Here is a 72,089-nt window from a genome sequence, read left to right on the forward strand (position 1 = left end):
TAAGTCATGATTCTGAACCTCTAAATGGTAAATGAAAAACCAAAACTGTGTCTGATAAAGCAATCAGCAAGCAATCAATGGGCATTTACTCAATGTTTTTCCATGTTTTCACTTCAGTATAAAAAACAAAAAATCCTGATAGACTTTAGATGTTAAGATGTGCTGGTTATTTTAATCTAATTTTTTAAGCTTAGGATATTTTCTTTTGAAAAATGAATTTAGCAATAAGGACTTCTTTTGCTTTTCAGTCAAGTATCTCAGTATTTTTTTTCTTCTCTGGCTGTGATGGGCACAAGAAGTAAGGCTTCTTGCTGAGTTGTGTAGCTCTGCAGATGTGGACAGTAGGAGTCCAGGCAGAGAGCCAAGAAAGACAGTGAGAACTGAGATCAGAGCCCAGACAGCAGAAGGAACTCAACTATCTAAAGGCTGACAAAGGCAGAGTCTGCCCTGCAAAGTTGCTTTTTAAAGCCTGCTGGCTTCCTTACTTGCCCTCAATTGACCTAGGCTTCTGAGGCACCACAAAGAGTTAGTTTCATTGAGATCGTGGGTTTTGAGTTCCAATTTTGCATCATAATGGATTTGATGGCATCTCACTGATGATAGACTGTAGGTGTCTGTAGCTTCCTGGACTGATTGATTGATAGGCCTCTTGTTACATGATGTCAGAAGGTGCTTTCGGTTTCTTCATTGGATGATATCTTTCTCTAAGACATTTCCTTTAAAAAAAAAAAAACAACCTCCTTTATGTCTTTTAGGATTAGTGCCACTGTCCTTCAGCCTGTGCAAGATGGAACATTTCAATGTCACTCACGAATCAGTCAAAGGGGTGACAAAAGACAACCTCTTCCTGTCATGATCTTGAGGAGAAGAAAAAGGACAGGGAGTGCTTTCAGCAGGGGCTCTCTTCGCAGCACTTAATTCTTTATTTCCTGAAAGGAAAGAGTGGGAAGGAGCTGGAAATTGGACTTAAGTCACCTCCAAATCAGTACAGAGTTCATTTTTAGTTAGTGTTTGTTTATAGAGCAGATCCCTAAGTAATTCACACTCCCTTTCCCATTTAACCTCTTGAACACATGGTGCTTGGCCCACCAAGAAGATTTTCTAAGACTTGTTCATAAAAGTGCTAAGTTTGACACCGACAGAAAGGAATTTGGGGTCAGAATTACTATTGGCCTATGGGATTTATAAAAGATGTTTCCGATATGTTAAAACAGCTGGAAATGCCTTTGAGATCTGTGGTGTAAGCGAGGGTTTCCTTAAGTTGTATTACAGGTGAGGAAAACCAGGCGTGCGAAGATTGGCTGAATTTTTCCTGCACCTTCAGAACTTGTGATAGCATTTTGCAGTCCCTAAGACCCAAAACTATTGAAGGGAAAACAAACTCTGCCAAACTCGCAGATCTCTCCGTAGTGGAAGCTGCATGTGGGGGGGGGGGGAATCCCCTGTACCTCAATCCCAGCAGAAGGTGTTATAATCTTTCCTAGATATGAAAAGACATTCAAGGTCATTAGCCCAATTTTTGCTCTGTGAGGCTGAAGCGAGGATTGGCTACTGAGCTATTCTGATGACCCAGAAATTACATGTATTCATTTCTTTCTTTTTAGATAAAAGCATTTCTATTCTAGTTTCTGTATGGCTCTTTTTCAAGAGAAGAGGGTGGAGGTGGTTGGGGGGAATCCAACATCTTTGCTAGCAGACTCTCCTTTTCAGTGAGCAGTCTTTTATAATTTAACTTGATTCTCAGCCAATTTTTTTTTGTACTTTGTGTCTTTTATTCACCTAAGGAATCTGACTCAGTGTCCTTTTCTCTGGATTGCAGGCAGCTCCTCCTTCATCTATGTCTCCCAGGAGGAAAGGGTGGAGTTAGAAAGTTTTTCCCTCATTGTTGTCTCCGGCCATGATAATATAAATTCCTTCTCTTTAATACCACATATGGGCATTCCTTCCTGAGTTGAATTTAAAAATAATTTTATGTAATAACAGGAAGCTCTTTTAAGATGTTATCTTACTATTAAAACAATTAAGAAGATATCTCATATATATATATACAAAGGCAAATTATATATGCATATAGATATGTTAAATGCCTATATAAATATATATCAGATAGAATCATGAAGACCTTCAAAGTTCTATTCTTTACTCAACTAACACAAACCAATAGAAAGTAAGTGCAGAAAATAACATGACATATTTTTTTAAAAAGCTTTTCTTGGGGAAGGGGCATTAAATTAAATACTACAATATTTCTTACTTGAATAATATATTGAAAGCAGCCTATAAATATGATTTACAGGGTCTGGTATAACAGAGGCAAAATATAAATAAAAGAAAATGGCAATCACTAATACACAATGAAAATCATTCAGATATGAAAAATGATGATGGAACAACTATACCAAGCCTGGTTCCATTTTAGCCTTTGATTATAGTTTTGTCTACAGGTCTTAGAATTATTGGCAGATTTATTTTAGGACAGACATTTTTGGGGTTCAAGTATCTTTAAAAACTGTCTTTCTGTTTCTATTCCATATTTAAATGCATTCAGTTTTACCAAATGTTTGAAAGTTTATGTAAAACAATGCATTTGACAACTCATAATCTTCTTTAATTTGTCATTTGTAGTTTTTCTGACAACATCAGGTTCTACATTGTTTGTTGTTATGTAGTTTTTCAATTTTCTGCAAAATTATGTAAGAGGTCAAAAACTCTGTTTCTAGCAATCATAAAATATTATTTTCTTTTTATATTGGCTGCTTACACTGGTTATTTATGGATTTATCTATTAATATCAGAATATATCATTTCAAATGTTAAAATTTGAATTATAATTTTTTCATTTGGTTCAAAGTACCATGATCTATTGAAATTCATTACAAAAAGACATTAATGACAATTGAAATAAAAGTTCTCATATTGCATTATAATAAGGCCCAGCCGTGTTACTAAATGTACTATTTAACTTACACATAATAAAAACATAAAAAGCTTTATAAAATCGCATATTTTGTATGTCACATAAAATTATTTTCAGAATAGTCTAAGAACAAAAGACAATATACAGTTTTGTATGGTTCAATTTTGCATCCATTATAGTTCATCAGACTGTCAGTTAACAGTAGTGTCTTCGATGGCTTTTAATTTGCTTCTTTGGATTCTTATGGAATATTAATTTTACGCATGTATTAGAAATATACTACTTCTAGGAGTTGATTCTAAGACTCTATCTTCAAGGAATTTACCATGTGATAGAAAAGAAGCGTATTAAACAAATAGTTGAAGAATTATGCCCTGAAAAATTCCTGTGATAAAAAGGATGACTCTTGTACTTAATTTATGTTGAAGAGAATGAATTAATTAGATGATAAAGGGCTCATGTTTGAAAGAAGTTAGAATTGAGGTATAATCCAAATAATGAGTACAGTTAGGTAACAATAATTTAGGTAGTTTTTCCGAAATGGGAAATTTTATAAAAAGTGACACTTTTATTAGAGAAAACTTCTCATATACATGAAACATAAGGTTTATAATATTGGAAAAGGACAGAAATAGAGGCAAAAATGATGATAATGCAGTTTAAAATTCAATTCAGAATCTTGAATAAAAAATCACTATTAGAGAATTTGTATAATATCTCTGCAATTATAAACACTTCAATTGTGTTGTAAACTATAATAAATTAATAAAAATAAATTTAAAAACAGGTAGAAGAAATAATATATATTGGAGGCAAATCAAATTTGTATGAGACTAATAGACTATTATTCAAAAAAGAAAGCTTGTATATCAATGAAAATACTGATAATATGGGGTAGGGACAAAATAAAATAAGGTTATAGCTGAACTAAGGTAATGATAGTAGAGATTACAAAAGAAACCAGATGAAGAAAATCTAGGATGAAAATTTAACTAAAGTCTGTTGAAAAAATAAATATCAGAAAACTCTCAGGTTTCAGATATGATATACTCAAATGCTAAGATGATTTGGTACATACTAATTTAATTGTTTCAATTAAATGCAAGGAAGTAAATTTTTTGGTTTTTTTGTTTTTTTTTTTTGTTTTGGGGTCACACCCGGCAGCACTCAGGGGTTACTCTGGCTCTATGCTCAGTAATAGCCCCTGTCAGGCACGGGGCACCATATGGGATACCGGGATTCGAACCATGGTCCTTCTGCATGAAAGGCAAATGCCTTACCTCTATGCTATCTCTCCGGCCCCAAGAAAGTCAATTTTTAATCATTTTAATTATGGAGTTGTATCAAAAATGGCTAATAAGCTTTCCAATAATGAAAATAAATTACCAGAGGCATTGTGTTGAAAATATGCTTTGGGGAAATTTAAGTAGTATTTAAAAACATGTAAAGTGGGTGAGATATTTCTAATAAGGATAAATGCAACAATATTAGCAGTAGGCCACACAACAACAACAACAAAAAACCTTGATGGACATGAATAAATAAGTAACAGGTAGAAAAACATAAATCTTTAGAGATATGCAAGATACAAATCACCTGATAGTAGAAGAAATGGTATGGTAAAGGAGATTAGTGCTAAAAATGGTAGTAAGTCAACAACAGTGCCAAATGTAGCATAGATATTTTACATCATAGAATTAGGGAGTTAGCAAGTATCATTTGATCCAGAACAATTGAAGTAGAACAAAAGGATATGCTCAGATTGAATTGGATGGAAGATAAGAAGTCAAAGAGGACAAAATTAGGAGAAAACTAGAGGAACTATGGAAGATTCATGATAAAAAGAACTTAACATGAAGGATTCTCTGAGTGCATGTTGGGGAGGAACTTGTGAGAATATAAAGTCTGTAGTTATACTAGAGAGGTGAAGTAATGGAGAAACAAGAATACAGAAGACATTTGAAGACATAAGAGGAAGAATTTATAGAATAGGTTGAAAACGAGACTGAATTAATGCATCTATTCTCTGGATAGAGAGAAATGTTAGATACACAAAGTTCATAGTCTTGGTACTCTTTTCACTGGAGATTGCTTTTCTGAAGCAGTATTTTATCTTCTATAAAGAACATATAGACTTAATAATATATAATAGAAAATTGTAGAGAGACATGGAAATGAGGTGTTACTAAAAATTACATCATATGATAGCACATAGTTCACATCTGAGATAGATTCTAGGTTTACTATATTTGTGACCACAAGTAAATGTATACAGACACAGGGGCAAGTATACACATGTACTTAAAAACATATTTTAAGTGTGCATAGTCTTTACACCCTATGTTATTATCTGGTATGTTAATTATACCTGACTTATAATTTTGTAGTTTACTTAATGGATATAGTGTACATACATATTTGTGTCTTCTAATGCTACTAGACAGAAAGTCAAGCAGGAAATTATATAGGTACTGGATACTTAGAAATTAAGGAAAAAGGGGAAATCTAAAGATTGACACAGAAGATAACTAAAACTACCTTTTTATTTAGAACAAAGGAATAAAGTAATTTTCCTTGATATTATGGAGAAAGGTAACAAATGTAACTTGGCTAAAAGAACTATATGGCCAGGGTGATAGTACAATGGGTAGGGCACTTTCCTTGTATGTAGCTTACCTGGGTTCAATTCTGGCACCCCATATTTTTCCCAGAACATCCCCATGTGTGATTCCTGAGTTCATAGAGAGGAGTAAACCCTGAACATTGCTGATTTTTGTGGCTGATAAACAAACAAAATAAATCAATAACAAAAAAATAGTAGAACCAAGTTTATAATTCATTTAGCATTTGGATATTTGAGGGAGAAGCTAATTCCTACTATGTTCTACTAGCAATGCCCTTTTTTGGCCAAGTTCAACAAAAGTCAGAGAAAAAGAAATCTTGGAAATTCAGTTCTAAAGGAAATAGAGAACAGCAGTAAAAAGACAATGGAAGAAGCTGAGAGCAAATAAAAAAGTAGACAAACAATAGGCATGCTAATGTATCTAACAACATAACTGACACAAAATAAAAACCTAATAAATGTGACATTCTTCCCTAATAAACATCTTTAATAAACAGAAAAGATACTCCTTAACTGAAGATAAGGAAAATCGACAGTAAAAGATCATTTTAGAGCAGTTACTTATAGCAATTAAATTGCCTTTCTGCAACATAGGGGAAGTAGCTTCTAGTTATAGATATCTTTTCATAAATCATTTCAAAGTGGTACAGATATATAGTGTTTTGGGTCACAATTGCCAGTAGTCAGAGCTTACTCCTGTCTCTACACTCAGGAATAACCCCTGGAGGGACTCAGAGGAATTCTATAAAATGTTGAGGATAACACCCACATTGACTCGGCGAGATAAGCACCCTACCTGCTTTTATATCACTCCAATCACTTGGTCATATATTTTTAAAAATAATTTCTTTTTTTTAAATTAATGAATTTTTTTTGGCTTTTGGGCCACACCCAGTGACACTCAAGGATTACTTCTGGCTATGTGCTCAGAAATCGCTCCTGGCTTGGGGAACAATATGGGACACTAGGGGATGGAACCATGGTCCATCCTAGGTCAGCCCAGGCAAGGCAAAAGCCCTACTGCTTGTGCCGTCACTCAAGCCCCTTTTAAGAGAAAAAATTTGAACATACTTTATTTTAAAGATAGTTTACAAATTAGTAAAGTATTTTAATAATTTTTCAAAAGCTATTTAACCTTTAAACTATTTAAACTATAAAACCATTAATTTTACAAAAACTATTGTTATTGTTCAATGACTATTTTGGCTAGAAAATAGATTCCTTGTATTCTATTCCGAGGCTTTGGTACCTCATGGCTATTAATATAATATCAGAACTACCAGAACAACAGGATATATTATTACTTGGAGGATCTTGACTTTGAAGTGAAATGAAACCCTAAAGCTTTCATTTGCCTAATGAAAACCTCAGCCAGAAAGTTTCTCCATTTCTGACCACATGTGGAGCTTTCTAAGCTCACGTTGTCTTGTGATATCAGATGCTGGTAGCTGCCTGTGGCATTTTCATCCAAATTTGGAGCAGGTGCCAATGATCAAGAATAGGAAACAGATATTTAATCTAAAGAAAATTCCTCCCCTTGGTCATATAAGGAGGGTAGTGTAGTGCTAAATTATAATAGGATCCCTATTAGTTTACTGCCCCAAGTACCAATTTATACAGGGTTTTGTCTTCTTCATTGTGGGATTTTTCAGATGGCATATAAGGAGGTTTTATATAAATCTGAATGGGATTTTAAATCTAAGAGTGGTTTTTATTAAAAAGAAACATTAGCCTCACTTTAATAGCAAGCTTAGTCTGAAGAAAAAAATATTCTAAATTGATCTGAGAAAATGGGCAGTGACACAGATGTTTAGATGTTTTTGTGTGGGAGCCTCTGCCTTGCCTCCCTTTTCTGAATATACAACTGAGTGGTGGCTGTCAGGGTCAGGAGAGGAGGAAGTTCTCGAATGCCAGTGCAAAGCAATAATCTTCAAGTGGATACCAAGTCGATAGGGATATGGTGTTAGTTACAAGGATGTCAGGAGGCCAGGACTGAGAGTCAAGGAAAGTTAAAAACAAAATCAGTATGAGGGAAAGGGTCACAGAGGGAAGCAAAGATGAGAGTCAGAAAGAAAACATCTGTAGGCATTGCAGAAGCTAACAGGGAAGGGAAGAGGTAAGAGCACATTTTTTTTCTTCTCTTTTCTGCACATGGTATGATTTTTATAGTCTCCATTTTTTTTATAAAATTAACTCAAAACTAATAATATATGGATTTGAGTTATTCTTTCTAAATTGAGGATCAAAAGCAAAATGCAATCACTCACTTATTTTTTTTTTACTCACTTATTTTTCAGTATTATATAGTCTTGCTTCCTGTACTGGACACCATTCAAAAATGCTCATCAGTGTTTGGACCTCATGTTTTGTAAATTTGGGCAGGGTCTGTGCAAGGCAAATATCCTACTCACTGTACTATCTCTCAGGCCCTTAATATATTTTTAAAAATTTTTGTCTACATGCCTGATTTAAAGTAGCCACAAAACACTCTCTTCATCTGTGCTCTTTTGTTATATGTATATAGCATTATAATCCCCTTTTCATGTATTTTATAAAAGCAAAATACTCATCTTCCATGTCAACCTCTATCTCTATTTTTTATTTGAACTTATATAGATAGATCTTCTGACTAGTCCCAAAGCACATTGTTTGCTTTCCAACCAACTTTCTGTTTTATAACTTATGAGAAACAATTGAGAAGATTCAGAATAAAAGTAGGCCATATCTTTGTACACAATAGTAGGGAATATGTAGTTTACAGTTTCAATTGTTTTTACTAGAAATTTTAAACTATATTTGCTATGTTCATTCAAAAAAGATGAAAGACCACTCAGAAATCTTGCCTATTATGTGTTTTAAAAATATTTACTTTCTGAAAGTAATTAAATGTCTCTTTTCTGTGAAAGAGAAATTTCATGCATAGAGTTCTATAGCTGGAGATCTTTAAAACACAGAAATGAATATCCTTAGCATTGATTATCAAGTATTGAATTGCTTACTTTTAGTGAGAGTTTTATTTGTGCTGGACCTTGTTTTAGGACTCAAGTTGAAACTGAGGCAACAGGGAATGGGCTTTTTTCCTAAAAGATATTACTGTGCAAGACACCCTGTAAAAGTTAATTTTATTTAACACTTACAGCAAGTCAACACTTTTATGATTCGTATGATTATTGAACAGTTTTTAATAAACTATTTAAGCTTTTATTTGAGGATCTTAATAAATTATTTAATTTCACTGAGTTTGGCCCTGCCTAAGAAACTTTGGTTCAATTATTGAGCCACACAACAGAATTGCTATATATAATGGCATTTTATTCATAACTTTCATTCATTTCATTTACTAAGTATTAAAACAAATGATAGTGTAAGCCTAAAAGAATACACATAAAAACTGAGTAAATTTATACTAGCTTAACTAAAATATAAATTTAGTATATTTCATACTCATTTGTTAATGTGCATGTACCACTGCATATACATTTGTGTAGTGTATGATCTTATATTTTAATGGTACAGTTTTAATCTTATTTGTGAATACAACTCATGGATTGCTGATTTTTATCTCAAGTATCCCTTATTTATGGATCTGATTAAATTGCAATTTTTTGAATTTATTAAGAAATGTGTAATAACAAAAAGATTTTACTTAATACCTCTATAATGTACTACTATCAAGGATTGCCTTCAGGGCCTGGAGAGATAGCACAGTGGCGTTTGCCTTGCAAGCAGCCGATCCAGGACCAAAGGTGGTTGGTTCGAATCCCGGTGTCCCATATGGTCCCCCGTGCCTGCCAGGAGCTATTTCTGAGCAGACAGCCAGGAGTAACCCCTGAGCACTGCCGGGTGTGGCCCAAAAACCAAAAAAAAAAAAAAAAAAAAAAAAAAAAGGATTGCCTTCAACCATAGACTCTTCTTTCTAACTAATTAGTATCTTCGCTGCTATGCATAAAAAATAAAACACATAATAGAGTGAAGAAGCATATGAGAACAATCATCCTTATCCCACTCTTCTAGTTACTATTACAATGTGAGAAGTCTGCATGCTGCAAGAGGTGTCCTGAAAATTAAATCACCACTGTTGTTTCTATTGTAAAGAAAGAATATGAAAGCTCTTATCACCTGATTATTTGTACTGGTACACAAAACAAATAATGGGAACTTCTATGTCTAATAGCTTTCATTTGATTTATAGTTGCATTATCTTAAATGAATGTCATTTATCACAATGCTGATATATGGAAAGATTCAACAAATTCTTATTGAATGTACCTGTATGACTTTATTACTCTATCAACTTTCAGCCTTCAGGTTTTCGAACAAGAGTTCATCACCATAACACTGGGTAAATGACCTCACTATAACAGTACATTAACTTATTTTGTTTATCATTTTGTTATCAAGTGACTTAGAGAATACGATTTGTGAGTTAGTCCTAAAAACGAGGTCTTTGGGTTGTCCAAATCACTTTTAGTAGAGAGAACTGAACTCCCTTTTCTTCAAAGTTGGTGCACAAGTTATATTCATATCCATATATATATGTGTGTGTATATATACATATATATGCAATATTTACAGCTCTAAGACTCTTGCTTCAATTTGGTTAGCATACAACTTACTTGTCAGAGAACCCTATGTTTTAGAATATCTCATCGGAAGCAAAGATAAGCTACATACTTGCAAACAATGTTTCAAAGACACGTCTTGAAATAAAAAGGTTGATAGTGAAAGTAAGAAAACAACCTTGACTCATTAAATCCTCCCACAGATAATCTGAGAAGAAAGAAGAGAAGTTATTATCCCCATTTCACAGGCACAGGAGATGTAGCAAATGAAATTAAATGTTTGTACAAAGTCAGAACACAGTCAATGTGTCAGTTAGGCTCCTGGCAAGACATGATGGCACCTAGACAAACTGGTAATTGAAGAGTACTTAATGAAATGATTATTTACTAGCAAAGAGTAAGGGCAAAGGTTTATGCTATATGTTATGGTTATATTGGCTAGAATGCTTTGTGTTATTTCTCCTGAAAGGACAAAGGGATGCAAAAAAAATGACCCTATGAGGGCTCACATGCCATTAGTGAAAATCCATTAACATTGTACCGTTCCTTGATTAGAAGGAAAGTAAAGAGACAAACAAGCAAATAACCTGTTCCTAATTTCCTCCAATATTATAACATTTCACTTCCTATTAATGAGAGAGATTGCTTAAAATCTGCAGCCCCTCTAGTTCAGGATCCTAGGTAAAGGGCAGCTACTCAGGGTAAAGTTGGAATTCAGCTCTTTCCACTATATGTTGGTATCTTGACATATATAGTTATATATTGCTGACTTGTCACAATTTTCTATTTCCCTTAAGGTGGTCAGACAAATCTAGACACATTTCACTCTTTCCTCAAATAAGTTATGACCAGCTGATGTACAGGGTACAAATAGAAATAGCATTGGCCATGAAGGCTGTTTTTAATTTCAACCATGAAGGCTGAAAACCTTCATAATAACTCTGTTTCTGGAACAAAGAAGATTATTCTATTATTTCTTATATGACATACATAAAAAAAATTTAATTGCTCAATGATTCATTTACTAATTATTGATTAGTTACTTATTCCACACACTGCATTGAGTCTTACAGAAAATACAAAATATTAGAATATTAGAATGTATATTGTCCTCAAAAATTTAAAATCAAAATATGTTTTGTATTTTATTTGAATCTTTATACAGTTATTTAAAATAGTAATATAAAGTGATATTTAGTAAGTCTCATATAAAGTTGTTCTCTGATCAAACTACCTTGCATAAAAATGGAAATGAAAAACTAAACAGTTTATTTGCTGTACTTACCTTTATTTATTATTTTAGTTATAGTAACATGCTTTGCAAATCTTAAAAAGATGGAATACTTTCTAAATTTATTTCACAAAGCACTTTACCCCAAGTATAACATTTATAAAAGCTTAATTCTTACAAAAACATTGAAAACTATATGATCCACTTATTTCAAATTGTGGGTTTGTCTTTTATTCATAGTGATTCCTAATATTTTAATTTTATGTTAGTGTCCTATAGATTCTCCCTCAGGCCATTTTTAACACAAAACAGATGCATATAGGCAATAGAGAACTGATATTTAAAGGGGGTTGGTTACTTTGATAGTTACTTTTTAATAGAAAAAAGAATTTTGGGGTTTATGATTTGAAAGTAAAAAATTTTAATCACCTTTCTTAAATTGGGATAAATCCATGTCTAGTGCGTATATTTGTGTGTTTATGTATGTCCGTGTTGTAATTTTAGACCACATATGGGATAGTCAGATTGAACCTGTGTCAACTACATTTCAGGCAAGTTCACTACCATCTTTACTATAGTTTTGGACTACTACATATAGGTTGTAAGTGATAATATTTCTGTACTCATAAACAACTCTTTTCATAAAGATTTCTTGATTAAAAGCAAGGGGAGACAGGAGTTCTAAAATCATGGTTATATAATTTGAGATCAAAACACATATAAATATATAGATATATACATAATTTTTAGCATGTAGATGCTCAATGTTTTTACCATAATATAGAATTTAAATATTGTTTTTCCTTTTTCCTGATTCTCACTGGCCTTAATCTATAGCAAAGTGGGCTTCACTTAAAGCCTGAAAAAAGACCTCAGATGATTAGTTTACAAAAATAAAGAATAAAAATATTGGGATCTATAATGGTAAGAATTTAGTAATTCATTAATATATCCAATTTGTGTAACCTAAAAGTTTTTGAAAATTATTGAGAGATAAATCTAGAGAAATATCTTAAATTTTTCTGATAAAGATTTTCTGGGGGTAATACTAAGGTATTCTCCAAAACAAAGCCCAAATGTTGAAATGTGGCAAAGTATGATTTTTTTTCTGTGCCTATTTTTAATCCGGAGTGGAGGGGCAAATGATGATATATTCATACAAGCATTATAACTCTCTGTCCATAGAGCAGGCCATCAGAATATCGTCCATATAATGTAATAAATATGGCTGGAGGAACCTTTTGTGAACTGGAAGTCAGATCACATAAAAAAATATTTACACATTGTGGATGAGTTCACCATGTCCTGAGATAAAACAGTCCTATAAAACTATCACATGGGAGCTCTGTTGTTGAGAGAAGGAACTGTAAAAAGCAATACATCTTTTGTCTTTGGAGTGAATGGAAATGTTATTAAAACAGTCTTTTACATCAATTACTACTAAAGATAGTCATTTAGAATACTTGCTGGTGAGGGTAGGCTGGGTTGTAATTTCCCCAGGGGAACCATAATCTCATTTACAGCTTGTAAATAAAATAGTTGCCAGATACTTTAGTTCTTTGGAATAACAAGAACAGGAGAATTCCAGTAAGAAAATGTCTCAATGTGTCCCATTTTAGCTGTTCCTAAACCAGGTTTTTTAGTGCTTATAATTTTATATTGTTCATGAGCCACTGGGATATCCAGATTGGAACATTTGATTTTCATTCAACTGGAATAGGTATCAGGAATTGTACCCCAATGGCCCCAAATAAAAAAGGTGAAACTTCTGAGTTGGGGACTGGAAAGGGGTTGGATGAAAAGGTGAAAGTATGAGGTGGTGATTTGAGAAGGGGTTGAAAGAGGAATGTGGTATTTGGATCCACCCCCATTGTTTGTATAAGTCACACCCCTGGAGATTCAAGAACATTAGAGCCATATATGGTAAGAAAGCTACTTGTTGGCCTTTGGATCCTCTGCATTTCAAAAATCTTGTGTTTTGTGGTACTGAGGATGAAGACAAAAATATTATTTTTCTCTCCAAGCTATAATGTATATCTTGCAAGACCTAATTATGGGGCCAATGTTATAAAGATATCCCAGGTACTCTGCACCTGAGTCAAACATGCCTTCAAAATTGAATAATTTCAAGAATAAACATTGGGTGTTCTTTAAGCTTATCAATAAAGGCTATTAAAATGTTAACAGAGACATTGGGGTTTATACTTCCAAAATATCCAACTCTGGGGTGTTCTAAGCAGCCAGACATAATATAAGAAATTTGAGCTATGTTTTCACCCTTTTAAAAAGTCCAAATTGTGGGCACAGAAATAAGACCTCTTATTTCTATAATTCCTAGATGAGCAAAATTACTTTAATAGTCAGACTACTCTCCATTATGAAGGCAACAGTTCTTGAAGAAATTCATTCTTTTATGCCAGATCTTAACCTGAAAGGGCAGTGGGATAGTATTATTGTTAGTATCTCAGGGAAGGGTATCTCCAATCTATAGCTTTCTGTAGTAGCAGACTTTAATGAGTCTATGGCTTGCAGCTCTCTAGGCCCAGACTGAGAAGATGAATTGTTAACAAAAAGAATTCCCGGGCTTTGTAGGGCCTGTGATCTGCCCCTGATTCAGTTTCCCAAGATTGGATAATTGGTCTCAGCCTTGAGGGGGCAGGTCAGTGAGGAATTCTGCAGTCTCTGCAAAAAAGTCCTAGTTTGTCACAGTTAAATCATTTGATCTGAGCCAAAGAGATAGCAAAGCATTAGAGCGTTTGTCTTGCAATCATCCAACGACAGACTGACCCCAATTCCTGGTATCCTTTATGATCCCCTGAGCCTGCCAGGAATGATTTCTGATCATAGAGCCAGGAGTAACCCCTGAGTACCATTGGGTGTAATCAAAACCAATAAATAAATAAATAAACAAACAAATAAATAAATAAATAAATAATAAAGCATCTGACCTGACCTTGTGGAGGTGGGTTTGGACCTCCTCCTCAGAAATGATAAGATGAGAAATAATCTCTGGCCCAATGGAATCCTTTGCCATACTTTGAACAAGGTCCAGGTGTTTTCCTTGAATAGGAGATATTGCAGGGGCCTCTGTACCCTCTAGAAAAATAGCTAGATTCATCTGGTTCCTTGGAGTTTGCCTCCGTACAGAGAATGTTGCTAAAATGTTCTCCCTAACATTCACATGATCTCTTGATCTCTGAATCCACATGACCCAACATTCCTACAAGCCTGTAGAAACCCCACCACATCTTCTTTTGCTCTATAATGGGACATAAAATAGTTTGATAATATTTATTGGCACTTTCAAAAGTTAACATTTTTGTTAGGAGTTGCTATATTTTCTTGCTTTTCTCCAGATAGCATCTGTCGATTCATCTAGAACTTTTGCATATGGCTCTAAAGCAGCCTGAATGATTTTTATAAAACTGCCCTTAAATTCTTCATCTGGAGGCCAGAGCCATAGCATAGCAGTAGGGCACTTGCCTTGCATGTGGCTGACCTAGGATGGATTGAGGTTCAATCCCTCCAGTGTCCTATATGGTCCCCAAGCCAAGAGATATTTCTGAACACATAGCCAGGAGTAATCCCTGAGCATCACTGAGTGTGGCTCAAAAACCAAAAAATATATATAGAAATAAAAATAAATAAAATTTGCATCTGCATCAACCTTCTCCCAAGCACACAATGCAACATTTTAGACCAGTTCCAAAACAGCATGGGGTGAAGTTGCATGCTTGTTGAAGAAAACCCCTTCCCTTATCAAAAATTCATAAGACAGTTGAACTCCCTCAACCATTTTTCCAGAATGACCTAGGTTATTAAACTTTGATTTAAACTTGTCAGAAAACCACAAGTTACATTGCATTAATTGTGGGAGAACCATGCAAGTCTTAGCAACAGTATTAAAGTTCCAAGGGAGTCCACCACCCAACTTTACTTCAGTAGTATGGAATTCAAAACAAAATGGAGAAAGCAGGCTATACTGTATGCATGCCATTTTTGATTGACCTAGAGATTCCACGTTTAAGCCCACATTGGTTGAAGTTTGGTTATTTTTGTGAAGGTAGGGAATAAGTTCTGGATCTGCACTTGTCCCACATTCTCTATACTCTCTATGGATTTGTGAGGAGAAGGAGTGTGGGGCAATATTATGAACCTGCTTCAGACTTGGCATCAAAGGGAGCTGTTGCTGACTCATTTTCAGCATTTGTTTCATCTAATATATCAATCTCAGTAGCTGGCAATTCTTCTGGCCTACTGCCTGTGGAGGGTGGCAGTTGGTGGTCATAGGTATTTTGGTTTGAGCTCTAACACTAGTGGGAATGCACTTTTTATCTGAAGTTGCAGGACTTTCAGAAAGCTTGGCCTGCATCGCCCACATTGCATGGTACACATAATTTATAATGCCTGTTTGGATTAATATCAGAATGACCCAATATGTAAATTACTATTTCAGCATATTTTATATTTATTTTTGGAATTAAAAAGTTAGTAATATGTGTGAAGAAAGGCCAGAATCCCAAAGCCAGGACATTGTCATAACTTTGAATCAATTAGGAACTGGAATCTTTATCCAAGTTGGAATTATCCACTTGAGTAACCACAAAATCACTCCAGGAAACATCTCTCCAGTTGCAGATGAAGCACCTAATGTCCCAATTTCAATGGACTAGGAAATACGGGTCTGAAAACAAATGCCAACACTAGAAATAATCCTCACAACTTCAGGGAGATGAAACAGGTTCAGAAACTTCTACTACAAGTTCTCTGCAAGTAGGCAAAGATACCAGCAGGCAGACAGGCTAGCTGTGGAAACGAACCTGTAAGCAGTTTCTCTAACCTGAGTCCTTTATTGGGAAGAGAGTGACCATCCCGACGGGTGGAAAACAGATAAGGCTAGGGAACCAATCCAGAGGTACTTCCAGTTCATGAATGACAAGCCGAAGCAAGGTAGAATGACTCTACAAAGTGTAAAAACCAGTTACTCTAATAGACAGCAACTTTGCGAGATATCCTAGGTGCATATGAAAGAATGTAAGATGCTAAAATGAAACTATAATAGAAATAAAGATTCAAATATAATCTTAAATCTGGTTCAAGTTTAAATTTTATATTTTAAGAAAATCAACATACAAGGTAGACTCAGGAAGGAATGTGAGACAGCTCCTTCAAATCAATTCTCTGGGGTCTGATTCAATTTGTTCCCATTTATTTAGAGAAGCAACTGAGCCCTGCTCTAGTGAGAAAATGATCAGATATCATCCCCATAACTTGTTTTTTTTTTTGAAATAAAGGGCTCATCATCATAGCAGAAATCATGGTTATGTGCTTTAATACTGTTTTGTGGTTTTACACACTCCCCAGGTAATTTGTTCCCAAAATATTTATTCCTATTACACATCAAAGAGTTTTTCAGATAACCTCTTTTATTTGTAAATGTCCTAAATTCTCATTTAATATATTCATATTTACTATATATTGAGTTCTCAGACAGTTGGTTGGATAATTAGAAATTGCTTGTTTTCCCATTTTTACATTTCAAATAGCATGACTGGATAAAAGTTATTAAACAGGAGACTCAAAATAAGCTAAGGAGATTTAAGAAAAAATTTAAGAAAATTAAGATTTTTTTTGCTCTCACCTTCTGTTTTAATGATTGATAAGGTTTAAATGTGTGTTTTTATAAAAACTTAAATGATATGAATGCAGAAATACTTGGTATACTGCTAGTCTATAATATGACATGAACATGTTGTGTTCTAATATAAAACTTATAAAGACTAAGTTCTCATACACACTTTTTGAAAACTATGATCATACCTGTGTAACTTCTAAAATTCTATCTGTGGGGTTAGAAAAATAGTGAAGTGGATAAAATAAAGTTTTTGTGGCTGACCCTGGAGACTGATCCCTGGCACCACATATGGTCCCATAAGCCCACCAGGAGTGATCTCTAAGCATATAGAAAGGACTAGACACATAGCTCTTTAGAATGTGACTCACCCCTCAAATAATTAAGGCCCTTAGCACTTTAGAATGTGAATCCTACCTCAAGTAATTAAAAGTCCATTTGTGATGGAGTCTAAACACGGCAACCCTGAAGTAAAATATATTAAAGAGAATAGATACTGACTAAACACATAATTATTCTCTACAAGGAGATTTTATTTCTCAACCTCTTTAAAGAATTCATGAAAGTCATTATTGCCTTTCTTTTACATAGAAGAATTTAGAAGACCAAAAGGGGTAAGAAAGTTGGGTAAACTCATTTGAATTAGAAGAGGTCTTGATTGTTAGTGCAATGATTTTTTTTTTAAGTTATAGCAGTTTTAGGATGTGGAACAAACTTGAAGAAGGCTTTAACTGTGAACATTAATTCATTAATGCTCTCTCCCCTCCCTCAATTCTAGGCCAAAGTTAAGAAATTACTTCTTCGGGGTGTGCTGTGGTTTTCTTGTTTAAATGAGCCCATTAAAATTATCCTCTCCTCTTCCTGCCTAACTAGTCTCACTTGGTTCTCAGTTGATGAAATAACGTGAACTACTTAAGATTCATATTTCCTTTCTAACTATGCCTTGAAGGAGCAGGATTAACTTTCTCAGCTTCTTCTCCAGCAGTAAACTCTAATTGGCTGACAGCTTGCTCAGCAAACACACAATCCCTGAGGGTTTTTATGGTAAAAGAAAGAAACATGGTCACAGATCCACCATTTCTCAATACATTTCTCCCACAAACCATAAAGATAGCATTGCATCAAAAAGGCTAAAACAAAAATGCTAAATGCTGGCCAATAAAATCTGAAAATGACCCAATAGAATTTCATCTCCTTGTAGTGTTCTATATTCCCAGAGAAGAAAATATTTCCAATTGGTAAATTCCAAGCATACTTGATTGTGCTCACAATGCCTTCTTGAATTACTGTAGTCAGAAAGTTTGCAAGTTTCAAAATTGATGTCTCATATATTGCCTATGCCTTTATCTTTATTCCAGTTTGTCTTTGCTAGAGACAGTGTTAATATCTACCTCAGTTTCTATTGTATATTCTTTTTTATAGTTCATAGTGACAATGAATTTTAAGATTGAATTCTATCAGTAATGTAGCTTCAGTTCTATGATCATGGGTTGATATAAGTACCTTAGGCCTTAACAACCAAAATCTGGCATTTCCTGTACCCAACATGCAACACAAAGTAAGGGGTTGAATGATCAGTCCAAAGTCCATAACCTTCTTAAGTAATTTATGCACTGAGACATATTTTCCTGGTTAATGTGAGTTTTAGTAGCCTAAATTAATACAATAGTCTTGCTATCACTAATGAAGGTATATTACAGATGGAGCAAATTCTATATAGAAGGCACAAATTAGAGAAATGCAAGTAAATAGTGTCAGAGCCATTTCTAACTACAGTTTCTGCTATGAATAAATGTATGAAAAATTCTATTGAATTCTAAAATTTATTTATATTTATCCATTAAATCCAAACTAAAAAATGTGTTTTAACAGAATCACTAAGGGATTAAAAAAGATGTTATCATTTTTATTATTAAGCTTTTGGCTATGTCTCTCATGACACTTACATATCCTATAGAAAATATATAGTTTGGGTGAATGGTCAGTCAAATGTCAAGGCTCTGGAGCCTTCAACATTCAAGTTTAATTGTTATGAATAAATAAAATACAAGCTAAGCAAAACAGTAGATTTAGGTGCAATAGATATTATGTTTAATGTCTAACTATTTTAAATTATCTTTGTGAATAGATGACTTAAAAACACAAATTTAAGCAGATATGTTGAAAGTATTATATTTAAAAGGTGTTTAAATAAAATGAATCTTTAAAAATTAATTGATAAAGCACAGAACTTATAATGTATTACAAACAATAGAAATTCATAATGTAACATATTTAACAAACTCACATAGCTCTTAAGCTGTGATTAATAGAAGTATGATACCTACTGAAGATACTAAGTACCAGTTCTGTTTGTCTATGTACACATATGACTATATATTGATCTCAGAGGTGTAATACTGTAATATTACCAGTTTATGGCTAACACTTTAGAAATACATATGAACTAGATTTTTCAGAATCAAAAAATATCCTATGAAGTATCTTTAAGTAACTGTGAACTTTATTTTTAATTGGGGCAGCATGGCTTACATTGGCTTACATGAATTGTCTTAATATATGATTCAGAGGTACAATTTAATATCCCCTCATATTATCATATGCCATACCTTGTACCTAAATAGTAATATCTCTCTACCACAGATTGTGTTTCTTTCTGTTATGAATGTCTTCACCTATTACCTTTGTTAATCTCATTTATGTACTTAGAGTTATGCATTCAATTTGTTTTTGTTTGCCTTGTCTGCTTAGTTGGTTTGTTCCTTTTTATCACAAGTGTAAGTTGAAATGTGTCTATTTCTTTCTCATTCCATAAAACATACCTCTTTCTATCTATTCTGTCCAATTTATAGCAAACTTAATATTCCATCATTTTTTATTACTGAGAAGTATTTTATGGTGGACATATACCACAAATTTTATCCACACCCATCTGTCATTGGGAACTAAAGTTATTACCCAAGTTTGTCTAATTTCTTTCTTTCTTTTTCTTTCTTTCTTTCTTTTCTTTCTTTCTTTCTTTCTTTCTTTCTTTCTTTCTTTCTTTCTTTCTTTCTTTCTTTCTTTCTTTCTTTCTTTCTTTTCTTTCTTTTCTTTCTTTCTTTCTTTTCTTCTTTCTTTCTCTTTCTTTCTTATCTTCTTTCTTTCTATCTTTCTTTCTCTCTTCTTTCTTTCTTTCTTCTTTCTTCTTTTCTTCTCTTTACTCTTACCTTTCTTTCTTTCTTTCTTTCTTTCTTCTTCTCTTTCTTTCTCTCTTTCTTTCTTTTCTTTCTTTCTTTCTTCTTTCTTTCTTCTTTCTCTCTCTCTCTCTCTCTCTCTCTCTCTCTCTCTCTCTCTCTCTCTCTTTCTTCTATCTTTTTTTTCTTTCATTCTTCTTTCTTTCTTTCTTTCTTTCTTTCTTTCTTTCTTTCTTTCTTTCTTTCTTTCTTTCTTTCTTTCTTTCTTTCTTTCTTTCTTTCTTTCTTTCTTTCTTTCTTTCTTTCGGGGCTACACAATGCAATTCTATGGCATACTCCTGGATCTGCACTGGATTAACTCCTGGCTGACTCAGGGACCATATGGGGTGCAAAGAATTGAACCATGGTCAGTCTCATAGTACAGTACTACTTTTTGTACTACAATTCTAGTTTTGTCTATTTTAAACAACACATCAATTACAGATATGTGCAAAAGCCTATACAAATTATTTTTGTGCTCTTCTGACAGGCATCAAGGGATGGAATTTCTAGGTTATGTGATATATCTTTTGTTGTTGTTTTGGAGACAAATTTGGTGATTGTCAGTGTTTACTCCTCAATCTGTACTTAGGGATCACTCTTGGCAGGGTATAAGGGGTCATACGAGGTGTGGTGGATCATGTGAATCTGCCATGTGCAAAGAAACCTATTCAATTTACTAGCTCTATAGATCCCTGTAGATCTATTATCTAATATATAAAAACATTTTCATACTATTTTTTCTGGAAAGACCTAGAGTATTTTAAATTGGGAAATAATATCTATTCATGCCAAATTTTTGAATTCTATACTTTTTTATTATTGAAAAGTATTTTAATTTAAGAGTGCCCAGTTATATAAAATATTATAAAAATTCTTTGAAGATAAAAATAAAGCAAGTTTGTGGCAGATAGTACATGGATTTAGGCATTATTATTTTTTTTTAGACAACCCTGGTTCTATCCTGAGCACTGCATATGTCCAGAGCACAACAAGGAGTGGTTTATGAGCACTGAGCCCAGAATTAGCCTTAACTAGAGCCAAGTATTGCCCAGAAAAAAAATTAAACAAGTTTACAATAATCAGAGGTAATCATTCAGAATGAATGTTAGTCCTATGTCAATGATAGAATATTTTGTTATCACATGCAGAACATCAATTATGTACATTAAGGGACTTAATTGTCTATTTATAAGTCCTGCCTAGGGGTTATTTAATTCTATTGCAAATCTGCTAGAAATTCAATTTATGAAGTACAGATTAATGGTCAATGCTAATAATACAAAGTTTATGAGATTTATTTAGATCTAAAAGCGAGGCTGTTACAAACAGCACTTTAGCTATTAGTTCCTGGTGGTTTTTTATAAAAAAAAAAAAAAAGAAATAGTTATTCTAAAACAATGGTTAGGATGAAATTTTCCTTATGTTACTTTATTAAATATACCAAAGACAAATTCGTGCTAAATTTTAAAATGTTATTTGAAATCTATGAAATAGTTATAAGATAAAATTCAAATGCAAACATTTCTACATATAGCCAGAGTTTGGGCATATCATCCTGAAAAAAGCACAGGGACAACTATATAGAAAAGAGGACTTCATTGTCAATGAAACAAACTAAGTTGGTAACAACTTAAGCAGAAGTTGGAATACAATTTCAAAGAGAGGGAGTAGAGGTCTGGTTTAATATTTAGGTGAGATACAGTGAGTAACAATTTACACAGATTTTAGTAGTTCTTAGGAGAATTGGTATATATTCATGTGGGAGTACTGTAACCTGGGGTAATATATCAGAGATACAGAAAGTGGCAGAAATGTAATTGGTGGCATGTAGTGACTGGTAGTGTTCAGAAAGAGGTCTGGGGGTTCTTATCAGTCCAAGGTTGCTCCTAAAATTCTTACTTGACCTTATCCAAGCCAATAGAATATTTTCAAGGTAGTCTATACAAAAGATGTTGCCACAACTCCTAAACTATAAACTCAGGTAATCAGTTTTAGTTTTTCATAACACCAGAGAGTTCTAAATTTGGGAGTTGTGAGAGAAAGGATAATGTGCCAAAATGATTTTGCAATTAATTTCTACTTTGGTCATAAAAGAACAGTTGCACAATGATTACTAAAATATTTGCACAATGATTATGAGAATGTTTTTCTTGAATGATTAATTTTGAGCCAATAATCACCAGAAATAGAAGGCTTGAACTTCTTTTAGTATGCTCAGTTGCTTAAAACTAGAGTCAACATCAACATTAACATATTTCAATGAATGACTTAGTTATTTAATTTTTGGGTTATATCTGGCAGCACTCAGGGGTTACTCCTGGCTCTATGCTTAGAAATCGCTCCTGGCAGTCTCGGGGGACCATATGGGATGCCGGAATTTGAACCACCGACCTTCTGCATGCAAGGTAAATGCCTTACCTCCATGCTATCTCTCCGGCTCCTCAATGAATTCTTATAAATACTTGGCAAAGTTTCATTGTAACTAAGTTGATAAAAAAAATGATGCAAATCTAGGGAACCAAGACATTTGAAATAAATTTTCATGCAATCTAAAATGGATCTTAAAATTTGCGTGTTCTCCCCTTTTCACCTCAAGTATTTTACTTTTAAAGTCATCTAAGTTAAGTGGGTTACCTGCTTCTCAGCTTACTTTCTTAAACATTTATTCTAAAGCCAAAACCATCTTTTTATGTTGAGTTATATGAAATCATCATCTAGGTACCACAATGAAATCGTCATCTAGGTACCACATTTTCAAACCATATTAAGACAAAAAACTTCCCTAATATCAATCTTTGATTATGTATAGCCTGATCTTCCTTATATAATCAATGAAATATTGATTAATAATCAATGGCTATTAATGAATTGACTATTAAATCATAATCATAATCACTGTAATACTTAGAATCATGTATCTACATACCACTTGCTCTTACTAAACTCAACATGCCTCAAAGTCAGGAAGTATCATGTGAATTCATTTCCTAGCAGATACTCCATAACACCAGTTAACTGAACTGGTATGATAAAAGTTTTAATTTTATGAATTATTTTTGTTTAAGTTCTTAACAGTTTTGCAAACAGGAAAGGAGGGGGCTGGATTTTCATAAATGCGTCAAAACTTGTGTGTACTCTTAAAATCATCTTTAATAACCCAATTTGTGACATGTGGTCTTTTTCTACCAGTTATATTAGGATATATGTAGTTTTGAAAATTATTAAATAATAGGAGTCTTTACCTGCAAGGTTCCAAACCATCTCTACATATTCTCAATTACTGTCTCTTCATTGCTTTAGTGTAGGATACTTTCTTTGTTGTATTTCAAATGCTACATAAAAAGTAGTGATTGTTTTTTAAAAAGCTTATGATTAAAATATATATTATAGATCTTTAATTTTTATAAATTTGTTGCATTATTACAAACATTCAAAGATAGATAAAAGTCTTAAAAGATACATTTTAGAGTTTATTGTATTGAATACCAATCAACTCTAATCTGGGTAACTTTCTTTTGCAAATCTTCTGTCTGCCATTGAGTTTGGTTTAATATCGGTATTATTTTTCATAGAAAACTATAGGACTATTGTGATTTCCCAGAACCATCCACTGCCTTGTAAGTCTCCATACACCTCAACGAAGCATCAGTTACCCTTGAAAAAAAAAAAGAACTGTGCATCCAATGTTTCAGGAGAATGATTACATAAACAAACCTCTCTTAGAGATCAGCATGCATTGAAATGCAATTTGCACCTGGTGGCAAAAGTCACAAAAGTCAATACTTGATGGGAGAGAACTTTTAAATCCAGAAACAGCAGCATGGCTGAAGGCGATTTTTTGTATTTGCAATAAAAGTGTAATCCAGTGTAATATGCAGGTAGTTACCAACTAGAGAAAGCCAGCTGTGTAACTATTGAACAACCGTTCTCTCTCCCCCATCAAATGAGCTGTTAAGAATACAAACAAAGCTGGTAAAGGACTAATATGAACTTGGAAAAATATTTAGGAAACTTTTACATCAGAGATATTTTAGAAATCATAACAATTACAGATATCTTAGTGATTCTGCAGTGTAAATTTCAGATACTTAATTCTAGGTTTGGGAGAGGACCAAAAAGAAAAAGCTGTTTGTATGCTGAGAGAAACTTTGATGGGGAAACATTAAACTATACAAAACGTATTTATTTAAAAAAAATTGGAGACAAGAATGTTGTTAGAAATACTGCATTTTGTGTTTTTATAAACCTTATGTTACCACCATCTGTAACATTCTACTTTTCTGGAATCTAGCTGGCTTAATTTAGAGTTGATGTTAGTTCACTGCAAAGATTTTTACACATAACACTCCCTTGTCTGTAGTTATGTTGCTTTCCTGGTGAAGATTTCTTTATTCCATTCAATATAGAAAAGATATGTAGTACTTAGACATATTTGGTGATCTTGCAGGTATGGCATACTCAATGAGGAATCGAAAAACTTACAAATGATTTAATATCTAAAAAGACAAAGAAAACCTCTGATTTAAGCATTCAAATGTTGATTTAATTTGAGAAAGACTAGCTATTTAAATAAAATTTGCAAAATGTTCTAGTTCCTCTGGTGTATATAATTTTTGTCTCTCAATGAAAGCTTGAGGCAATGAAGACAACATTTAGTTTTATCACTGCAAAAATATAGGAAGAGTCCTTATAAGCAATTAAATTGAAAATTCTCTTTGAGTTAAGTGGTCACTGGTTATTACTTTCTTTAAATTTAGCTGCTTGCACTAAATTGTGAGCCATTCATTAATAGAAACTTTCTATATAGGAGTTATAGAACTAAATTGTACTTTTTAATATGGGATATACAAGCTTAAGTAAGTAGAATCAAGGTACTTATCCTTAATAACTTATCCTTAATAACTTTAATATGGATTTAAGTAAAGGAAAAACTGAAAGTAGAACTGGTTTGGACATCTTAAGTTTGAGATTTGGGTGAAATTTTCAAGTTTAAATATCTTGGAACTATTTGAAATAGCCACAAAATAAGAGTTAAAATATTGATAAGTTGGATAGTGACTATTTGTTAATGTAAACATGGAAGTCAGAATCCTAAAGGAAAAACAAAAGAACACTATTAAATAAATTTTATTTATTTATTTACTTTTTTATTTTTTGATCAGAATCAAACCTAGGTTGGTTAATGCAATAAAGGAACTTTCCCACTGTACTGTCTGGCCCCCTAAAATTTTTCGTTTATATGCTTTTTTGGGGGGAGGTCACACCCAGAAGCGCTCAGGGGTTACTCCTGGCTCTGCACTCAGAAATCGCTCCTGGCAGGCTTGGGGGACCATATGGGATGCGGAGATTTGAACCACTGTCCTTCTGCATGCAAGGCAAATATCCTGCCTCCATGCTATCTCTCTGGCCCCTGGCCCCAGAAATTTTGTTTTTAAAATGTATTAATATGCCCATCTAAAGAATATGAAGTAGAAAATATGTATTAGCTAAAAAATTTTGTGGTTGCTCTAAAAGCCATTCAAAGTTTTTCTCATTAAAAGTGTGGCCTGTTACAAATATAGGTAGTAAAGGAGGAGGAGGAGAGAGATGAGGGGCATTTATGGTGGGAAAGTTACACTGGTGAAAAGAGGTGCACTTTTTATGACTGAAATCTAACTACAAACATGTTTGCAATCATGGTGCTTAAATATATTATTAAAAGCAAAAATAAATAAATAAAAGGCATGGCCAGTATCAAAGTAAGTCTAAAGGTAAAATTTGTGGAAGAGAAACAATTTGGAATAGAGAATCAAACTTGTTCATAAACTTCAGGAAATTGTCAGTAAATTGTCTGATATTTTCTTTTTCTTTTTTTAAAAGTTTTTGGATAGATACAGAAAATACTTTTTTTAAAGGAAAGGAAGGGAAGAAACAGGGCAGAAAACTTTCCCTTTTTATACCTTTTTCTAAAATGGAGGGGTTTGGGTGAGCATTTCTTTATTGTATTCCAAGACTGTGAAACATTTATCAGGAATGAAATGATTATATTCTGATGATCAGTTATCCAGGTTTTCAAGCATTACCTTAATCTGCCCTTCTGAATTCAATACCAATTATTGCTTTTCTTATAGCTATATTCCCGATCTTACCCATACTTCCATTCTAGTTTTTTCTTTATTGCCTCATCTTCAGCAGGTGGTCCCACTATGGTAGGGGATGGGGAAGAAGTAATTTCCTGTCTACTTTCTATTAAATGTGGTCGATGCTTCAGGAATCTATGGAAGTCAGATGGAATGTTCATCCATTCTGGGATGCATGACATTGGTGACTTCAAGTTATTTGAACAAGTGACAGGGTTTAGTAAAATATTTGAATGGCATAAACCAAGTATTTTAATGATAGTAAGAAATGGAAAAGATCCCAAACCTTATTTAATGTTCAATTCACTCCCCAATCCTTATTCAAATGAAGCAGTTCTGCATTTGGTTCCTTCAATTCATAAGATTAGATCCAACAGAAAAAATAGATAAATTAGAAATGTTTAATACTACATGTGAAAATACTTAGAAAAAAAATAAAACATGCTACTAAAACTTGGTAAAGAGTTCTGGTGTGCTAGCAAGGTAGCAAAGTAGCCACTTTGATACTTTCAAACCTCAAGTAGGGAGTGGTGAACCCCAAAACACAAATGTTGCAGTGGATCTTATTGTATCCAAACATTTGTTATGTTGGTTTAATTTAAGTTCCAATTGCACTAAAATTCACTATAATTTCTAACAACCCAAATAGGGGTCTCTTTGAGGGTCTTTGATGGTATTTTCCATCTTCTAACCATAAATAAAGTGACAGTCATGGATTTATTAAGAGAAGATAGCTTTTGTAATAAATAGAGATGTTATTTTTATGGTTTTTCCTTATCTAGTTAAGAAGTATACTTCTGATCATTTATTAGTGAACAATCTGCAGTATGAGATGTCTTCTACCGAGCTTTCACTTTAGCAGACAAACATAAATGCTTAGTTCAAATTATATTTGAAACTAAATTACAACATTATTTTTTAAGGTACATATGTTTTAAAATAATTCTTATTGTGACCAATGTAAATTTCAAGTCTTTCACAGTTCTATTTAAGGTCCATAATTACAGTGACGTAGGGCCATTCCCACCACCAGTGCTGTCCTCCCTCTACCCCTGTTCCCAGCATGCATCCCATACTTCCCCCTTTACCACCTTGGCTGTTAGTGTAACAGGTCCCCTTTGTGTATAGCTTGTTGTAGATTGGGTATCTTGATTCTGTTGTTGTTGACTTTGGGTTTCGTGTTTAGGTCCGATTATTTTTTATCTCCGCTCAATGTTCATACAACATTATTTTTTAACTTATTATTTCTCAATGAAATTGGTACTACTGGGCCGGGCGGTGGCGCTGGAGGTAAGGTGCCTGCGCTAGCCTAGGACGGACCACGGTTCGATCCCCCGGCGTCCCATATGGTCCCCCAAGAAGCCAGGAGCAACTTCTGAGCGCATAGCCAGGAGTAACCCCTGAGCATCACAGGGTGTGGCCCAAAAACCAAAAAAAAAAAAAAAAGAAATTGGTACTACTAATACACAGATATGATTTTATGAGTTTATTTTGTCCAGTCTCTCAGAGGAATAATTTATGAATTGTTTCAAAAAATGTAAAGGGATCAGAGAAATAGTGCAATGCTCACAGTACATGTAGTCCTGTTAATCCTGGGTATGATTCTGGAACCACAAGATCTGCCAAACATTGCTGGGTGTAACCCTGGAAGACCCCAGGAATTACTAAATATGACACTAGAGAACCTTGTCCACTGCTGAGGTAATCTGGGTAATCCTTGATCACCATCTGTATCCCATCTGTATATCACCATCTGTATATCCCAGGACCTGTAATCCAGCTGCTGTTTAGATGATTGAGAGCTATGGAAAGTAGCCCCTTAAATTCCTTAAGCACTGCTTGGAAGATCTGAAAAAATGTAATGAATGGCTTGAAAAATTTTAATCAAAGAAGGCACAGAACCAGATAACATGGTGAGATTTCTTTTTTTTTAATATTATTGTTATTTTATTATTTAATTAAATCATTGTGACATAGAGTTATAAAGTTGGTAATAGTTGGGGCCCGGAGAGATAGCACAGCGGCGTTTGCCTTGCAAGCAGCCGATCCAGGACCAAAGGTGGTTGGTTCGAATCCCGGTGTCCCATATGGTCCCCTGTGCCTGCCAGGAGCTATTTCTGAGCAGACAGCCAGGAGTAACCCCTAAGCACCGCTGGGTGTGGCTCCCCCCCCCAAAAAAAAAGTTGGTAATAGTTGAATGTCAGTCATACAATGTTCCAATGACCATTTCTTCATCAGTGTTAACTTCTGTGATACCTATTTTCCCACTTATTTTCTCATTCTTTAATCCTTAACCCCCAGCCTGCCTCGTGGCAGATAATTTTTCTCTATTTTCTTTTTAGACATATTAAATGTTAGATATTTTATTAAATTAAAGAACTGTGATTTACCATTATTAATAGTTAACTTTTAGGCATATAATATTTCCTCACCAATCCCACCTTCATTGTTAACTTCCTCTATCATTGTTCCTATACTCCATCATCCCCTGAGAGTTTATACCTTATCTTTAGAGTGCTATGGGATTTATGTTTTGGATATATAGCTATACTACTATGCCACATCACCAGTATAAACTTATCCCTGACCCCTATTTATCATTCCAGTTTTCATCTTTTTCCTTCGTGCAATTTTTAATTTCCTTCTCTGTCTTTCTCGTGCTTAATCTCTGGAGTCACAGGGGATCTAGGCATCTCTTCCATTAATACAACCAACCCCTTTCCTCATCCAGTTTTTCTATATACCACAGATAAGTGATATCATCTGTGTTTGGCTTTCTTTTTCTGGCTAAATTCTCTCATATCTTCCAGTTTCAACCAAATTGCAGTAAATTGTATTGTTTATCATTCCTTACAATTGCTTTGTATCTGCATGGTAGATATATATATAATATATATGCATATATATATAGCACATCAACATAATTCATTCATCTGTAGTGGAACACCTAGGTTAATTAATATGGCTAGATTTTTTAAAATTAGAACGAGCAATGCTATTTGACAGATGACTTGTACTTTCTTCCAAAAATTCTATTTTCTAATTAATGCCTATCTTATCAAGTGACTTTTATAACATTCATTATATTTAGCTTATGAGAGCATACCCAGTACTACTGTTCTTTTATTATAATTTACAAAGAAGAGATCTGAATTCTTAAAACTGGAATTTTAAAGCATGACTCTTGTTCTCCTAAAGAAGTATTTCTTTCCATACATCTACCCATAATAACAGTCTCATTATTTAAATGAAGACTTTATAATGTTGATTAATTGTATGTTCCATTCTAATATTTAAATTTTAAATACTTGAGCTTGTTCTTTCAATATAATATTATGCAAAAGCCTGAATAATTTTCAAAGAAATACTCAGAAATTGTGTTTTTATGTTAATTGATGCACAACTTAATCATTCCACTTGACCATCAACCCCTTGAGAAATACTGTCTTTCAATTATATAAACTCAAAGCAAACCCAATTCCTACTTGATATATAATAGCTGCTCAGCACTTGCTAAATAAATCAATGAATTTTTTTCTACTCATTTGTTACAAAGAAATACATACAGATAGATTTAGAACTACATAATCAGTGCTGTAGTTAGATTTTAAGAAAAGGCATTTGTTTTTATTAAGCAACGTATTTCAACAATGCTGAACAGACCCTGTTCATTTTCCTAAGTTCTACTTCCAACCTATAAGACAAAATATTTTTCTAGTTTACTTTCAAACATTCATTTTATTTGATATACATTCCATTTTATTTGATGAATTAAGTGTAATCATAAAAACTTATAAACACTAACTATATTCTTTATTGAATTCTAAAGATAAGCTACTATTTAAGAATAGAGAGTCAGGTTTCTGAGCTGAATCTTTGCTAGAAAGGCTGCTTTACCTTATTTCTGTTTTTATTTTAATCTGCAGTGATAATAATATTGTATGAGTCAAACTCAGTTATTTTTATTAAGTTTTAAAAAGTAATAATAATTATGCAGTAAACTTTCAGTATTTTGTCCATAAAGCTTAGCAAATACTGAATTAGCTACCCCATTTATTTTATAAGCCCACTCTTGTATTCATTTTATTTTTCTTTATCGAATGAAAACTTTGGACATAATCTTCTCTGCTGTACTCTTGATAATTTAGCCAGCATGTATTTGATAAATGGCTTATGTTTCTAACACTAATTATGGCCAGAGGCAACATTATGGGTGATTGTCTTAGATCTGAAAACAAATCAAATAATATGTAATTTCCAGATAGGTTTATCTTTTCAAAAAGTATGAATTACTTCCTTAAATTCTATTCTTTGCTTATATGAGAATATGTAGATTTATATTTGGTTATATTTTTCTAAATAGAGGTCTCATAGTACAAGTATATCATTATGTTCACAGAGAATTACAAATTTTATATAGCTGTCTAGCACTTTCAACTTTCTTAATATGCTTTCACACTTATTAACTCATTCCATTTTCTCAAAAAGACATGAGAGATAAATAGAACAAGTATTAATTTTCCTTTTTATAAAATAAGTAAAGTCATTGTGCATATGAATAATTACTCTAAGCAAAGTATAAATCGAAACTTTATAGTCCTAAGATAGAATTCTATCTAAAATCAATTTTGATTTTAGAATTTAATTGCTTATAAAATAGACATTGATGGGATAGCAAAAAAATAGCATATTTTAATATTTGGCATTCTTTCAGACATTATAAGAAAAAGAATCAAACAATAACTGAAGAAACATCAAAGATCATTGCAATGAAGCAATTATATTTGGAGCCCCTCATTTAAACATAAAAGCATAATATCTGAATTATATTTTGGGAGCATCTGTTTTATTCCCCTTTGGTTTACAAATAAAAAAGTCTTCTGACCTTCAACCTCTCATTATATAATAAGATTTTTCTCTTTTATAGCTGTAAGAATGCCTTTGTCATACATTAACTTGGGAGAAAATAACTAATGCATTTATCCTGAGCACTCTCTGATTTTCTGTACGAAAATAATATAACCAGTTTAACCAAAGTTGACAGCAGCACAGTGCGTCTTGGCCACCCAAAATTTTAGAGTTGGCTAGTAAATCAGTTCCCAGTGGTTTCTTATGTAAAACTCATGGCAACAGCATCCCATAAACTTTACACTTCATTGTGCAAAAGCCTATTTGGAAATGTTAAGCCTTTGGCAAGATACAGAATCACTCTATCATCCTTGCATGGTTTAAAATTTTTGTTCGTGAACAGAACCAATAACAATACTATGTGTTATATTTTTAGCATTGAGACTGTGTTACATTAAAGGAAATTGCATTGTCCATGCCCTGCAGAGATCACATTTAAGATTCTATCAAATAAACCAGATTTCTAAAGAGTTTCAACAATTTTACTAATAAAATATTTAGAATAGGTTGGGCTCGGAGCGATAGCACAGCAGTAAGGAGTTTGCCTGGCTTGCGGAAACTTGGGATGGACTTGGGTTCGATCCCCAGCATACCATATGGTTCCCGAGCCTGTCAGGAGCAATGTCTGAGCACAGAGCCAGGAAGTAACAACTGAGCGCCGCTGGGTGGGTGTGGCCCCCAAACAAAGCAAAACAAAATATTTAGGATAGAGAAAGAGTAATTAGTATCATCAAAATTTGGTCCGGTGATATTTTCTATGATTGTCAATGCAATCACTAGAATAGGCTTTTTGTAAGTGTGTGAAGCATGTTAAAAGTAACTATTACACAAAAAATGAAATGGTGAAAAATGGATTTTTGGATCACATTTTCTGGGGGTGTGATCAGCTCTATGTTATCATTTATAAGGTTAGATTCGTTGAGCTCTTACATACTAAATTGGGCACTTTTCCAGCTACTAAAGTTATTGTCATTACTATTTAGTGGAAGACATGTACAGCAAACAAAGTAATCTTATGAATAGTTTTGTCATTGAAATGTGAGAATTTATTTGCAGGTTAATAACAGATGACTCAAAATAGGAGACCTGGGCCAGAAAGACAGAGAAAGTGGATATGGTGCACGCTGAGCATGTAGCTGAACCAGATTCTTTCCCAGGCATCCCATCTGGTTCCCTGAGCACCGCCAGAAGTGACTCCTGATTGTAAAGAGAGTAGTAAGCCCTCAGCATGCTGAGTGTTTTCCCATAACACACAAAAGTTTATCTAAGGAACACAGAAACTCTAGGGTCAGTAAGCAGATTGCCAGATAAAATATAAGACTTCCTATTAAATCTAAATGCTAAATAAAAGATAGTTTTAGTATGAGTGTGTAAAATTTCACATAATGAATATGAGATACTATTCTAAAATATAAGGTACATATATTATACAGTACATTACAAAATTTTTATTTAACAAATTAATGAAGAGTGTGCTATAGAAGGACTAAGAGAAAAAAGGGAAAAAAAGGACTAAGGAGTGTCAGGAAAGTTTTCTTTGAGAAAGAAACATTTAACACAATCCTGAAAAATTAGCAGCATGGAAAAAATTCAAAGAAAATGAGATGACTAATATGCAAAACATCAAATTGGAAAAAACACTCAGAGTGCAAACGAACATGATGTCCTTTGAAGGTAGTGAAAAATCGTAGTGTATTTGAAAATGTGGGCCAGAGTAGGCAAGGAAGATCACTTAGGGTCTTTACTATCCTATCATGGCTCATTTCTTTTTTCTTTCTCTTCACTGTGAACATATATGAATATATATATATATATATATATATATATATATAATTTTAGTATACTATTAACTAGAAAGGGAAAAATTTACATAATAAGAGAGAAAGGGCTGGAAAGTAGAGAGTGTAAGGCAATTGCTTTGTAAGTAAATGAACAGTGCTGATCTCAACATCCCATATGATTCTGAGTCTCACTAGGAGTAATACCTGAGCACATAGCCAGGAACAATCCCTGAACCCTGTTGTGTATGAACCTCTCACTCTCCGAAAAAGTCCAAGAAAACAAAAAGTTACGGGAGCATATCTGACTGACACTGAATAAATAAATTTATTGTTCACTGTTTCTCATAATGCTCATCTAGCTATAAGTCATTTTATTACCTACGGAGACTATTATTGTTCTGTTTTATGTGAGATATTTTCCACTGGCTTTAATTTTTCCCCAGCTTAAGGAATGACTTTAAAAGATATCTGTGCTTACTTTTGTACTCTGGATGCATATTCTATTACTATGTTAAATTTGAAGTTTGGAGCAATATTGCCAGTCAGTATCTACATATCTTTGAAGTGACTATTTCTGGCTTCTCTACTTTTTTCTTAGGGAAATATTATCAATCCCTAATACCAGCCCCAAATATGTTTTCCTCCCTCCCTCCCTCCCTCCCTCCCTCCCTCCCTCCCTCCCTCCCTCCCTCCCTCCCTCCCTCCCTCCCTCCCTCCTCCTTCCTTCCTTCCTTCCTTCCTTCCTTCCTTCCTTCCTTCCTTCCTTCCTTCCTTCCTTCCTTCCTTCCTTCCTTCTTTCCTTCCGTTCTTCCCTTCTTTTGTTCTTCCGTTCTTCCCTTCTTTTGTTCTTCCCTTCTTTTTCTTTTCTTTTTTAGTTTTCTTTCTCTTTCTTCTTTCTTTTTCTCTTTCTCAAAAATGTCTTTCTTTTTGCTATTACATAGAGAATTTCAAATACATTTTAAGGGTTAAATTTTTAGATAACTTTGAAATATTTCCAATGGTTTTAGACACAAGCAGCAGCATATTGGTACAGGGCAGAGGGGGATATCACTTTTCTAATATACTGTACTCCTCCCCTCAATTCTCACCACTCCAGAGACGATATCTTATCTGATGCTCTCAACATGCTAATTTTGAGTGAGCATGTAGACCCAGGATGGCAGCAGTAGGCCTGAACACCCAGTGATGAATGGCAGCATAGTGGCTGCAGTCTTTCTGCCAGACAGGAGGCTTACATGCAGGCAGCAGGGAGTTCACAGGCTTGTAAGACAGAGTTCAAACTTCTCAAGATCTCTCTGCTACTCAATCGAACAGGTGCATCCTCAACAGTGGGAGTCTTCACAGTTTTTTAAAAAAAGTTTCCTCCCCTTCAGAATTTTATGTCATATTACATTGTTAAATTCCCTGCATCACAATATATTATTATTCATCGTACTCTTTCTCACTATTTGTTGATGATTGCAAATTTGGCTGGATAATTTGCCATTGATTAGGAGGAATTTTCTCTTTCTCTCTTTCCCTGAGAATTTGCCAACTTGCCACTTTCAAGACTTTGCACCTTACTCAAATTCTGGCATTGCGTTTAACAAATTTAATTCATAGTTACTTTATATTATGCTGTACTGTGAAGAAAGTGCTATCTTAGGAGGTGAAAATTAGCAATTAGAATTTGTGTGCTTATAAAAATATTTATTTATTAAATAAAATTAAAGTTTTACATGTTTTATTCAAACTGACTTTTAAGAAAGCTACCATTTTTCTATCACATACCAGAGCTAAAATATGACAAAGTCCCTGCAGTTTGTTAGACTGACAAATAAAATACTTTAAATTATAAAAATATATAATTTGATTTTATATAATGGTATTTACTATAAATTAATATAAAGCAAAATATATTTTGACTAATATTTTATATGTTGACTAATGGGCTCAATCGAGGGAAAACTATTGTTGTTAAGGTTACCAGGATGAATTTAATACTTGAATTGAAATATAAAGGCCCAAATGTGTCAGTGTCATATACAAATTTGGGAAATTGAAAACATGAATGCAAATAATCATTTTATCACATAAAATTTTCAACAATTATTCTCTTATAATGTGCTGTTATCCATATAAGGTGTAAGGAAATAAAAACAAGAACCATGCAACTTTTGGTCTCTAGAGAAAAAAAATGAAGAAAAAAGTGCAATTACAAACTTTCAATATTGAAAATGCTTACAGAAAAGAAGCAAACAGATTCAGGCAGAAAGTAGTTAATACACTGAAAACTCAATGAGTTTCTTCAGAGTTGTTGAACATTAGAATGAAAGTCTAGCTGTTTATCTTTCATGTGAGTCATTGTTTGATGAGAACTCAGGAAGGAAGGGATGTGATCCTGTTGAATTGAATAGTTCTTTTCAACTGAAGACAGTTTCTGAGTAAGTAAGCCAGGAAAAGTTATTGACCAGTATTGCTTTCAGCAATGGGATTTTATATCTGGGATCCCATCTAGGATATACCAAATTCTGTATCTATCACTGTTCTATATGAGTCAGAAGAAAGATATGTATGTTGTTCCAAAAAAAAAGTCCTTTAGGATCTGTACATTTAATACATATATATTACCCTGAGTAAAGCCACTGAATATAATTTGGGTATGACTAAACTTTTTCAGATTAGACATCCTAATTCATATAGCTACTAATTCTTGGTATATCAGTTTCTTTGCTTCCTTTAATAATAATATCAACATTTTGATTTAGAACATATGAACCACTATATATTATACATTTTGTAATGCAAATATTTTTAAATATTCAAATGAGTATTTTCTAAGAGCTTGAAATCTACTACATATTCAAAAACAACTTTATGTAATCCATATTATAAGAAAAAGAGAACTAAGAGCTAAACATTTATTTTGAAATATAATTAGTGACATTTAAGAACAACATAGCATACATAAGTAGAAGAAATCATAATGTATGGGATATTCTTAAAGTAGGATTTTGATACACTGGAATGGAGTATATTTCCAAATTGTGTTTAATAAGAGAACATATCTACAGACTTGAGATAAAATGATGAATGCATTAAAATACTGGGAAAGAAGATTGTGGAAAGATATATTAAAGAGTAAGATGGAAAAGACAATTCATGCTAAAATTTTTGAAGGCCTGAAATGGCCTACTAAAAGCTCTAGATATTTTTATCTTTTGTGGGGGAGCCACACCCGGTGAAGCTCAGGGTTACTCCTGGCTATGTGCTCAGAAATCACTCCTGACTTGGGGGACCATATGGGATGCAGGGGATTGAACCTTGGTCTGTCCTTTGTTAGCATGTGCAAGACAAACTCCCTACCTCTTGTGCCACTGCTCCGGCCCCTACACGTTTATTTTGAAGAGGTTCTATTGAAATGTTTAATAAAAATTCTGAGATTCCACATTCTATATAATGCTTCTATGTCAGAGTTCCCAGGCATGGTGACCTCGAATATATAGTTTTCCTAAGCTCCTAATGGTAGATCGCTGCCCTATACAATAGTAAACCACACAAAATGTGTTCTCTGCTCCCATAGCCCTAGAGAATTTGTATAGGATTTTCCTCTGATATAAAGTGTTAAACTAAAAATTTACCAGGAATTATGGTCTTAAATAATATAACTTAAAATAATAAATTAGTAATTCAATATACTCATACTTTATTTTTCCATTTCTTTTAATGCAGAACATTCATGGAACTTTCTCCTCTTGCCAAAAATTACTCACTTTCACAAGGTTCTCAGTAACTGTTGTGGGTCCTGTAGTTATTCTCAAATTTTTAGTGGGACATTTTTCTTTCCTCTGATCTTAAGAATCACTTTACAATGGAGTACAAAAAGCATCTTCAGGGCCCTCAAAAATGGTTTTCTGAGTACAGTTCTAGCAGGAAGTTTATTTTTTATTTGTTTGTTTATGATCTCTAAATCTACCAAATCGCTGGTAAGTTTCAGAACCCTTAGTAGTCTGTCTAATCTTTTATTTCGCACTTGTATGAGTCCATTAATTTAAAATTATTTCCTGAGGAATGGTTTTGCCTTGCTTCAGTCACAGAACTTATTTTTCACCTATGTTATTTATATATTAATTTTATTTTATCTTATTGAAACCATTGTGATTTACGAAGTCTGTCATAATTGGGTTTCAGAAATATGAATCAGGGCCAATCCCACCACCAGTATTCACCTCTCTCCACCAATATTCCCCAAGTGGATCCTATACCATCTCCCACCTCCACACCCACCTCCTGTCGCCTCGTAGTCTGCCAGTATAACAGGCCCATTTTATGATTAGATTGTTAAAGTTTGGGTCTTTTGATTCCATTGGTTGCCTTTGATTTGGATATTTAGTTCTGTCCTTTCTTAACACCACCAATACGCCTGAGACCACTTGGTCTCTGGACCCCATCCTTTTATGTTTATGTTTCTTCTCCTTCACTCAATTTCTTTCTTCTCCTTGCTATACTCTGGGGCCAAGTGCGTTAGAGACAACTCCCGTTTACACCATTGTATTTCTTTATGCAGTTATTTTTAAATAACATAGATATAAAGCACTTCATTATTTCACATCTTTTTTCATTTATTAGTAATAAAATTATGAGAAGTAATGCAAATAATATGAACCATTTCCTTATTTTTTCTCAATCAGATCATATATAATTTTATCTAAAATTTTCTCTCTCGGGGCCGGACCGGTGGCACAGTGGTAGGGCATTTGCCTTGCGCGCACTGGCCTAGGAAGGATCATGGTTAGATCCCCTCAACCCAGGAGCAATTTCTGAGAGCATAGCAAAGAATAACCCCTGAGCGTCACTGGGTGTGGCCCAATACCGCCCCCAAAGATAAATTTTCTCTCTCTAGATAACTTTTATATTAGAATTAAAAAATTACTGGAGCCGTAGCGGTGGCTCACAAGGTAGAGTGTTTGCCTTGCATGTGGCTGACCTAGGACGGACCTAGGATGGACTGTGGTTCCATCTCCCAAGCCAGGAGCTATTTGAGATCATAGCCAAGAGTAAGCCCTGAGCTTCACCAGGTTTGGCCCCAAAAACCAACCAAACAAACAAATAAACAAACAAGAATTAAAAATTACTGGTTTTATTTAGCAAAAACAGTGAGTCAAAGATATTAATGAGATTTAAGGATTTTCATCAAGACCATGGAGTAAATGCTTAGGTAGAAGGGGAAAGAGCATGGAGAAGCAAACTTTTCTTTGGACATAACATTGTAGTAAATCTAAAATTTAATAAAAATAGAGGCTAGAGTGATAGCAGAGCTGTGAGGCTTTTGCCTTGCATATGGTCTATTTTGGATGAACCCGAGTTTCATTCCTGGCATCTCATTGGTTCCTTAGCCTACCAGGAGTTATGTCTGAGTGAAGACCCAGGAGAAATTCCTGGTCCATCAGGCATGAACCAAAAACCAAAAGAATAATATAAAATAAAAATTCTATAAAATAAAATAAAGTTTAATAAAGTAGATATACCCAAACTTTTCCTGTGACCTCAAATGATATCTAGATACCAGATTCAATGTGCTAAGATATTTAAAATTAAAACCATTTATTGGAAGGGAGTTATAAAAGTAAAGATTCAAGGATCAAGAATATGAATAAAGTGGAAGGGAAAATATTATGAATAGGAATAAAGTAATAGTTAAATTGGCTTATTTATTACATTTAAAAATTTATAATAAAAAGTAATGAACTTTCTATTCTATAATAGAGAAATATTAATCTTTTAAAAATGTTTTCCTGTACAACATTTACCCTTTATTGTGTCGAATTAAAATATCAAAGACAATTGACTGCTAGTGTTGTATGTTTATCATTGTGCTCTGAATCTTAGAAACATGAGTCTTTAGAATTATAAATCCAAAATTTATATATATTATTATAAATTCCAATTATTATTATATAGTTCAAAGTGAGATTTACAAGCCCTTTTAAAACTCACAGGTCTTATGAATTTGGTAAAGAGAGATAGATAAGCTTCTGCACCAATGTCCATAAAAAATGTTGTGAGTTGGTTCATCCTTGGGGCATACAAGAATGACTATTGCCAAGAATGGGAGTTCTGGAACTGCAATGAAATGGAGCATGACAACTAGGGACATGTAGGCAGACATTTATGCTGGAAGTAATGAGGACAGAGCCAAGTGACTCGAAGTAAGATTGCAGTCATCAGGAGCATTAGCAGTAGCAGTATATTGCTTTGCTTATGCAAAGAGAAGTATGAAAAACTGCCAGACTTGGGGAAAATTGGCAGATCATAATTACAGCTATTTTATTCTCACATTGTTAGCCAGAACCTTTTCAATCTATTGTCACTCTAATCTGTTATGCATGAGACATCAACTGTGCTCACAATCCATAATATATATATATATATATACTGCTGAACAATGAGCATATCTGTAATTCTCTGACATCATCTTGCTAACTGTTTATCTATATTCACCTTGAGAGTCAAATAAACAAGAAACACTTGAATGTTTTCAACTGTCTTAATTTTTCACACCACATTTCACACACCACCAATAGCCAAATCCAATCATAAGTCCTGGTGATTTTATCATCATTTATTTATTGATTGACACCAATAATAGCATATTCTCTATACTATTAGAGAATAGCATATATTCCCTAATGCTCTCAAAGGGTTAGATCCCTCAGACAAAGTACAACTTCAGAGCCTGAGATTGTTCTTTTGGTGAACAATGTAAGTAACCATTTAATGTATATAAGGCTAAATAAAGGACAGAGTGCCAACTACTTCTAGAGTTCTGTTTGCCATTGTAAAATCATGGACATATAAGCTTCATTTTATATTCCAGGTTTTTGGCTTGGTTAAGTGAATGTCTCCTAGAGAAGTGTATCCATTTTTATAATATTGTAAAACAAAAATATCCATATGCCCGAGAGACAGGTGCAGTGCATTTTGGAATGTTCTCAGACAGATGTCACTTTCAATAGAGGGATTAGCTTCAATTATTACTTTTTAATGTAATTTAAATCAGAGAGTTTGATGTCCCCATTTTTATTATTTTCTGTTAAAATGCATTTTTAATATCCTGTAGTTACATATAAATTTTATATTCATTTTATTTACTTCAAAAATACATTTGAGGGCCAGGGAAATAGTACAACAGGTAGGTTACAGATTTGTATGCAGCTAATGCATGCATGATCCATGGCATTCATATGGTTTCCTGAATACCATAGTTAGTGATCGCTGAATACAGAGACAGGAGTAACCAACTTCTGAGCATTACTGGTTATGGCTCACACTCTAAAATCTGTCCCCAAACAAAAACACCTTTATAATTTTAATAACATTAATTATACCAATTTAAGAACACAGACTATATTTTCATTTCTTTGTGTCTTCTATTATATTGCAATAATATAATTTTTGCTGTATTTGACCTCCTTTGTTAGATTTATTCCTAGATATTTTATCTCTTCAGTACAATTGTATATGAGGTTATTTTCCTTTCCTCCAACTCATGTTTGTGAATAGAAATGCAACAGATTTATGTGTATTGATTTTGTATCCTGCCACTTTACTGAACTCATTAATAATTTTGAGTAGTTTTTTGGTGCAGGGTTTTCTGTGTATATTTCATATAACCACACTGTGATAAAGATATCATTGAGATGATCAATTTTTTATGTGATGACTTCCAAGCTCAGAGTAGCTTGATCAAAGATGATCTAAGCCAAAGTTGCATAGATTATAAGTGCTAAGCCCAAGACCTAATATATGAATCTTTGATTCTAGGCCATTTTTTTTCATTTATAACATAAAAACAGACTATAAATCCTTTCGGCAAATAGCATACCCTTTGTATGTGAACCCTAATAAGGTAAATACTAAGCTTGAGAAAAATCATCAAGATAGAACTTAGCCAGGTGAAGAGAAAGCATTTGAGTTGAAAATATTCAGATGTATTAAAAGTTCAGTAATGACTTTGACATTAAAATATATCTATGTAGTGAACTTCTTGTATATTAAAAAAAGCTTCTTTACCTTATAATTATGTTTCTTTAATATAGTTTTGCCTTGAAGTCTATAATGGAACATCTTTCTCTGATAATGCCAGCCTCTCACTGCAGCTGAATGTCCACAGTCACATTAGACCTCTGATTCATTTATTCAGAGTTACTGCCAGGTTAACCTGATAGCAATTACTCAGTGATGTATATTTCCAGAAATTTGTTCTGTATAATTAGAGAATAGCTTCATCATGCCTTGTGACTGTCTATGAAATATTTTCTGATAACATACCAAAATCATGAGCAGGATGAATAAACCTCCTTAATAATGAGGTTCAAAATGCTGCCGTTTAATTAAAAGATTTTAGAGATTATCCCAAATTTTCAAAATTTATGATAGTTGTCTTTCTGTTAAAAATTAACATAATGATAACAATTATTATTATCCTAGCTAACATTATTTTTCCCTTGCTGTTTTATGAAATGTCTTAAGAACTTTACATAAATTATCTATATTACTTGTAATCCTTCTAATAACATACTTGTCTTCATTTAATAAATGAGGTAAATTAAGATTAGAGATATGAAATAACTTGATACAGTCACAGAGCCATTAAGTTATGGAATAGAGTTGCAAACATGACTTTCTCTGATCATTTATGAGAACTCTTAACTGCACTTCTTGTGTCAAAATAATTAGGTTTGTAAGTAAATGTAGAAAATCAGAAAAAAATTATGGAAAAACACCAAAACCTCTCAATACTTGATACCTATTGTATTTCTTAGCATATGTAAGCAAGTCAGGTTGACTGCATAATGTTCAATTTAAATCTTTATTATTCTTGCAGTTTTGCTTATTATGATCTCATTTTAACATTGTGATCTGAGTTGTTTTAGACTTGTTTTTCCAAATTGGCTCTTCAGATTATATTTGCCTAAAAATACAATGAACTAGTGATAAATAATATTAGCAGAAAATATTACCCATTTCCTATTATTTGGACTGGATTTTTGTAAAGTACATCTGAATTGTGGAAATTTATATATTTAGGCTCGTTTTTGCTTTTTTCTGGGGCATGGTATTTTCCCATCAGTAGTGGTTGATCTATTTTTCTTTCATTTTCAGATAACTTCCTGACAGATTAGTAAAGTGACAAATTTCTGATTAACATTTAATGTTATTTCTCTGGTAATGATCCTGTGCTGAGTGTGGGCTTATCCTAAGTCAGAGGAAAGAAACCAAAGGTTTTAGTGATTCATAATTACTAATGCTTCTACTTTTGTCAAAACAAAAGAAAAGGTTTTCAGTAGATGGATAGCAGATGGTTATCTAAGAAATTTTGTTCATGTTCTGATGTTACTGAGAAGAAAAATGAAAGAAAATGAAAAATATCTGTAAAGTTTCAGATTGATTATCCTGAAATAAAAATATTAAGTCTCTTACGTATTGGAAACATATGTAAGTACATAACAAAGTACTTATCACAAAGTATGCTGTGAACATTTCACACCATTCTTTCTTTTTTACTGTTAATGTTTTTGTTTTGTTTCATTTTGTTTTGGGCCATCCCCAGTAATGCTCCTGGTTTTGCTCTCCTGGTTTTGCTCTCAGGTATTTCTTCTGGCAGGCTCAACAACCCATATGGAATGCCAGGAATCAATCCCAGGCTGGCAGCATGCAAGGCAAGCACCTTACCCACTACACTATCCCTGTCTGGCCCTGATCTTTCATTATTTCTTTAATAAAATCATTTGGACTATTAAATATGTATCTTTTGTTATATCTTATATAGTGTATTCTCTAAAAAGAAGATTAGAATATGATTATTTGATTAAGTCATTGAAATTAATGGTGAAAACAAATTACTTTATTGTTATACTCTCCTCTCTGGACTTTTTGCAAAGTCTCGTTTGAGTTACTTAAATTTTAACACTATCAAGTAACATAATACCTCTTACCTCTGAGTCCAAATTAAGTACATCCTGAAAATAGGTTATTATAAGGTAAATAGATTCCCTGTGCATGATGTTAACTTCCTCTTGACCTAAGAATTCCTTTGTATCTTAATTAAAGAGTAGAGCATGAACACTATGAATACTGATAAAGAAAGGGAAAAGACATTCCTTCAGGATAGCTAGTTGAGGATCTAGGGCTTATCCAAGAATCTCTTTCCAAACTGTTTATTAAATTAAGCAAAACGGTATTTTGCATATGTCTGGTGCTTCTAGAATCAAATCAATTCCAAATAGATGAGGAAGGGAAGTGTGTAAATCACAATTTACATTGAAAAATGGATTCTGTTCCCCAAATGAAACCATGCTCTATGTTAGACTTTAGAACATCAAAACAACTATGAACAATGAGAAAACAAAATAGGGTTTTGAAATGGAAGTTGAACTTTTAAAGCTTACATATAGATGTAACTATAGGTAGAGAGCAGAGAGAAGATTGTTTTTGTTTTCATATTGGGATAAATAAGTTTTTTTTTAAATTGTTGTTTGTGTTGGGGGACACATTCTCTGGTGCTTAGGGGTTATTACTGACTGTGCACACAGGAATTACTCCTGGCTGACTTGGGGGACCATAAGGAGTACCAGGTATAAAACCCAAGGTAAATCCCTAGTTGCTTTACAGTCACATTGGCCCAAACTTTTTTGAAAATTGTATTATGATGTGTTCTTTCAAAACTATTTGAGATTTTTAAGTTATAATTAAAAATTTTAAAGAGTTTAAAATCAATGTAGTAAAATTAGTGCAGATTTTGGATGTCATTTTGTGTTTGAATATTTTATAATAAGAAAACCTGTTATAGATGCTATGCTTTTAACTAGCCTTATTCCTATTGTACACTTTATGTGACTGTGAGGAGATAAGTGTAGTCTTCCTCAATTCTATGATATTTTCCTTTGCTATTATATGCAGTTGATATGTGAGTTATATAATAGACATATATGCATTGTTCTTTGTTTTTTGGTTTTGTTTGTTTGTTTGTTTTTGTTTTTGGGTCACACCTGGCAGGGTTACTCCAGGCTCTGCTCTCAGAAATCGCTCCTGGCAGGCACAGGGAGCCATATGGAATGCCGGGATTCAAACCACCATCTGTCCTGGATCCGCTGTGTGCAAAGTAAACACCCTACCGCTGTGCTATTTTTTTGGCCCTATGCATTGGTTATTGAACCACACAAGCAGTGCTCAGGGGTAACTCCTGGCTATGAATTCAAAAATGACCCCTGATGGTACTTGATTGAACTTTGGGGTCAAATCCCAATCAGCCGTCTACAAGACAGTTGCCATAACCATTGCACTATGATATTGACCCCTTTACATTGTATCCTATAAGACAAGAAAACTCATGTATCATTTTTATTTGCTGGAATTTTAGTACTATAATTTTAGAAATTTAATGATGATAAAATATATCTTATGGTAATGTGATAAATTATCCAACCATTAATTTTGAAATAACTGTATTGAGTCACTTATTCTAACATTAAAAAAAGTGTTGCAAAGTTGTATTTGGTTAAGTGTAGCCTTCTTTTCATGAGGGGGTGTTAGTGAAACTGAAAAAAAAATAATTGTGTTTTAAAGTTCATATTACTAATTTTGACATATATTAAGAAAAAAATTTAGTCACCAGTAAAATTACTTTAAAGAATAAAATGAACAGATAATATATAACTACATATTATAATTATATTTTCTTGCTACATTTAAATTGATGTGTTAAGTATAAGTATAAAATAATAGCAAAATAAATCTTACACAAATTAACTAACATATGAAAGTACTATAGAATAATAATATTACACATATTATTCAGGTAGATATATGTTGCAAAGTTTAGTTTTAGTATTTTCCTTAATTCATCAAGGGAAATCACATGTGATTTTGCTTATCTTTTATGTTCTCAATATATTCTTAGTGTATCCATGTAACTAAACATGCAGAGCATACATTTTGCTTTCCCTTAATCCCCTAAACACATGTAGCTCACACCCTACTTTCCCCTAACCTGACTAGTTGAAGTACACTACAAGTATCCCACTATCACCTAAAATAAACTGAATAATCTCTGTGAAGTTTCTCCTGGAGGTTTTAAACACCTTGGTTACGAACATGATTGTGGTTGTGTTTCAGTCATATAAGAAGACACCCCCCCCCCCATCAACACATATTTTTCTATCTTCCTCACGCTGTCTTGTTCTGCCCTTCCCCACCCCTTCCTAGCCCTCCCTTCCCTTTCCTTCTCTCTTCCCTTCCCTTTCCCTCCCTTGATTTTTCTTCCCTCCTTCCTTTCCTTCCTTCCCCTTTTGCTCCTTCCTTCTCTTCCTTCCCTCCTTCCTTCCTTTCTTTAGTTTTTATTATTAGTTTCTATTTATATTAAAACTTATTAGTTTCTATGTACATTAAAACTGTATTAGTCTAATTTCTGTCACTAGAAGGAGACTCCAATTGCCACAGATTATCTCAGAACTTGCCAGTTATATAGGGTTATCTTTTTCTATTCCTTTTGAATTTTTTCCTTTCAAAAAAGTTTCTAAAATGATCATCCTCATTAAAAAATACTTTTATGTTAATATTTAAACAAAATCTAAACAACATACTTAAATAGGATGTAAATCCACAAGTACTAAAATAAGGTATTAGATTTCCCCCAATTATTAAAATTTAAAAGTATTAAAGAGCTTTTTTAAACATCTAAGGATGTTCTTTTTTTCCAAAATAAATCTCCAAAGCTACCTATGGATTTATTGAATTATTTATGATAAAACGAAATCCAGAAGCTTTATGTTGGTGGCATCAGAAAGAGGTTGAGTGATAGACATGAACTGATTCTTAGGGTGAATTATTAAAAATATATTCTTCTTTACAGATCAAGAAATGAAAGATCAAGCGGCACAGTTCAAAAGTTGAAAGAGATTAGATAAAAGATGAGTTGTGCAGAAGAACCTAAGGAAGAGATGAAATAACTGGTAAGGTGGCCACTGAATTTCATTGCTTTATGTGTGTGAGACACTGGTAGTTTTTTAAAATAAGAAACTATTCCTATATTTTAATAGTGAAAAATAATAAATGTATAATTGTTTTTATAAATTAAATATAATCAATTAATAACCTACTGCCTTTACCACCAAAATATATTATATCTTTGTGCATTTATCAAAGCTGCACATATTATTTCACTTAATCTAGATAAGACCTTAAAGATAAAGCACCTTTTCTGCCCCTATTTTACAAAATAGAAAACAGAAAGATTTCATAATTTACTGAATGTCACCAGAAGTATCTGGCATGAACATTACCTCCTAGTGTTGCCTCTTTTTTTTTTTTTTTTTTTTTTACTTAATGGCTTCTAGTTCTAAAAACTGTGAAAAATGGGAACTAAAAATGATGCTTTGATAATATAGCATTATCATAACTTTTCCACATTTCTTGCTCATACAATTTTATTTTATTTGAATGATTTTGATTGGAAAATTTCTGTTGGCTACTCATTTTTTTAACCTTTCCTGAGCCACATTCTATAATGTAGCTTCATTGCTTCCTATGATTCAGCACTCTACAAAATAATGCTATTCCAATGTGCTATTCATTGAGATAACTGTGTCCATCTTGTTCCCCCTTGGTCTCTAATTTTATTTGGGAAAATTCCATCCCCACTATTAAAATACAATTCTGTTCTCTAGGAGTATGCTCAACTCTGATTTAGGAAGGAAACTACCATTGAAATTACTGGCACATTTATTTTTCTAATTTAGTAAACCAACTTTTCTCTGGGATTCTTTGTTAAATACGGTTGATTATATCAGTATGGTTGATTATATCAGCCTTTTTGCAAAAATATATAATGTTCATTTAGTCCTTTGGCTACTTTTTCAAATGAATTTCTACATTTCTATTTCACTTTGTTTTGCTCATTATATTTTATTTCCTAGTAGAAAAGATTCCTACTGAAATTCATTTTAGTAGTGGTTTTGTACCATTTTCAGAAACTCTTCCTGATATCAATTAATTCGTACCAAAGAACAGTGCTATCACAGTAATATATCCTATTTTACCCTAGATCTAGATCTAGATCCTGGACTAAACCACAACACACTTTCCATAATTATGATCTTGTATTCTAGCTAATGGATCATGGTTTCTTTCTCCCTTCAGTATCTGCAACAGGTCTCTCGTTAAGTTCTATTAATACTTATTCTTGTTGGTCTGGGTGTTAGGAACATAGTCCTGCAAGACAGACACTTTTGACTAGTTTTAAGTGATGGATTAATACTTTAAAAAAAAACAGGCTTTTTTTTTTCTAGATGTCCAAATGGTTCCATGTAATCTGGGAATTAAAATGTTCGGGAACATTAGTAAAGATGTTTTACTCTTTCTTTGGTTTGTAGGAGATGCTTGAGGAATCTTGAAGTGCCAGAGATTGAACCTAGAGCTCCTGCACGCAAAGCATGTGATTTATTCTTTGAACCTGTCCCTTTCCCAAATTCACTTTATAAACCAGAATCTAATCATAGTTGTTGGAGTAAAAATTCAACCTTCTTAACAGATCAGTTTGTCTTACAATTAGTTTCTGGGTGTAGCCCTAAGCTTTTTAATCACTTCCTCTGCAAGCTATAAAATTCTATTTCTATGAATTTATAGAGATACTTATAGAAATTCCTTGGAAAAGGCTCATCTGTGAGCCATAAACTAATAGTCTTAGTAAATTAAAGAATGGATGTCTGATCCTCAAATCGCAATCTGATCCTTAAATCACACCTCCACAAGAATGAAGAATGCTTTGTAAAAATAATATTTTGAACTTCATATATTGACAAAAATTAAATTTAAAATTGCAGAGTAAAATCAAAGCCATTCAATGCAATTTTATGTAGGATAAAGTAAATGAGATCTTAAGTTCATGCAATGTTCTTGGGTTTTAGATTGGGGAAAATATGCCTATTATTTCAAACTTCAATGTTCCAGGAAAGATGAGCACAAATACAGAAATATTTAGGCAATCAAGTAGTATAGTGACTGATGACAATGAAGTAGGAGTCAGAATAATCTTTTAAGTTTGGAAGAGCAATTGGCCAGTATTGATCCTGGAAGATAAAGAAGAACTGGAAAGATTTTATTTACTGAAAAAAAAAACCCACAAAACATTTGTACCTATTCTGAAAAGAATAGGAGAAAAATTGTAAACTGGCAAGCATTGTTGTATACATAATGATACTGGTTGACAATGATATTTTGCAGAAACAACATACTCTTTTGTAGCTTTCTCCAATGATATTCAACTGACCCAGGGTAACTAAAGACTTATAAATACATATTTATATATTCTTGTGTTAATCTATATTGAATATGGATTTAAAGAAGGGAATAATTTAGTAAGGGAGGTTTTACTTAGTTTTATAAAACGAGCATGGAAGCCAAATAAAAACAACAAATCATTAATGTATGTATTTATATGATAATCAAACTTACATGATATAATTTAATCTATTACAAATAAATGTGCTTCTGGAAACAAGTTATTTGTTTTATTTTCTTTCAAAAATTGAGTATAATTTGTAATAAAAGCTTTGGTTTTATTGTTTATTGTTTATTTATTATTCTTTGTTTTTAAATATAATTACTTTATTTAAAAAATTGTTCACGATTATGTTTCAGTCATAGAAAGTGCAACAACCTTCACCAGTGCATATTTCTCACCACCAATGTCCCCTTTTCCCATGCATCTACCCTCCCCCATCTGCCTCTGGGGCTGGCACTATTTTACTCACCTTCTCTTTTCTCTTCTTTTTGGATAATGTGGTTTGTTCTATTTTTAATAATGGGGTATCATGTCTATCATTTTATCTCCTTTCAGCACCCAGTTCTTGTCCAGCATGATCAGTTCCAACTATCATTTTTACAGTGGACCATTCACTACCTTAACTCCAATCACTACTCTTTTGTGGCAGCTTCCTAGTATGGACTGATCCTCCTGATCCTTGTCCCTATTGTCTTTGGATATTATTAAAATAGTATATTTTATTTTTCTTAAATCCCACAAATCAGTGAGATTATTTTATAACTATTTTTCTTTTTTTGACTTATTTCACCCAGCTTAATAATCTCTCTATCCATCCATGTATAAGCAAATTGCCAAATAGTGAACTCACACCATTCTTTAACACCATGCACAAAAGTCAAATCAAATTGGTCTTTACTAGATCTTGATATCAGGCCTGAAATCATAAGGAAAATATAAGTAGAACACTCTAACACATTGAAGCTAACAGCATTTTCAAATATAAAACATCATTTCTTAGCACATAAAAGCAAAAATAAACAAATGGGTTTGCATTAAACTGAGAAGTTTCTGTACTTCAAAGGACAATGACTACCTACAGAATGGAGAAACTATCCACACATCAGATAAAGTGTTAATATATAAGGCTCTGATAAAATTTAGCAAGAAGAAGAAAAAAACATCTAAGCCCATCCAAAAGTGAGAAGAAATGAACAGACAATTTCTCAAAGAAAAAATATAGATGGCCAAAAGGTGTATAAAAATGCTCCAAATCACTAATCCTCAGGGAGATGCAAATCAAAACAATTAGCTACCACACACCACTGAGACTGGAACACTTCACAAAGAACAAGAACAATCTGTGCTGGCATGAATACAGTAAGAAAGGGACTCTCATTCACTGCTAGTGAAAATGTAGATTGGTTCAGTCTTTTTGGAAAATAATATGGATATCCCTCAAAAAAACTATAAATTTAGCTCACATATGATCTAGCAATATCACTATTCAATAGCCAGAATCTGGAAACACTCTAAGTGCCCAAGAACAGAGGAATGGCTAAAGAAACTTTGGTACATCTACACAATGAGAAAAAAATTTTTTTTTGAGTAATGACTTAAGAAAACTATAAAAAAATGCATTCCTGTATAGAAAAATTCCTGATACATAATGAAATCAATAGTGTTTTCTATCCTCATAGTAACTGTTTTCTTTGTAGTACCCAATAGTGAAGTTTTCTATTTTACTCCAGTTATTTTTTTATGCAACATTATCTAATACATATTTTGTAATGGAGTTCAGGCATGCAATATTCCAACTTCAAACCCACCACCCATGTCAGAATCCTTCTACTAGTGTCTCAATTTCTCCATGTCAACTCCCACTCCCACTTGGCAATATCATTTAAAATATTATTATTATAATCTCAGTTACATGAATACATATAAGATGTTTATAATTTATATGTAAATAATCATTTCAAATTCCCATCACCAAAGTATTTTTATCCTCAACCAATACATTTATGATACATCCAGTCTTCCTATTCACCTTCACCCCTCAGTCATCATTTACTCTTTCTCTTACTTGCAATCCTGTTTTGTAAGCTGAGGCTAGGGTCATTGATCCCTTACATATCTTGTCTTGGTTATATAATACAGATGAGTAAGAGCATAAAGTAATTGTCTTTATACCCGACTTATTTTAGCTCATTTAAAAAGTTACTCTGAACCCAATAATTTGTAACTAACTGCATGATTCATCTTGTTCTTATGGCTGCAACATTCCATTATGTATAGCTACAACTTCTTTATCCATTTATTTATCATTGGATATTAGGATTTATTTCGTATTGTCTACTATACTAAGCACTGCAATAAATATTTGTGTGCAAATATATAATTTTAAAAATATTTTTTATTTGGGGATAGATACCAAGAAGTGAGATTACTGGGTCATATGCAAATTTATTCTTACTTTCTTTTGAGAAATCTTCATATTGGTACCCATAAAGGGTAAAACAGACAACATTGTCCCTATTGGTAAATTAACATTTTTCATCACATTTCTTGAACTATAATTCATTATTCTTGAAATATATATTTGCCTTTATTTCTGTATCATTAAAGTAACTGATTCTTCTTCCTTTCTCTATTAACTATATTAGTTCTTTTTTCTATAACTGTCTTTTCAGTGGTATGTATAATCTCTTGCCTTCATTTTAATTTTTTTACTCTACTATTTTCCAAGGCGGAATTACTTATACATATGGATTTGAAAACATCTAAGTGCTGATGATCATAAAATTTATTTTCCTCTCAAGTCATTTATATCAGCTGCAGACTTTCATATCTAATTAGATCATTCACATCTACACCTGGATGCCTTATATTTTCTTTAATATCTTCAAAACTGAGTTAATAACTTTCCCCCATGTTTCTTGTCCCCTTACAGACTCATCTATCTAATTAGATAATATATATTTGATCTTTGAAATTTCATCCTCATCTTTAGCCTTTCCAAAATCGAATCCATGATTTTCTCCATAAATTTATTCTTTCATGAAACTTTTCTTCTTTCAGCATTCACAAAGTTGTATAGCTTGAGTATTTATTGTTATGGTCACTCAGTCCTTTCTATCTGTGATGCACACATTTAATTTCTATTTGAAGTGGTTATATATATTCTTATAAATTCACATTACAGTTTTCCATAAAAAAACTACAATGATTTTTTAACTGCTGAATCTCCTCTTTTTCTTACTTAGGTTTAATCTAATAATGCACAATTGTTAATGACTTACCTCTGCTACTTGATGACTTTACATTACTCTTAAAATCAAACTAAAACCTTGGACATCTGGCCATAAACTTTTCACTTTGATTTTTAAAAATTTTTAGTTTCTGTGAACCATTTTATTTGGTTTTATAATTACTAGGGTATATTTTATTACAACCTTCCATCCTCATTGGGTATATTTCTTGTATTTTTCTTCTGCTTAGAGTTTGCTTGGTCAGTTTTAACTATAGTAAGAGCCTCTTGTAGAAATGACACTTTTAGTTAACCTTTTTTAATAGCAGAATAGGTCAGGTCGTCCAGTTATTAACAGTTTTTGCTTTGATAAAAGCAACTAGCTCAAATTTAATTTGTCATTAAATATAGTTAATATGTATTCCCTGTTACATTTTAACTGTCATGGAAATAGACAATCAGTACTCTTATTTTTATATTTCCTGTGTGTTATGCCATTTTTATATTTAGTAGAAGTTTTAAATATAGATAAAAAACTAAATAAGAAAACTATAAAGTTCAATATAGCAGAATTAAGATAAGGCATAAGATCAGCAGTTACCAGCAATTAAACCACAGAGCTTCAGAATAATTCCCATCCTGGATATACTTGATATATTTCAAGATAATTATATTAGCTAAAGTTATTATACTATACATTTAAAAATAGGTATGCAACATATTAGTTTACTCTTTCTAGTTTTTTTTCTTCTTTTTATATTCAAATTTTCCATGCCTTGTAACATTGTGGTCTCATGTCCCTCCATAATGATGGAATATAGTTCTCTAGCCCTTAATGTGTTACTTGCCTTGATCAATGTGATTTTAACTTACGTGATGCTAACAGAGTTGAGTTGTCAATGACAGGGCTTTCCTGTTTACATTTATTCCATAATGTAAAGAGAGCCTACTGTAACTTGCATGCTGGCTTTAGGACACAAAATACTCATAGAGTAAACCTGTCTAATCAGCTCAAAGATCTAAAACTTAAAAGAAACCTACTATTGATTTATAGACAAGAATATAAAGCAATTTATATATTAAAGTCTTTATTCTGCTACTAGATTTTAACTTAATTCTGCAGTGCTATGATAGCAATTTAACTTATGTCTAAACAAAATAATTTTGCTGCAGTGGAGGTCAAGGAACATTTATTTGCAAAGACATTCTAGATGTTTGATAGTTATTATACTTGGTGATATGATGCAAACATACCTTCCTGAAAATTACCTGACAGGAGCTTTAGGCTGAACAACATACATGATCTTAATTCAGGTTATAAATAACATTGGATTATTGCCCTGGTTCTACAGTCTAAAAATCATTACTTACTTTTCCTTTGTTATTTTATAAAATGAAAGCATCTATTTTAACAATAGTTTTAAGTATTACATGATTTAATAATACAAGAAAGGTGTTTATGATTTAGCTCATTATATTATTAATGTTCAATATTTGATAGCCATGTTAAAATTATAGACAGAGTAACAAGTGTCAGAGAATGGTGATAATAGTATAGCAGATTTATATTTTATCTCCTGGGCATCATATAATTCAATAGCATATTGTATAATTTTGCCAAAGGAATGCAAGAAATTGATTCATTTAAAACAAAACTTTTAAAAGCAGAAGTTTTTCCTTTTTTTCTCTTTGCTTTTCCACCACTGAAAAATAGATGGCCTAAAGGGCCATGGAACTTAAATGAGGGAAGAAGCTTGAGTCCTTAAATACTCTGTAATGAATAAAGATCAGTCATTCTAGAAAAAACTGCATGAATTATTATGTAAGATGAATTTTCACATTTGATCCATATTTTATATACTATTTATTTCACTACCATATTTTCGGGCGTATAAGACGACTTTTGAAATGAAAAAGGTCAACCGAATATCGGGGGTCATCTTATACGCCGAGTACATCCCGAAAAACATTTCAATATGCCACTAAACAAAAATCGTCTGGATATTGCCACAAACGAATTTTCCAACTCGATCCTGCACCAATCACTGCAAGGCTGCTCAGACCGCCTCTCTAACTCAGCCAATCCAAGCAGGCTTTTGATGCATGCAAATTAGACAATGTTCTGTACCAGAATCTACACTGTCAAAAGCCTGCTCAGATTGGCCAGAGTCAGAGAGGAAGTCTATTACAGTATAACCTTTGAACCTATGTTTTAACTGTAAAATTAGGGGGTAGTCTTATATCCAGAAAATACGGTAGATATTAGAGAAATTAAAGAATGTCACCTACACAAATCCAGGAGATGGAGTGAGGGTATAGTTAATGAGGCATTTACCATTCATGCAACCAACCCCAGTTCAACCCCCAGTATCCCATATTGTCCTCAGAGCCAGTCAGGAGTAATTTCTTTGTATAGAGTCAGGAGTAACCCTAAGCACCACTAGGTATGGTCCCAAAACAAGACTAATATATTAAAATAATACCAACTCAATTCAGGTGTCTGTAAAAAGAACAATAGAATATTTACTTACTAGAGTCCATCATTACCTATGAAAATGTATAGAAAAATACCGAATAGTTTTCTACCATGCTCTAGATTATGTTAGTCTACCTATATTCTGGGTATTATATGCCTAAAAAGATTGTCATTTTTCTAAGAAATATCTCCAAGTCATATAAAAATAAAATAATCTTCAATTCACTATTTTCTGGTGAAAATACTAATACTGTGTTGCTATGCATTTACAGTAAGATTACACATTGAAACATACAAAGGTTGAGAAAACATCAGTGTTTCTAGAATTAATGTAACTAAAGAAAACCCTCTTTTTTGGTGGAATCCTATAAACATTCTTGAAAACATTGTGTTAGAGACAGTAGTTTGAATGATGTGAGTGAAGAGCCACTTTCAAACATTTTCTAAGTAGGAATGTCTCTTAAAAAAATTCTCAAATGGCCCAGACTCAGAGCTTTAGACTAATTATTGGGGGGATGTCAAGACAAGAAGATGAAATTAGGGGGCCGGCGAGATAGCACAGCGGTGGAGTGTTTGCCTTGCATGTGGCCGACCTGGGAGGGACACGGTTTTATTCCAGGCATGGAATATATGGTCCCCCAGCCTACCAGGAGCGATTTCTGTTGCAGGGCCAGTAGTAACCCCTGAGCGCCGCTGGGTATGGCCCATAGACCAATCAATCAATCAATCAATCAATCAATACACTTTAAAATAAAAAGAAGATGAAACTCACGGATACACTAGTCTTTGGGTTGAAAATTTAGGAGTGCCTTTGGGACGGGGATGGACTCAGTCCCTACATTGCCAAAGCCCTGGCAATCTCACCCATATCCTACAAATGGCTAAACTTCACTGCCACACGACTAATCTGTGAAGAGGTATTACATTGATGAAATTCCCAAGTATACGGATTTTAGGCTAAAATGGAATGGGAACTAGCAGTCTACGCCCACCTACCACAGTGCTGCCAGCAGCTTCAGCAGCCCCGCCTCATGTCTCATGTCTAGCAGAACAGTGATGTAAATGGCACAGCTTTAGAGGTTCACGACTAATCTTGAAAGAGATGCCTAGCAAAGCTACTGAAACTCGTGGCTACATCCGTGGTGGAATTGTTGTTGGAGCATTGAATGCCTCCACCAATATGTCAAGTTGTATTATGAGCAACTTTGAAAACTACTGTTTAAATAAAGTTTTAATGAAAATAAGAGAAGAAAATGAAAGAAAAGATAATACAGTATTTAAATAGATTGAGAGATTACTGATTTAGGAAAATGACAAGAAATTATTTGATGATACAAAAAGAGAGAACTCAAATTGAGGAATTTACTGACTGAGAAAAGTGACTAGATTTTACTTGATATTAAGGCACATCCTCCTGGAAGTTGGAAAAATGGGCTCAAAATGAATGAAATTAATTTTAATAGAAAAATATAAAAATGATTTAAAACATGTTGAAGTAGCAGGCTACCTTGGTTCAATCCCAGCACCCCACATGAGCCTACTGTGCAGCACCAAAAGTGATCCCTGAACACAGTCTGAGCCCTGCAGGTATGACCCAATTCCTCCCCCAAATGTTCTGAATGATAGGTATTTATCTCAAAATAGAATAGAGTTGAAGGAATGGGCACATAATTTACATTTGCTAATATTATATTTACTAACAAAGGGCTTCTGTTGCATTCCAAAGTAAAATTAATTAAAATAAGATAAAACGGGCCAGAGAGATAGCATGGAGGTAAGGCGTTTGCCTTGCATTCATAAGGTCAGTGGTTCAAATCCTGGCATCCCATATGGTCCCCTGAGCCTGCTAGGAGTGATTTCTAAGCATAGAGCCAGGAGTAACCCCTGAGTGTTGCCAGGTATGATCCAAAACAACAAAATAAAAAAACAAACAAAATAAGTAATAAAATAAAATAAAACAATGAAACACTCATAGAAATATATGCTCAAATATTAGCAGTTCTATTAACAAGACATGAAATATATTAATAAGCAGAAACATAATAAAATAAAACAACCCAAGAAATTGTCCACAAACAAAACCTCAAGTAAAAATTATCTACAACTCTTTCAAGAGTGAAAATAAATATTAATTCATTATAACATGCCATAATTAGAAATTATTATGTATCAATGAGTAAGTAAAAGGCAATTTGGGCTGGGGTTTTTATTCCATGATATATTTCTAAGACATAAAAAATATGACTTCTTTGGTAAATGCAATTTTTTTTTTATATTTAGAGCACTGTGATTTACAATGCCATTAGTAACAGCATTATAAATGTTCCAACACTGCACTCTCCATCAGGGTGCATGTTTCCCTTCACCTCTGTCTCAATGTTCCCTATCTCTCAACCTTTCAGTTCCCCCACCATGATACCGTCCATTCAGTTGACCAATTTTCATTTTCTTATGCCTTTGGCTGTTTTCTTTTCTCTTATTAAATTTCTTTATATTCCACATATGAGAGATATCATTCTGTTCCTCTCTTCTGACTAACTTACTCAGAATGATACTCTCCAGATCCACCCACACAGTGGTAATTATATAATTTTCATCATGTTGTTATGGAAAGTAATTGAAATTGTAAATAAAAAAGAAATTAAATCCCCAAACAATTCAATGAATAAGATCTAAGTTGTGTTTCAAGAAATAAACATAGAAATAAAGAACCAGAATTATACCTTTTAAATTGCTACCAGAGATTTTTTTTTGTGGTTGGAATAGGAGAAGATAGAATAAAGGGAGAGTTTTGGTTATACTTCATATGTTTAGGTATTGTATTGTCATGTTTAAAACAAGCTTATATTCATAAAATAATTTTAAAAAGTCATCATGACTCATTTAAAAATTATTTAAAGTCAGTTATATTTTACAAGAGATTTGTAATGTTAACCAAAATTTATTGAATGCTGATCATGTGTTAATCACTAAATATATTACATGTGTTTACTCACTCGTTCCTGAGAAGCATTAATATTATTGTCATTTTACAAATAGAATACGAAGGAAATAATGCTTTTATGCAATTTCTGAACACTGACTCAAGCTTTCCAACTTTAGAATACACAGTTCTAACAATTTTATTAATGCTATGTCTAAAGAAAATAATCGTTCTAACCCAAATGGATCTAATTGGGATCATGAGGAAGAGAAGGATAATAGCTCTTTGAAAGTAGATAGCAAATGGTATAGTATTTGGATTTTTTTTAATTCAGCAGAATAATGTGATTATAAGATTCTTTAAGAATGTTGATATGTTTTTCAAAAAGAATGTGAAGTATCTAGAAAATATTGAATACTGTCATGTAAACCTGGTTAATGTAAGAGAAGGAGAAACATACAGAAACAGAATATGCCAAAACCCATTGCTAAAATTAAAACCAGCTACATTTGACTGGGAATGATCATAAAATTTATGGATTGAGAGATCAAATCTGACTGCACAGCGTATTTACAATAATGCTGCTAAAATTAATAGCAGCAAATTTAGAAAAGATTATTTGCTTTGATAATGCTAAGGTCACTAGGCTCCTAATCAGATATAATTCACACTCAAGGCACAACATGTATTTGAACACCTACAAAGTATTTTTTCATACACTTACTTGGATGCTGAGTACCTTTCCCATTCTGAACTGGCACACCTCTACTTATTTTTCATGACCAAATTCAAGAAATACCTAAAAATGATTAATAAGGCATTACATACTCTGGGTTTTCTTATTTACTTTCTTATTTGAGAGGTTATCTTATTGTAATTTATTCACAGATTTATCACTGGATAGACCTATGTGTTCTACAAAATCTATAGTTTAGTTTTTTTGTATTCTTATTTACCAAAGATCAATATACATGAAGAAGATAGATACTTATGAAGTAGGAATTTAGTGGGCACATATAATAAAATATTTCATTATATTCTTATTAAAATAATTTAATATACATTTTCAAATGAAGTAAAAATCCTTTTAACTCAGGTTATTTATAGAGTTTAATGAGGACAGTTTGCAAAATTGCATGTTTTTCACAAATGGACGTCATATACTTATATATTGATTAATATAGCTTCATCATAGTACAGTGAAAGAAATGAACTAAAGCTAAGAGATGTTAATTGAAGACAAACAAGTAAGTACTCTCAGAGTAGCTTCAATTCTAGGTATATTTTACTGCAAATCTCTGATTTCTTTAGTCAAAAATAAAAAGCCAGAAGAACGACAAGGCTACACATGTGTAAGAAAAAAAATTCTATTAATGAGACCAACATGTTCACTACCACTGATCTAGCAAATTACTACCAAAATTTTGGTTAATGAAAAATATTGATTCAAACTTTTCATGCCAATATCTATAAATATAGTGTTAATAAAACAACAAGATATATAGTGCCATTTTCTTACTCTTTCTTATGTCAAATGTTAAACTGATTCTGTCCAATTCACATGTGTTTTTTGTATTATCCAAAGACATGCTTCTATTTTGTCCAAGGGTAGATCCAGTGCTAAAATAACTTCAGACATCTTGTTGCTGGGCTGAAAAAATAGAAACTCTAGCTGTGATGCAGCAGGAAAAATAATATGCTCAGACTATTAACCATTACATTGGAGTCTGGAAATGCATCCTAAGAATCAATCATTTGAAGCTGATAAACTCCAGACAACTTTCTATGTATAAGTTGTTAATGAGTTTGTCAGAAAAAATATTTCTAGGAATTGACTGATGTAAATTTTTTTTTAAGACCAGTGACAGACATAACCAGATTGTCTTACCTACTAATATTTTACATTTAGATAGATGTTCTATCTGGATAATTAACAGGATGAAGAAAAATTCTTCAAGACTTGTAGTCTTTAATCATTCTCTTATAACATATTCTAAGTTATTCAGGAAAGTATTTAGGATCTGACTATTATTAATTTGCTCAGTGGATGACTGAAGCAGCATGGTTCTTGCATGATAGAATTTTTCTTCAATTACCACCAGGTTAACTGGAAATGCATTAAGTAATTTCAAATGACTCCTCCCCAAATTGGCTGGGGGGGGGGTACATCACTATCATATTTACATAAGAATTGGTCACGAACACTTGCCTTTACTTCTCAAAAATATGCATTTTAAAAAATGAACCAAAACTAAGCAGTCTTTTTACTGGATTAGATAGTGACTGACCTGATACAACAATAAAAATTGATCCTGGTTTTTCCCAAGTATTAAATACTTTGTAAGTCTTTGTGCTGAGTTGCCCAAAAAAAGGGTTTTATATTAAATTTTGCCTTTGGGCATTATTACTTTGAAAGTAATCCAAATATTTTGTTTATATTGGAAGGGTTCAGTGAGACATAGTTAACTGTGAATAGAATTCAAAACAATAACTCTGGGAAAGAACCATTCCCTTTGGTCAGAGGCTATTGTGTCAGCAGTTATGCAAGTCAATCAAAAAGAAGAAAGAGAACACCAACTGTGAAAATGGAGCTGTCAAGCTGATTGACTAGATAGCAAAATAAAATTTGAAATGTTCTCTGTCATCAGTTCAATAATCGATTTTTACCTGAGATTGGCAAAAACTAAATGTAACAATTTAAAAATCTTTGCAAGAGACACAATTGAGAAATATAGAAAATTATTATCTCTTTAGAACATTGAAAGGAAACATTTGTCTAATGATACCATTCCCCTATGCAAGAACCTTTAGCTATGATTACTATAATTGAATTTCAGAATTGCATATATGTTTATAATGATATTTTTCTTCTCTCTTACACATCTGTTAAACCCTTGACTGGTCAAATGGGAGGAGGGAGATCTGGGAAATTGGTGGTGGGAATGTTGCACCGGTGAAGGGGGGTGCTCTTTACATGACTGTAATCATACAACTATAATCATGTTTGTAATCACGGTGTTTAAATAAAGATAAAGGAAAAAAATTCATAAGTTTCATTTTAACTACAGAACTTTAGACCAAAGAGATGGCATAGCCAGTAAGGTACTTGCTGTGCACAAAACAGACCAAGGCTAAATTTCTTGCCATCACATATATTTCCCAAACACCAGTAGGATTGATTTCTGAGCACTGCTCAGAAAACAAACAAACAAAAAACCTTAGCAACAATGCTAGGGACTTTCTCCTTCTTTTCTCCTCCGGGATCACTTTTGGTCCTTTCAGGCGATCATGTGTGGTACCTGGAATTGAACCCAGATTGAAAGAAGTGCACAGAAAATACCCTACCCAGCACTATCCCACTGGCCCCAGGGAAAAAAATAATACTAAAATAGTCATGCACTAGAAAATTTTGATACTTCTTGATATGAAGAAAAGACTAGAGATAATTAGTTTAGGGGCCGAGGCGGTGGCAGAGCGGTAAGGCATTTGCCTTGCAAATGGCTGACCTAGAACTGAGTTTCTATTCCCCCTGCATGCTATATGGCCCCCCAAGCCAGGAGTGATTTCTGAGTGCGTAGCCAGAAGTAACCCTGAGCGTCACCAGGTTTGCCCCCCCCCCCCCAAAAAAAAACAAATTTAGTTTAAGTACTGTTTCGTGTAATTATATTGAAAAACTTTGTTGGCATTTATGTTGATTTCAGTTAATTTTGCCAATAGTACAAAAATCATTGGAGATAATATTCTATATGTGAGCTTTCAATCTTTAGCAAGAGTGGTACATTGGATAATTATTTAGCAAAACTCATAAACTGCTATCTTTATATTTGGAATTAATTTTCATTTCCTATATTTAAAAATACTTGTTAATGTATCTTTTGATAAGGTATAGTGAGAGTGATTTAATATGGACAATCTCATCGTGATATTTATTACACTGAGTGCTAATGATAAATTTTGTCAAAACATTTTTATTTCTTTCGGGGAGGGGGCACACTGGCAACGCTCAGGGATTACTCCTGGCACTGCATTCAGAAATCGCTCTTTGCTTGGGGGACCAAATGGGATGCCAGCGATCGAACCTACATCCCTCCTTGGTCAGCCACTTGCCAGGCAAACACCCTACCATTGTGCTACCACTCCGGCCCTAGATATTTTTATTTCTATATTAACCTTTTCTATTTAGTATTCTAAGTTAAATATAAAATAAATTATGTTTGACTTATTTTCTTTTGGGGTCACTTATTATCTGTCTCACAATGAACTTTTTTTTGAGGGGGGCACTATTCTGACTTCTCAGAGGTTACTCCTGGAATACTTTGAAATAGATTCTGGAAGTCTCGGGGACCATATTCCATACGATGGGGATTGAACCAAGGTCAGCCTTGTGTAAGGCAAATGCCCTATCCAATGTGCTATCTCTTCAACCCCCTCTCACAATGAATTTTTTATACAAATTTATCATTTTGTTTTTAATGTCACTCAGATATAAAATAAATATATACCCCAAATACTATCTTATACACAATATAAAAGTCATTTCACTTTTATTTATCATTTGCTGCTTATATTTTAGTATGTATATAAATATTTTAAAGAATGTCTATACATTTTTAATTTATTTTCTCTTTTTCCTCAAAAAGCCTGAAAGTTCTAGATTGATAGTTTTTTAGTATCTTGTATAATAACTCTTGTAACTAATGAAGTTTTTGTAAAAAAATCTTTGAGTTATTACCTTGTAAGATATATTTTGTTTAGTTGTTATATATAGCTATGCATTATTAAATATGAAGTGAAACATTTTAGATATAAAAGTATTTTATATAAAATGCATTTACATAAAAATGACTAAGTTAATTAAAATTATAATGCCATTTTTAATCATTAATAGTCAAATCATTCTAAATGGATGGTCCTGATAACTACACTACTCTTTTGATGCCGATGTATAAGTCCTATGAATGAATAAGTATAAGTATAATAATATAATTATATATAATATATTTATATTTATATATAATATATAATATAATTATAATAGAATAAGTATAATAATGTATAAGTCCTATGAATTGAGAAATTAAATAAAATATATGTTGTTCATTACTTCAATCTCCCATTTTATAATAAAAATGTTGGAGTAAATTACTTCTAATTCTGGGAGCAAAACAATAGTACAGCAGTTAAGACCCTAACTTGCACAGGGCTACTAGCACTGCCAGGAGAAATTTCTGAGTGCAGAGCTAGAAATAACCCCTAAGCATTGCTGGGTGTGGTCCAAAAAAACAATTCAAAGGGCTTGTTGTGTCTAAAAGTTTAATGACTATGTATCTGATAAATAAGAACATTTAGATAAATCTAGCTACAAAATCAAAACAAATATACAAATGTATTTATGTTATATCATAATAAAACCATGAAAAAATTTTATGAAATACAGAAAACTAGTTTTATGACCACAGAATTTTAAATTCATGCTTACGCTATATTGATATAATTATTTTATAGTGTAGTTTTATGTAACTAATTCTTTTAATTTTGCAAAGATTTTAAAGTTTATAGTATGGAACTATGTTTTACTAAATTATTCTGTTCTAAAAATTTTGGTTGACTGCTCTAAATTAGAAATGGAGATATCAATTTTCTGATTTTTGATATTTTAGAAGACTTTACTAGCTACAAAGAATGTTGATATGATGCAGTTTGCCTCTCTCTGCTTTTTCTTCTTGTCTCCTTATTCTTTAGAATCTAGTTCTGGAACAATAGATTGACAGGTGAACATGAGCCAGAAGAGCTTGTACTTTCCCTTTCAGAGACTTCTTGTTCTTTTTTAGCTTGACTTACATTATAATAATAAGGAAATAATCATGTTTCATGTCCCAAGGGCATGAACTTCCTGCCCTGCTTTGACTCAAGCAAAGAACATCTCCAGGCCAAGTGCTCTCTTGAGAGGCACGAGTATCCTTACAATTTTTATCATGCGGCCTAGCCTGCAGCCCCTTCACTATCTTTTCCAGATTTTAAGCTCACAGATGTATAAGAAGCCTGCCTTAAAGTAAAATAGCAGAACTTAGCATGCAGAAAGCAATGCCATGAAAACAGGTATTTAGATTTGAGGAAATAACAGAAGTTGAGTAACACAAATACTAGAACAAAGATCTTTAGTTCTACACATTTTTGGCACGTGAAAATGCAAGAGGGTGGTACACCTTTTTGCTTTGAATGCTTCACCAATTGATTTCTCTGGCTTCTTTCCCAGAGACTATGAGTATCATACTCCCCTAATGAAGTCTTCATGGCATTCTTTTGAACTGATTCCTGCCAGTATCAAAGAAGTACAGCAGAAACAAAAGCACTGCAGTGATGTTAGAAATCACGATTGCAACTTTGAAAAGAAATCTTGGTATGTAGTTTAAAACAATATCCTTGTGGTTCAAGGAGTAGACTGATGAATTCCCTAGAAGACTCTCTGACAAATGAAGTGTCTTGAAAGAATGCTACTTTCTGTCTAAGGTTTAGAAAAGGAGAACTGGATTTAAATACCATGATGCTATGTTAAATACTTTCAAGTTCTGGATTTCTGAAGAACATAAAAAAGGAAATGCAAAGATATAAAGAAGAAATCAACTATTTTTTTTTTTTTTTGTGGTTTTTGGGTCACACCCGGCAGTGCTCAGGGGTTATTCCTGGCTCCAGGCTCAGAAATTGCTCCTGGCAGGCACGGGAGGACCATATATGGGACGCCGGGATTCGAACTGATGACCTCCTGCATGAGAGGCAAACGCCTTACCTCCATGCTATCTCTCCGGCCCCAGAAATCAACTATTTTAATAATATATTTTAACTAAAGTTGAAATATATGAAGTATATAAAAATGTAAGTTTTTGAAGGCTGGAATGATAGTATAGCAGGTAGGTTATCTGCCTTAGATGCTGTCAACCTGGAATCAATCTCCAGCATCCCAATTGATCTCCTGAACCCACAAGGAATAATTCCTGAGTGAAGATCCAGGAGTAACCCCTGAGCACTATGGATGTGGGCCAAAATCAAAACAAAACAGAGTAAGTATTTTTTACAGGCTAATTGTATTTACAAATATAACACAAACTTGTTGAAGATTTCTACTATCTAGAAATTAATACTCTTTTTTTTGTTTGTTTGTTTTTGGGCCATACCAGGTGATACTCAGGGGTTATTCTGGCTATGTGCTCAGAAATCGCTCCTGGCTTGGGGGACTGTATGGGACGCCCGGGATCAAACCGAGGTCTGTCCAAGGTTAGCGTGCGCCAAGGCAGACGCCCTACAGCTTGCAACACCACTTCAGCCCCTAATACTCTATTTTAATATTTCAAAATACTAACATTAAGCTTTATATTTTGAGAGATCTTAAGATCTTAAGAAGCTATAAATAGCTTCTTAGAATATATTCTTGTTCTATTTTTTATAGAGGTTAGTTATAGATGATAGTAATACCTACCTTTCCCATTTTAAGGCATTCATCAATGCATTTTATAGTATGAAACTAGATCTACCAAGTTCACTTTTTAATTTCTTTTTTAAATTTGAGGATTCCCCTGTAATACTCAGGGGGCTTAGAAGCCACTTTTGGTGATACTTGGACAAAGAAGGATAAATTAATGTTCAGACTCAAGAACACAATATTGCTCAGGGCATGTGGTATCAGGGGACTCCAGAGCCCCAATCAGTGTTGGTGCCACCAGGGCTGAAGTTCCTACAGTGAGGTTGGGGATTGAACCCAGAACTGCCTTTGCTAGGCCTATGTTAACTGCTGTACTAACTTCTGGTTCTCATTATGCATCATTCTTGGATAAACCCAATGTATCAAAAATCTTTAAAAATATTTGATATTTGGTTGAAAATTCTCATTTTATAGGCATTATAAAATTTACAAATAATTGCATATTTTTAGTTATGCCCTGGGTGCAGTATAACATAGGTAGTTACATATGGTTAAGATGATAGCACTGCATCTCATTATTTTCATCTTTACATATTATATCAGATCTCCACAATCACTCCAAAATAATCTTTATATTGGTGACAAATAAAAAAGAATACTTTGAATTTTAGATTAAATGTAGGACTTCATAGAATTTAACTCTTTGCTCTCTGAATACAATTTTGTTATTTGAAAAATATGTTTAATATTTTGCAAAATTTAGTGTAACAGATTTTTGTTTTAATGTCCTTAATTTAATTTGATAATAATGTAGATAAGAGGACTTGAATTCTCATGGCTAGTCTGGGAAGTCAATTATTATAGGACCTTCTTTTGATGTATATTGTTGTTACTCTTACATTTACACATATTTTTTAATCATTTCTTTACAAAATTAAGACTTTTTTGTTTATATTTTTATTAGTCCTTGGTAAATATTTAGTAACCGATTGTATTCTTTACACTAGTCCTGAGTTAACAAATGATGAAGTCCTTGTCATTTTTTATTCTCTAGTTTTAGCTTGAATCCTGTCCCTAACACATTATGTACTTTCAATAAATACTGGTTAAATCTGCTCGTGAATAAATGACTACATAGATGTAGTAAAATGACCAGGACAAATTTTTACATGACAAACTTCTTTACATGATCTACATCTTTCTCTTGCCTAAAGAACAGTGTTTAAAATCAAGTTTCATATTGGTGTAATACCTGGCTGTGAATCGTGCACTCAACAAGTAGACGGAGATGTACCTATTTTGCAAACTAACAAAAGCCAGTGGTAAGAGAAAGCTTTCTGAAGTATACTTAGGGCTATCTGAAAAGGAAAATAAGTTTGCTATTATTGCAGACGTATTAATGTTTGCAGTTGTCCTGATTATTCTAACTCGAACCAAATGGCATTTAATTTGGGAGAAATTGCTCTGGACGTGCAATCTAAAGAGGCGAGAAATGGAACAGACTTTCTTTATGCAGTGTTTGGGATGTGGTTAAATTATTTTAGGATGTTCAACAGTGTAGTGCAAATTCAAATCCTGTGGGCAAAGCTAAACAAGCAATGCTAGGCAGCTTAGCCACTTAATCTTTTGGTGTTCAGTCTGTTGGGTCTGAGCTGTGAAATGGCTCCTGTGGCTTTCATGTGGAAAATGAGAATGTTCTGTAACGGCTGATGTGGGAATAAAGAAGTAAATACAAGGAAACTCTTACAAGCTCTTAATATTAACTGCACTAAGTAAGTGTAACTAACTGCATTAAGTTATTGATTTATCAGGGCTTGACCAAATACTATTTCCCTTTGTCCTTTTGGGCTACAAGGACAAAAAGTACAATGAAGTTAAATGAGCCAGTTGTTAACTGGGTCATTGGTGATTGTACTGTTTATTCTTCTAGCTGTCTTAGAAGAATATCTAAGGGGCCATTCATAATGGCTAGAAAACTAAGACTTATTGAACCTGTTCACCTAATTATTAAACAATCAATGCACATATTTCCTTAGAAATTTTGTTAAATTCCATCAACTTAATTAACAAAATACTGTAGGACCATCTTACCATTTGTAAGATGTCCCATGACACTTTGGTTTCTTTTTTAAACCATTACTAAGTTGCTTTAACCCTAGTTGATAATGATGGAAAAGTAGCATAGCCTGTTTTACATGGTTAAATGAAATAAACTATTAGCTGGCAAATAAACAGTAGATTAGTGTTTAGGGATGAAGTTTAACACTATATATTTAGGACACTCAAATGGCACTGATTTCAGTCACATTTGGGTAAATTCCAGACCCTATTAAAGCTGACAATGAAGGCAACTTTACTTAGTGATGTGAGGGGTGTTCCGTGGGTCTTTCTCCATAACTGTAAAACTCAGAGGAGATGCAGTCGCCTCTCTCGAGTTGGTGATTAGGCTTTTGGACCATTTTAAAGGATGCAGAGGAGGTTTCTCTTTAAGTGTATAAGGCTCTTAAACACAAATCCCAGTAGTGAGCTTCAATACACTTGAATTCTGATTACCTTTTCTGTCCCTTAATTATCCAGGAATCAGGTTAAAGACAAGCATTGCTAAGGACTTTGAAACCTGAAAACAATATTTGGATTTGTATCTGATGAATTAGCTAATGTTTTTTTATGTGGCCATCACAGACATAGCAGAACAGAAATACTCAACACTCTGTAACTCCCACCTTCAAAAAAGGACCCAAAAGAGAAAACCATAAAAAAAACCCCTCACAAATGAAACATGCTTATCTCCTCAAGCAATTCTGGTATCTTGTGAAAATTGGACAAACAGGTTAATAATAATAAAAATCTATAGAAAGAAAAATCATTAAGACTTTCAGATACTACAGTTAACATGAAGATTATCCATAATATACATTTGTACATCTTTGATTGGCTTCATTGATGCTATGAGTTTTATTGTATAACCTTAAAGAAAACAGATATGCATGCTATATTTTTTTTTATTAAACATAAATAACAAATTTTTCTAACCATACTTTCTTGATTATAAAGGACTTTATCTTCATATTACATATATATATGGATATCCTTCATTATACAGAACATGAGAGGCCAATAACAATTCACTAGTTGCTCAAATATTTGCTCAAAAATAAATATTTGAGCAAAATTTATCTATAGTTCTGATTATTTTCTTAGTGATTACAAAGTAAGATGCTGTGCTTTTAGATCATATTTTAGAATGAACAGCTGGGCGGTATATATAATAGAACAAATTTATTGTTATTTAATTATTTGGAATATTATATTTTCCTTTCAAAATATATTTATTTACTACCATAAAACCCTTTCATGTAATTAGCATACATATATTTATACTTTAATTTTTCTTTGATTAGTGCACTATTTATGTAGGCAATGTTTCCCAGGCTTTTAACCCATTATATAGTAAGGCTTTGAATATGCATTACAATGGTCTTAGTAAATTTTAGAAAATATATTTGGGAAAAAAGTGACTATCATAGAGAACTGAGTATTAAAAGTAATTTAAAAGAGTAATTAATACTTAATGTTATATTATTTATATGCTTAGACAGTCATCTCAGCAACTTACTTTTATAATATTTGTTTATCTGATAAAGCAGCAGTACAAGTTGTTGAATATGTAAAGAGCTGATGGCAGTTTGTGTTGTGTTGGGTACAGGTGCTTGGCAACAGTGAGTGCCCAGATGATAAATGGAGAGGAGACATTCATTGGTGCTTCAGGAGCAACCGCATATATATAAATTTTAATTGTAATTCTTAGATTTATTGGATGCTGAGAAAATGGAATTAGACATCAATAGCCAAAATCCAGGAAGATTGCTCAAATATTTCTAAATGTCTCAATGTTTAATATGTACTGTTACTGACAATAACTATTAGTTTTTGTTGTTTGTTTGCTTGTTTTTTGGTTTTTGTGTCATACCCGGTGGCGTTCAGAGGTTACTTCTGGCTCTGAGCTCGGAAATCACTCCTGACAGGCATTGGGGACCCTATAGGATGCCGGGATTCGAACCACTACCCATTCTGGATTGGCTACGTGCAAGACAAATGCCCTACCACTGTGCTATTTCCCCGGCCCTAGGTATTGTTATTGTTGTAGTTGTTGTTGTTGTTGTTATTGGTTTTGTGGTTACACTTGATGGCACTCAGGGGTTACTTCTGGCTCTGAGCTCAGAAATTGCTCCTGGCAGGCACTAGGGACCATATGGGATACCGGGATTCAAACCACCATCCATCCTGAATCGGTTGTGTGCAAAGCAAATGCCTTACCACTGTGCTATCTTTCCAGCCTCTCAATATAATTTTATTTTAGCAACGAGCAAGATAAATTTGTCCAGTCCTTAGCAAAAAATAACAGCCATGGAGAGAGATCTTTTTCACTTTGATATGAAACTCAAGAAGAAAGGAATATACAATACAGATTTTAGTCTGTGAGCATGTTTGCTTTCTGTAGCTTTGAATATTTTGCCAGTTCACCAGAGCTGGTGGATCTTTACAACTCCATAATTATAAGTTTCTAGATTGTGTAGGAATGAAGCTGGAATAAGTATGGAAGATAGTAAGCTCTCAAAATTTCACCATATTGGCATAAAAAAGATTCTTTATTCACAACCATAGTATATTTAAAATAATATTGCTTTGTTAATTATGCTCTTAATTGAGTTTTTGTGCAGGAAATCTGTCACCAAAAACTACTAAACTGATTATAATCTATTTAATGTATTCATATGTTATATTTTATTAGTATATTTTCTGAAATATAAGTGAGTTTTTAATTTGTAATATGATCTAACATTTAGAATCTAGGATACTTTATACTTATTAATCCAAAGATTTTATTAAATATTTTGTCAACTAAAGCAATTTTATTATAGTGTTTCTAAGGACTCTCATGCTTTATTTAAAGTATATTTGGCAAATATTAGAGTAAGATTTTTCTATTTTCTAAAATATTTTATGAGTTTTATTTTCAGTTTATCATTTGATACTCTGAAATAAATGTTAGAAATGGACAATACTGTTTTCTTAGAATATTAAAATGATGGAGCTATAGCACTTTTATAGATATTTTAATAATATTTTCTTTTTTTTTTTTAAGAGGGGCTGATGCCTTCAGCAAACCTTTCTTTCTTTTTTTTTTTAATTTTTTTTTTATTTAAACACCTTGATTACATACATGATTGTGTTTGGGTTTCAGTCATAAAAGGAACACCACCCATCACCAGTGCAACATTCCCATCACCCAAGTCCCAAATCTCCCTCCTCCCCCCCCAACCCCCGCCTGTACCCTAAACAGGCTCTACATTTCCCTCATACATTCTCAATATTAGGACAGTTCAAAATGTAGTTATTTCTCTAACTAAACTCATCACTCTTTGTGGTGAGCTTCCTGAGGTGAGCTGGAACTTCCAGCTCTTTTCTCTTTTGTGTCTGAAAATTATTATTACAAGGGTGTCTTTCATTTTTCTTAAAACCCATAGATGAGTGAGACCATTCTGCGTTTTTCTCTCTCTCTCTGACTTATTTCACTCAGCATAATAGATTCCATGTACATCCATGTATAGGAAAATTTCATGACTTCATCTCTCCTGACAGCTGCATAATATTCCATTGTGTATATGTACCACAGTTTCTTTAGCCATTCGTCTGTTGAAGGGCATCTTGGTTGTTTCCAGAGTCTTGCTATGGTAAATAGAGCTGCAATGAATATAGGTGTAAGGAAGGGGTTTTTGTATTGTATTTTTGTGTTCCTAGGGTATATTCCTAGGAGTGGTATAGCTGGATCGTATGGGAGCTCGATTTCCAGTTTTTGGAGGAATCTCCATATCGCTTTCCATAAAGGTTGAACTAGATAGCATTCCCACCAGCAGTGGATAAGAGTTCCTTTCTCTCCACATCCCCGCCAACACTGTTTATTCTCATTCTTTGTGATGTGTGCCATTCTCTGGGGTGTGAGGTGGTATCTCATCGTTGTTTTGATTTGCATCTCCCTGATGATTAGTGATGTGGAACATTTTTTCATTTGTCTTTTGGCCATGCGTATTTCTTCTTTGTCAAAGTGTCTGTTCATTTCTTCTCCCCATTTTTTTGATGGGGTTAGATGTTTTTTTCTTGTAAAGTTCTGTCAGTGCCTTGTATATTTTGGAGATTAGCCCCTTATCTGATGGGTATTGGGTGAATAGTTTCTCCCACTCAGTGGGTGGCTCTTGTATCCTGGGCACTATTTCCTTTGAGGTGCAGAAGCTTCTCAGCTTAATATATTCCCATCTGTTAATCTCTGCTTTCACTTGCTTGGAGAGTGCAGTTTCCTCCTTGAAGATGCCTGTAATGTCCTGTAGTGTTTTGCCTATGTGCTGTTCTATATATCTTATGGTTTTGGGGCTGATATCGAGGTCTTTAATCCATTTGGATTTTACCTTCGTACATGATGTTAGCTGGGGGTCTAAGTTCAATTTTTTGCAAGTGGCTATCCAATTGTGCCAACACCACTTGTTGAAGAGGCTTTCCCTGCTCCATTTAGGATTTCCTGCTCCTTTATCAAAAATTAGATGGTTGTATCTCTGGGGAACATTTTCTGAGTATTCAAGCCTATTCCACTGATCTGAGGACCTATCCTTATTCCAATACCATGCTGTTTTGATAATTGTTACTTTGTAGTACAGTTTAAAGTTGGGAAAAGTAATTCCTCCCATATTCTTTTTCCCAATGATTGCTTTAGCTATTCGAGGGTGTTTATTATTCCAAATGAATTTCAAAAGTGTCTGATCCACTTCTTTGAAGAATGTCATGGGTATCTTTAGAGGGATGGCATTAAATCTGTATAATGCCTTGGGGAGTATTGACATTTTGATGATGTTAATCCTGCCAATCCATGAGCAGGGTATGTGTTTCCATTTCCATGTGTCCTCTCTTATTTCTTGGAGCAGAGTTTTATAGTTTTCTTTGTATAGGTCCTTCACATATTTAGTCAAGTTGATTCCAAGATATTTGAGTTTGTGTGGTACTATTGTGAATGGGGTTGTTTTCTTAATGTCCATTTCATCCTTATTACTATTGGTATATAGAAAGGCTATTGATTTTTGTGTGTTAATTTTGTAGCCTGCCACCTTGCTATATGAGTCTATTGTTTCTAGAAGCTTTTTGATAGAGTCTTTAGGGTTTTCTAAGTAGAGTATCATGTCATCTGCAAACAGTGAGAGCTTGACTTCTTCCTTTCCTATCAAGGATTCCCTTGATATCCTTTTCTTGCCTAATCGCTATAGCAAGTACTTCCAGTGCTATGTTGAAAAGGAGTGGTGAGAGAGGACAGCCTTGTCTTGTGCCAGAATTTAGAGGAAAGGCTTTCAGTTTTTCTCCATTGAGGATAATATTTGCCACTGGCTTGTGGTAGATGGCCTTCACTATATTGAGGAAGGTTCCCTCCATTCCCATCTTGCTGAGAGTTTTGATCAAGAATGGGTGTTGGACCTTATCAAATGCTTTCTCTGCATCTATTGATATGATCATGTGGTTTTTATTTTTCTTGTTATTGATGTTGTGTATTATGTTGATAGATTTACGGATGTTAAACCAGCCTTGCATTCCTGGGATGAAACCTACTTGATCGTAGTGGATGATCTTCTTAACGAGGCATTGAATCCTATTTGCCAGGATTTTGTTGAGGATCTTTGCATCTGCATTCAT

The sequence above is a fragment of the Suncus etruscus genome, chromosome 4, assembly GCF_024139225.1.
Source record: "Suncus etruscus isolate mSunEtr1 chromosome 4, mSunEtr1.pri.cur, whole genome shotgun sequence".
Lineage (NCBI taxonomy): Eukaryota > Metazoa > Chordata > Mammalia > Eulipotyphla > Soricidae > Suncus > Suncus etruscus.